This window comes from Rhinatrema bivittatum, chromosome 3, assembly GCF_901001135.1.
Source record: "Rhinatrema bivittatum chromosome 3, aRhiBiv1.1, whole genome shotgun sequence".
Lineage (NCBI taxonomy): Eukaryota > Metazoa > Chordata > Amphibia > Gymnophiona > Rhinatrematidae > Rhinatrema > Rhinatrema bivittatum.
Window position 1 is genome coordinate 251114238 of NC_042617.1, and position 71805 is coordinate 251186042.

Genomic DNA, 71805 nt, shown 5'->3' on the forward strand with positions numbered 1-71805 from the left:
TTAAGCACGGAAACTCTACTCATATCCCTGACAGACCATATCATCATGGGGCTAGACAAAGGACAATCCTTTCTACTTATTCTTTTAGACCTTTCGGCCGCGTTTGATACCGTCAACCACTCCACCCTCCTCAATCAACTGTCGACATAGGAATTTCAGGACTGCTCTATCATGGTTTCAATTCATTCCTCAGCAACAGAGGCTATAAGGTTCAAGATCCATAACAAAGAATCTTCCGGCCATTCTTCATCTTTAGGAGTTCCTCAGGGTTCCTCCCTCTCCCCTACACTCTTTAATATTTACCTTCTTCCGCTTTGTCAACTGCTAACCCACTTGAAACTAACTCACTTCCTATACGCAGACGATGTGCAGATCTTGATCCCTATTAAAGAAACCATCACCAAAACTCTTGAATTCTGGGAAGTCTGTCTTAAAGAAATCAATCTCCTCCTCACGAGTTTAAACCTGATATTAAATACGGCTAAGACGGAACTTCTTATCATCTCACCAGAAAATAGCAACCCATCTCCGTGTCTTCCAGCCAACCCACCTACCACCCAAACAAGGGACTTAGGAATAATTATCGACAACCATCTTAACTTAAAATCCTTCATCAAACAAACTACTAAAGACGGATTCTATAAACTTCAGGTACTTAAAAGAATCAAACCGCTATTTCACGTGCGAGACTTCAGAACGGTCCTTCAAGCAGTTATCTTTTCTAAGATAGACTATTGCAATTCTATCTTACTAGGTCTCCCTTCCGCTTCCATTAAACCCCTTCAGATGCTCCAGAACTCAGCTGCGAGAATTCTGACTAACACCAGGAGAAGAGATCACATTTCCCCCACTCTCAAGAACCTGCACTGGTTGCCTATACACTTTAGAATCATCCACAAATCCATCACTATCATCCACAAGGCTATCCATCACCAAGCAACGCTTGATTTACAAATACCACTCAGACAACATACATCCACCAGACCCATCAGAGAAGCCTACAGAGGATCACTCCTCGTTCCCCAAACCAAAACCACTCACCACCTAACTTTCAGAGACCGAGCCTTTTCCACAGCCGGTCCTTCACTATGGAATTCTATTCCTCCGGATTTGAGACAAGAACCATGCCTTCCTACTTTTAGAAAAAGGCTTAAGACTTGGCTATTTAAACAAGCCTTCCCAGATCCGAATTAAATGATAGCAACTTTTATAAGAGATAGCAAATTTTATAAGAGACCACAATATAATGTAAATAATTTAATCCTAACTTCTCGGTTTTCTTATTCTAATTCTCTCCCCAGTTATAAGACCCTTGTTGTAATGTAACTTTTGATCTCTTTGCACTTGTTTATGTTCCGTTTTTTGTTCACACCCCCTCGTTATATGTAAACCGGCATGATGTGGTTTCTAATCACGAATGCCGGTATAGAAAAACTCTAAATAAATAAATAAATAAATAAATAAATAAATATGCAGCTCTTCCACTTACTCGCCTACCTGCTGCTGGTTTCCGCTGAGCTCCCGCCTTGATAACTTTACTCCCCCCCCCCCCCCCCCCCCCCGCTGCTAACTGAAACCTCCTTGGTGGCTACTTCCCTATTCTTACCCTTCTGAGAGACCTTGCTGAGGCCTTTTCCCAATTGCTTCGCATGCTCAGAACCAGGGGCCTCATCCTGCACCTGGCAACTTATCCTCCTACCTCTCTCCTGAGCACCGTCCCTTGCGCTGCCCAGCACCAAGCGGACACCTTTCTTATGCTACAACCCCTGATGGACTACGCCCTAGACACTGACTACATCCTCCCTTGCCACCCCACTCTCCCCCTTTCCCGACGCGGTCCCATGAACAAACTCAGAGGGGTTGAGATGTTTAGCATGTCCCCAGAAATGTTTATGAAATTTCCAGGGACATCGATGTCCTCAAAACTGTAAAACTGCAAGGGGGGGGGGGGGGGGAGAAACCGGCAGGCTGGTAGCCAACAGACTTGCCTGCAGGATTTTCCCTGTTGTCATGGAGCCATGCCATGGTTGTCGATTTTCTACACCCTGCCCGCAACCGACCATCACCTCCACTCTGAGAAGTCTTCTCACTGCCCTTCCGGTTCCTCGCAGGTACAAGGCATGGTTTGCAGCATGCATTAGGGCTGAAAACTGGTTTATTTGGTCTGAAATTCCAGCAAATTTAGGTTTCAGCCTCACAACAACTACATTGGTAAGTTCAGTTACCACCATTTTACTTATCTCACATGGTGCCTCATTGTTTTATTGTCCTGCCATCTTAGCCTTGGGGGTTTTCACTTTATTCTTGATTTTTCTCACCAATCTTGTGGACATTATCTTCAAATTTTTATAAGCAAAATTGTTCATAGAGTGTACACACTCTCCCCTTATATGAAATCAGAGTGGGCAGGGTCTGGACAGGATCTGGTTCCAGTCCATTAGGTCCTCCTTCCCCTCGCAGTCCCTGCCCTCTAACTTACAAAATTAAAATCTAACCCAGATGAACTGCCACCCCTTCAAATCCCCCATCACTGCCCAGAAACCCCAACTGGAGAAGACCTCACCTCTTCAGGCAGGACTCGAGCAAAAAAAAACCCCGCGCAGCTTCTCCCTTTTGCTACCCGCTTCGACTACCGAGCAGCACAACGGCATCTACTGTTGCCTACCTGCCCCACCAATAGTGCCGCCGCAATTTGAATTGCTGGCGCTTCGCTATTGGCCCTTCTTCCCTCCTGACTCTTCCCTTGCGATGTCACCCCCCCACAGACTTCACCCCTGCACACCTTTTCCCTACGTTATTGCGGGCGGCACGGGACAAGCCCGCACCACCGCTCATTTATCTGACATAAGTGATATTAAATGTGCTTATTGTGTAGTACTGACTGGGTAGGAGGTGTGGGTGAACTGTGGGGAGTTCAGGCTGAAAAACCAGGAGGGTCTCGACCTAGAGAAGGACTGAGCAAACTGGTGGACTAATTGCTAAAACTAGCAATTTTCTTGCTGTGTGCCTGTTTTAAAATATACCGACTTAAGTGCATAAATTGGGGCTCATGAGATTTAATTCTTTAGTTTCAATATACATGCACATGTTTTTTTAAATAGATGCGGTTTTACTGCATTGTATGCAAATTTGCACATAAGCCTACATACTAGGGATGTGCATTAGTTTTCAACGAATGTGCAATCCGCAACGCATAAGTCCCTATTCGATGTATTCGTGGGAGTATCCATAAAAAAAACCAGCCCTTTCCTGTGAGTCATAAGTGACCTCACAGCCCTGTCATAGAGTGGGTCAGACAGGTTGGCAAGGAATCGAGAATGCAACCTATCAGAGCTAAGCACTTTTCTAATGCACCCAATCGCCGCTCTCACTCAGTGCTCTGTGACGCTATTCCTGATGATGCTGCACTATTTATACCTTAAACACGCGGTGTGCCATGCTTTTTCTTTGCGGGGGTGGTCCGGGGAGGTGGTCCGTGGATGGTGGCTTTACTTAGAGCTAGTCTGAGTGTCTCAAACCTGTATTCAATTGCTAGCTACTTTGATAGAATTTTCCATTGAAAAAGATATTTCTTTGTTTTTGCTGCTGTGTCAGCCAGGCTTTTTTTTAACTGCATTTTTTTTTTTTATTGAACTCAGACTGTCTCTCCCACTGAGACAAGCTGCTAGCAGTGGCATTTTGCTGCTGATCTTACGCCTCTGGGGTAGGTTGCAAGCAGCATTTGGGTGTTGTGGGTGAGAGATATATTCAATTGCTAGCTACTTTGATAGAATTTTCCATTGAAAAAGATATTTCTTCGTTTTTGCTGTTGTGCCAGCCAGGTTTTTTTTTTAACTGCAGTTTTTTTTATTGAACTCAGACTATCTCTCTGTGCTCTCTTAAGCCAACAAGGCAGTGCACTGGGCGTCTGTGGGCAGTTTTCCAGACTCACATATATTGGGGCAGCGGTGCTCTTTGAAGCCAAATCCCCAGTAGGCCTCTTTTGTAGTTACAAGTTTGTTGTCTGCACATACAGCGGTCCCAGTTGTAATGTACATCAAGGCACTGCATCTGTGGACAGTTTTGCAGACTCACATATATTGGGACAGCAGTGCTCTTTGAAGCCAAATCCCTAGTAGGCCTCTTTTGGAAATAATTCTTTTAATTGAAATCCCTAGTGGGCAGTGACATTAAATCCATGATGTCAGGGAAAGCTAGACATGGTCGATTGATTGGGACTGGCAGAAGAGGCACTGGCAGAGGAGGCACTTCAAAAGGCAATGCCAGTCCCCCATTAAAGTTAAAAAGGGACCTGTTCCAATCTAAAATCTCTGGATGGGCAGGCAATTCCATCCAGAAAAAATTGAAATTTAAAGATGATGCATCGCCACCACCTGTTTCTGACCCTAGATTTGGAGGTGAGGGAAGGGGAGGCTGAGTAATGCAAGACAAAAGGGTGAGACCCAAAAGCAGCAGTGCGACAGCAGACTCGACTTAGCATTGAAAATTTAGCGCAGGCACTGTTTGCTTCTGATTCCAATGAAGAATCATCTTGTGTGAGATTCTCATAATCAGAAATGGAAGAAGTAATAGCTGAAGAAGGTTTAGGAGGATTAGTTAGTTCTGTCTTAGCCTCCATTTCAGTGCTACAGGGGAGAGATGAAACTGAAGATGAGGAGGAGGAAGAGCAGTCAGCGCAGGCACAGAGTGTGACTGATGCCCCTGGCATTGCTTCTCAGGGTGCACCCACTACTTCAGCTCCAGTGCCAGCATCCACCCCGAAGGCTATAGAAAAGGGATCACAAAAGAAATCTGTGATCTGGAGCCACTTTAATGTGATGGAGGACCTGTGTTTTGCTCAGTGTAATTACTGTGCCAGGGCTATTAGCAGAGGCAAGCAAATGGGACATCTAACTAATTTTGGCATGATGCATCATATGCAGAAGCAACACCCAACAGTACTGCCATCTGGGGATGGTGGCAGTACCAGTCAGTGGACCCCTTTTTCCAGGCAGCGTAAAGTGGTTGAAAAGGAGTAGAGTCACCCCACGCCCTCAGCCCCATCTAGCAATCAGGTAGCAGGCCAGCAGCCCCCTGCCATGTGTCAGAAGTGACAACCCACCATGGAGGAAATGGGGTGGTGTTCGGTAACACTATCCCAGGGAAGGAGGCAGGCAGCCTCAAAAGTTGTAACCAGGAGCATTGGGGAAATGATTGCCCTTGATGACCAGCCCTTGCAGATAGTGGAGAATGTGGGTTTTGTTCCATCCGTCAGTCGCAGATGGCTACGACCTCTCTGCCTTACCTCTTTCTCTCCCTTTTCTCTCTCTTTGGGCAAGATGGCTGTCTCCGGTGCCAAGTGCCGAGGGCCTTGGTGTCCTCCATCAAGCATGGGTGCCCCCATCCGCCATGCTCACTCCCGTGGTCTCCTAGGGCACAAGCGCACACACATCAGATGCTCAAATACATGTCATGGCGGGAACCTCGGGGGCAGCCCCACCGCATGACGTCAGTACCTCTGGGTACATCAAGACTCCGCTTCCGCTACACCAGCAAGTTAGCAAGGTTTCGCTTTGCTACGCTGCCAGCTCTAAGTTGCAGCTTAGACGCTATTCTCCAGGGCCTCGATCCTCTGAAGCTCCAGACACGTTCCCCTCTGGGGTCTTTCACTTCTGTTCCCCTTCAGGGTCCTCGCTAACACAGACAACCGCTTCTCGGGGGTCTTTCTCTCTCTCTCTCTCTTTCAGGATATTAGGATTACTGAGTACTCGCTCCTTGAGGGCTCTTCTCTTCTATATTCTGCACCAAGGACCTCCGGTCCCAACTTACCACCTACAGGAAGATGCCTCCATTCCGTGAGTACCTCTACGAGCCGGTGCTCCAACTCCACTCACCAGCCGCGGCACATCCCACACTGGAGTCCAGTCACCAAAAGAATTAATTCCTGCATACGTTAATACAGAAGTGCAGGAACATAGCAGCACACTTCCACAGAAGTGTGAAGGCGGGGCAGGTTCTCCGACAAAAGCAGACTGATTTGGAGATGCCTCACAAGCATCTCATTCAAGACATTGCCACCCAGTAGAATTCCACCTATATGATGCTGCAGAGGTTAGTGGAGCTGCAGACACCCCTTCATGACCTTTCTCTGGAAATGGAGATAGGTGTGCATAGTCCCCTAGGGCATCATGATTGGTTATTCATGAGTCAGTTGGTAAAAATCCTGCAGCCCTTCAAGGATGCCACGGAGGAGCTGAGTTCCAGAAGTGCCACCTTGGCTAACATCATCCCTATAGTTAATTTTCTGGAGGAAAATTTGGAGGGCTTTAAACAGGAAGAGGGAATGACAGCAGAGCTGCTGCATTGTCTGGCATTTTTGCAGAAGCAGGTTCAAGAGAGTTTAAGACCTTTAACAGAAGACCACACATACATGATCGCCACAGTCTGTGATCCCCGTGTGAAAGGGAAATTCTCCCTACAGTCCAATTGTCTCCTATTTGTAAAGGACCTGCTGTTAGTAAAAGTCCATGAACAGGAGCGCCATAGGCAGAGACAGATTAGGCATGAAGCAGAGGAGGAAACAGCAGGCACTTCAGAGAGTAGTGCTAGCCCAAGCAGGAGCAGCACTCTCTGTCAGCGACAGCTAGTACTTACTCCTCCAGTTCAGTATGTCAAAGCCATGTTGCCCATAAAAAATCTTCTGTTCTGGAATGGGCTAGAGAGAAAGCAGCTGGCATGAAGGACTCTCAGCCCACCCAAGCAAAGGAGACACCAGCACAAATGTCAGTGACACAGTATCTCTCAGAGCCCACAGAGGACATACAGACAGATCCACTGGCATATTGGGCACACAAATCCACTGCCTGGCCATACCTAGCCAAAGTGGTTCAGTGATATCTGTCATGTCCACCAACTAGTGTGCCCAGTGAACGTGTATTTTCAATGACAGGGGATATCATGAGCCCTCACCACTCAAGGCTGGCACCAGAGTTGATGGAAATGCTAGTGTTTTTGAAAATAAACATGCCTTTGCTTGGGTTTCCAAATTTTCCTGTAAATGGCAAGATGAATAAAAGCAATTGAAAGCCTTGCAGCAGCTCCAACTGCCTCCTATGCTCCAGATAATATCAGCACATTTACCTGACCTGAAATGCTGTGCCAGTCTGTCCACTGTCCAGGCCATACGTCTCTACAAGGGCCTCACCTCAAACGCTGTGCCTGTCTGTCCAGCCCTTACGTCACTACAAGGGCCTGACCTCAAGTGCTGTACCTGTCTGAGTTTAGTTCTAGTATTTCTAATATCAGTTTCATGTATTTGTGCATCACTTCTTTCCAGAATATTTTTTCCTGTTTTGCAACATTTGGAATGTGTAGGAACATAAAAAGCTGACTTAAGATGCTCAATAGTTTTCATGACCTTCATAATATGGGCCATTTTCCATAAATCTTTCTTAAGTGCCAACATTAATGTTTCTAGTACTATAGAAAACTGGTGGTAGTTGCACTCTAGTACATCCTCTGTGTTCCCATAGTTTACAGAGGCACTGTGTAAACTACAAAGTCAACATAGGGTGATATTGTAAATTTGGACTTGAGTAGTGGTTTTCTTATTTCTGAGAGCTCTTCAAGTTCCTTTGTCATCAGCTGAACTGCATAAGTACAGTTAATAGCTTCTGGGTATTTACAAGACCTTGACCTCAAACACTGTGCCTGTCTGTCCAGGCCTTACGTCCCTCCAAAGGCTTGACCTCAAATGCTGTGACTGTCCGTCCAGGCCTTACGTCCCTACAAGGGCTTGACCTGTAATGCTGTGCCTGTCTGTCCAGCTTGGAGCTTGGATATTTCATATGCTCAATAGTTTTCATGACCTTCAATACGGGCCATTTTCCCTAGATGTTTCTTAGGTGCCAACATTAATGTTTCTAGTGCTAAAGAAAACTGGTGGCAGTTGTACTCTAGTTCATCCTCTGTGTTCCCATAGTTTACAGAGGCACTGTAGGGTACAAAGTCAACATAGGTTGATATTGTAGATTTGGACTTGAGTAGCAGTTTTCTTATTTCTGAGAGCTCTTCAAGTTCCTTTGTCATCAGCTGAAGTGCATAAGTACAGTTAATAGCTTCTGGGTATTTACTAGATGCCAACTGAACCACCACACTCTAGGGGCCAACCCATTCTAGGGAGTCCTTTCCTGCACAAAGGAAAGGGAACTCTCCCTGGGTGTAGCCAGCCTATCTCTTAGTACCCGTTGACCCATGTTGAACCAGAACCGCTGTTCACATGGAAACCTCCTTCACGTTGACTCACCACACTTGAAGGCTCGTGCTCCACTCTAGGGGCCAACCCATTCTAGGGAGCCCTTTCCTGAGCAAAAGAAAGGGAACTCTCCCTGGGGGTAGCCAGCCTATCTCTTAGTACCCGTTGACCCATGTTGAACCAGAACCGCTGTTCACATGGAAACCTCCTTCACGTTGACTCACCACACTTGAAGGCTCGTGCTCCACTCTAGGGGCCAACCCATTCTAGGGAGCCCTTTCCTGAGCAAAAGAAAGCGAACTCTCCCCAGGTGTAGCCAGCCTATCTCTTAGCACCTGTTGACTCATGTTGAACCGCTGTTCACATGGAAACCTCCTCCACGTCGACTCGCCACACTTGAAGGCTTGTACTCCACTCTAGGGGCTAACCCATTCTAGGGAGCCCTTTCCTGCACAAAGGAAAGGGAACTCTCCCTGGGTGTAGCCAGCCTATCTCTTAACACCCGCTGACCCATGTTGAACCACTGTTCACATGGAAACCTCCTCTGCCTCGGCCTTCAAAATTCTCGTTTGTATATTTGCTATGTCCACCAAATTTTAAAAGACCAGCGAGAGCTCACTAGACGCCAACGTAAACACCCCACTCTAGCGGCGAACCCATTCTAGGGAGCCCTTTCCTGCACAAAGGAAAGGGAACTCTCCCCAGGGCCAGCCTGTCTTACCCCTATCAAAACCACAGGGACCAGACTACCTCTGCTCTGCCAGTCTGTCTTGCCCCTATTAAAACCACAGGACAAGACTACCTCCGCTCTGTTCAGCCTGACTTGCCCCAATCAACTTTCTGCCACTCTGCCTTGCTGCCATACACCAGATGACTCACTCTACTCCTTGTGGTTTTCTTGCCACTATCATTGTTCCTCAGTGAGTTGGTGCTAGTGTTTCTGCTGCTTTGGCCCTTTATTGGCGCCTTGTATTTTTTTCTGACACTCTTTCTGCTTGCTATGTTCCCCCTTCATTGTGCTGCAGGATGTTGATGCCACTTGTCTTGCCACTTTGCCTGTCGTGATGCCTTCGAGGGTTCATGCAACTGTTATCGGTGCTCTCTTTTGAAGCGGTGGTGTGTTTTTGACACTCTCGCTGCTGCTTTGCACCTCTGTTAAAGCAGTCATGCCACTCCTGGTAACCCTTTGCCCCTTTACAGTGCCTTAGGCTATTCATGCCACTTTGGTGCCACTTTACCACAGTCTAAGTATCTTGGAGCTCTTTTCTCGTTCTGATGATGTTTCATCAGAATTGATAAGAAAACCCCAATTCTGCAGCCAAAAATAGGCTGCAAATACTTCCGCCATTGACTTTAATGGGAAAATGGAAAACGAATAAAACTAATCAACAAATCGTTTTTTCTCCCTATGAAACTAATGCAACAAATTTGGGCCCCAGCGAAACGTAAACCGAATCGAGACAAATTTTTTCCTTCTGCACATCCCTACTACATATGCGCATATGTTCAAGGGTCAAGATACATGTATTTTATAAAACCCGCATATATCATATGCATGGGTTATAAAATACTATGGTACAAGTGCACATGGTCATAAGCATGCATACATGCCACTGCACGCACTTGTTTGAAAGTTCTCGTCTAATAGTTTAATGTTCTCGCACTTAATTCTGAAAAAGGATTGATTTTACCAGTCCAGAGGCGAAACTACAGTTCTGTAAATTAAATCTTGGTCTAAAGTTTATGTAAGTGACACAAAATAAATGTTTCCAAGGCATCCTGAATAAGAATATAGCATAGCTCCAATTATACTGTATTATATAATCTCAAGGAAGGCTTAAATGCTACTGTGGCTGGAGGGATAAAATCAGGACATTTCCAAACATTTTAATCCTCCATCTTTTCCCCATATTTTACCTCGAAATTCTGTACAGTCCAGAAAAAATCTGGGCAGGCAAACCTATCTTTACTCCCACATGATCTCTCTCGCACACACTTTATCAGGCCCTCTTCCTTCTCTTCTGGGCCTCCTTACTTCAAGGCCTCCTCTTCTTGGGATGAGCTTGACAGTGGCTCTACGGCATGGCCTTCTCTTCTTGGGCTGCTGCAGGATGAGCTTTCTCTCACACACACAGGCACTCAGGCAACAAGCATTCACATGCACACAGGCAGGAAGGCACTCATACCTTCACATACAAGCAAGCAGGATGGCATTCTCTCTCATACACACACATAAGAACATAAGAACATGCCATACTGGGTCAGACCAAGGGTCCATCAAGCCAGCATCCTGTCTCCAACAGAGGCCAATCCAGGCCATAAGAACGTGGCAAGTACCCAAAAATTAAGTCTATTCCATGTTACCGTTGCTAGTAATAGCGGTGGTTATTATCTAAGTCAACTTAATTAATAGCAGGTAATGGACTTCTCCTCCAAGGACTATCCAATCCTTTTTTAAACATACCTATACTAACTGCACTAACCACATCTTCTGGCAAAAAATTCCAGAGCTTAATTGTGCGTTGAGTGAAAAAGAACTTTCTCCGATTAGTTTTAAATGTGCCACATGCTAACTTCATGGAGTGCCCCCTAGTCTTTCTATTATCCGAAAGAGTAAAAAACCGATTCATATCTACCCATTCTAGACCTCTCATGATTTTAAGCACCTCTATCATATATCCCCCTCAGCCGTCTCTTCTCCAAGCTGAAAAGTCCTAACCTCTTTAGTCTTTCCTCATAGAGGAGCTGTTACATTCCCCTTATCATTTTGGTAGCCCTTCTCTGTACATTCTCCATCGCAATTATATCTTTTTTGAGATGCGGCGACCAGAATTGTACACAGTATTCAAGGTGCGGTCTCACCATGGAGCGATACAGACGCATTATGACATTTTCCGTTTTATTCACCATTCCCTTTCTAATAATTCCCAACATTCTGTTTTCTTTTTTGACTGCCGCAGCACACTGAACCGATGATTTCAATGTGTTATCCACTATGATGCCTAGATCTCTTTCTTGGTAGTAGCACTTAATATGGAACCTAACATTGTGTAACTATAGCATGGGTTATTTTTCCCTATATGCATCACCTTGCACTTGTCCACATTAAATTTCATCTGCCATTTTGATGCCCAATTTTCCAGCCTCACAAGGTCTTCCTGAATTTATCACAATCTGCTTGTGATTTAACTACTCTGAACAATTTTGTATCATCTGCAAATTTGATTACCTCACTTGTCGTATTTCTTTCCAGATCATTTATAAATATATTGAAAAGTAAGGGTCCCAATACAGATCCCTGAGGCACTCCACTGACCACTCCCTTCCACTGAGAAAATTGTCCATTTAATCCTACTCTCTGTTTCCTGTCTTTTAGCCAATTTGTAATCCACGAAAGGACATCACCACCTATCCCATGACTTTTTACTTTTCCTAGAAGCCTCTCATGAGGAACTTTGTCAAATGCCTTCTGAAAATCCAAGTACACTACATCTACCGGTTCACCTTTATCCATATGTTTATTAACTCCTTCAAAAAAGTGAAGCAGATTTGTGAGGCAAGGCTTGCCTTGGGTAAAGCCATGCTGACTTTGTTCCATTAAACCGTGTCTTTCTATATGTTCTGCGATTTTGATGTTTAGAATACTTTCCACTATTTTTCCTGGCACTGAAGTCAGGCTAACCGGTCTGTAGTTTTCCGGATCGCCCCGGAGCCCTTTTTAAATATGGGGGTTAATTATCTATCCTACAATCTTCAGGTACAATGGATGATTTTAATGATAGTTTACAAATTTTTACTAATAGGTTTGAAATTTCATTTTTAGTTCCTTCAGAACTCTGGGGTGTATACCATCTGGTCCAGGTGATTTACTACTCTTAAGTTTGTCAATCAGGTCTACCACATCTTCTAGGTTTACCGTGATTTGGTTCAGTCCATCTGAATCTTTACCCATGAAAACCTTCTCCAGTACGGGTACCCAACATCCTCTTCAGTAAACATTGAAGAAAAGAAATAATTTAATCTTTCCGCGATGACCTTATCTTCTCTAAGGTGCACGCACACACACAGATAGACACTCTTTCACACAGACACACATGTAAGCAGATAGGAAGACATTCACTCACACCCGCAGGCAGGCACTCTCTCACAAACACATGTATGTAGGCAGGCATTCTTCTCAGACACACATACATGCAGGCAGGCTCTCTCATACATACATGCATGCAGTTAGGCACTCTCTCTCACACACATACAGACAGGCAGGATGGCACTCTCATACCCACTCTCTCATACCCACTCTCTCATATATACATGCATGCAGGCAGACCAGGGACTCATTTTCAGTCACCACGGGATTGACTCTGTGATGGCCTGGGCTTCTTTTTCAGTCACCATGGGACTGGCTCCACAATGACCCAGCCAAACCTGCTTTCAGAAGAGCGAGACCTTGCCAAGAGGGCTGCTTCCCCCTCCTTAACTGTTGGCACCTGATGATGTCATTGAGGCTCTAGCAGCTGAAAAGGAGGAGGTGGTCTGAAGCACAGCAAGGCCATGATTCTCTGATTTATTTGCAGCAGAAAGGGTGAGTGAAGGCAAAGCCCAGAGGAAAGCAGAAAGGACATGTGCTGGCCCTCCTGCCACCAAAGAAACTTTTCTTTCCACAGCTGGCAGAATTTTTTTTTTTGGGGGGGGGAGGGTATGGCCCCTGCATCCCCCCACTTTCCGACACCTGTGTGCTCACATGTAGCCAAGCCATTGCAGCTGTCATTTTAAGGAAATCAGAGGTTGTGGGGAGTGAGTGCTGTGCAGGATTGCATGCAGGATGGTCACACCATCACGGAACTGTTTTTGCTTGGATTGACTCAGAGACAGCTGGGCAGTCGGCAGTGGGATGCAGGCCTAGCGTGGAGAAGCTAACAAAGTCCCAGGCCAGGCGCCCACACAAATTAGGCAACAGAGCAGTAGAAAAACACCTGGCCCTGACCTGACCCAGCTTCCCTACCATGCTGAGAGACAGTGCTTGCTAAAAATTAGCAGCAGAGCAGGGCGAGACAGAACCCCAGCAGAAGCGGAGAAGCAGCACTCTGATTCAAGACAGACCTCTGCACTCTGTGGCTTGCTTGCACATGCAGTGTGCTTTTTAAAAAAAAAAAAAGAGCTGAAAGACTCGAACTGCTGCATCTTCCCTTATGCCGGCACATGGGGGCATTGGCTACATCACTGGGCTTCCCAATGGTCCACCTGTGCTGCCCAGGAACTAACGGTAATGTTGCTTACCCTTGATGATGGGGGTGACGGCAGACATTTTCGAGGGCTAGTTTTCTTGGCAGGTACCCCGTCTAATGGAGCACAGGGGTTATTATGAAAGTTTCGGACCCCAGCAAAAGCCCCAAGACCTCTACATGGAGCTGATGAATCCTGTCTCATCCACGACAGCATGGGGTACAATGACAACAGCTTCGTCTCCTCTTCATGCACCCTTCTCCTGCAGGTAACTCCTTGGTTGGCAGTTCTAAAGACAGAATAGACAAGGTCTGGGAACCTATGACCATATGCTGTGTTTCGCTACTGCTGGAACTGGTCCCAGCCAACTGTACTGAAGCCCTATGTGTCCTGCTGCTGCTCCAGTCGGAGACTGATAGCAATCTTGGAGGATTGGCAGTCCCTTCTCTGTCAAGGCTCCAGTTTCCTCATTGGTAATGGTCTGGCCAACCTGGCCTCTGAGTCTCCCTTCCGATCAAGGTGGCTGCTTGTACAGAGCATCTCGACAGAAAGTGCACTGCAATCAGATTGGGAGCGGCTCCTGCAACTGTTGGCATGTCTGATACTCAGTTCTTCTGACTGCATCATCCTTCTCAATATTCAGACAGAGCTGACCTTGCAGTCAGTAAGCCATGTCGCAGGATGTAGCATCAGAATGCTGAGAAAATCTGATTGAGCATCTGGCCATGATGTAAGTCACTGTAGCCTAATGATATTCTGCAGAAATGGCTCCTGCATCGTGCACAGCACCACTACAGCTCATGCAACCCAATGCCGTTGGCACTGCAATTGGCCATCTTGAGTCACCGTGTTGGTGACGTCAGCCTCCTTCCACGTGTCCGGGATCCAGCATGGATGCACCCATTCCCCTTCTTTGTACCTTCTCCTGCGCGCCGGTCTTTTTCAGCTGTTTCTGCACTAAAATTGATGCAATTTTCAACAATACACGTTAATTCTTCTGGAGCAGAAGTGTCCTCACCCAGCCACTCTCATCCCATGTTGGGCACCATTTTGTAATCCCTACTCCAACAGGGATCACCTTCCCAGCCTTGGAGAACATTGGAGTCACTCTCCCAGGGGTGCAGAAGGGAAGTCACAGAAATGGGGCAGAGATTTTCTCCCAAAATCTCAGGAGGCTGAAGAGGAAGACCTTAAAGTATTTGCGATATCATTGGAAGATCTAAAATTAAAAAAAAAACCTATGCTTAACTGGGGTAAGACCAGGAAGGCAAACTGTGCCAGAGGGAACTGCCTTGGGGCTTGGAGGACCTGATGTTTGCTGCACCAGAGGAGTCTCTCCTTGAGCTGAATAGGACCGAGTAAGCAATGCCCTGCAGGTTATCCCTAGCTCACGGCCCCCTGGGACTTGATCCCCCCACTTCGGGAGAGTGACTCCAATGCTCCCCAAGACTGGGAAGGTGATGGAACAGGGGTTACATATATAAATAAATCTTAGGCAAATCAAAGAATCTGAAAGGATGAAGCATTGAAATGATGCATCTGAAAAAGGGAAAATGAGTCACTAGTTTCTTCAGATCAGCAGGAGTTAACAGGTCATTCCCTGTATGTACCCAGATCAGTCCAGACTCCTGGGTTTTGCCTCCCTTCCAGCAGATGGAGACAGAGAAAGTTTTGCAGGCACCGCCTCTTGACCTGGTGTGCCACCTGCAGCTCCTTAGTATTTCTCTGTCTCCAGCAGATGGAGGTGGTGCAAAACCTGCAGTTAGGAGAGCACTGTGCCTCCCAGGAGGTTGGCATGTCCCGGTGGGACCATCCCTCCTAGTAGAAGGCTGGAGTGAGCAGGGGTTGGGGACCCCAAAATTGCTCGGGCTGGCGCACTGGAGGTGACAGACAGTGGTCTGGCTGCCTTCCCTCCCAGCACAATCTTTTCAGAGCCTCTGCCATTCTATTTCAGGGAAGTATGTCTTGGTTTTTTTCTTCCGAGGTTTAAAGTTTTTGGATTTTTTTTTATCATTTATTTATATTCCGCTTTTCATACTTTTTTCAGCACTTCAAAGCAGATTACATTCAGGTACTGTAGATATTTCCCTATCCCCAGAGGGCTTACAATCTAAGGCCTGGATTTACCAAAATGCGGTAAGTACCGCATGAGATAGCAAAAGGGGTGTGTTTTATGCTAATAAAGTATTTATCGCATTTTGTGATAATTTCCTGTGCGAAGAGTGCAAGGGTCTCTCAACCTAGCTTTGATGGACTCTCTACCTGGGTAACATCAAGCTAGGTTGAGAGACCCTTGCCCAAATCTCATCTTTGAGTGAGTTTCCTCACTCCGAAGGCCAGCAAATCTTCACAAGAGACCACTGTTCTGTTCGTACGTCTCATGTAGAATGTGAAAGCGGCCCCTTACCTAATCCCCACCTCGAGTTACTAGGTGGGCCTATCCTAGGGATACAAATACCTATCTACGGGACATGCTATTACAGCCAGTCTCTCTCTCTCTCCCTCCCTCTCCCTCTCCCTCTCCCTCTCCCTCTCCCTCTCCCTCCCTCCCTCTGGAGCCTTCAAATCCTCTGAAATAAGCCTTACGGGACACATCACCAAATGGTGATAAACCATTTCCACATGGTCACGGCCAGTATCACACCACCTAACACATTGAAAAAGGTTTGTAGTTAAAAATCTGTGTTATGGCTGTGCAATACTCTTCACAGAGAGCCTAACCCAGCCCACTCTCCACCCCTACTCCTCCCATTTTTGGAATTTGCATCGCACCATACAATATGGTGCGATCGCATGCGGTAAATACGTTTTCGCATGCGTTAAAGGCCTATCGCATGCGAAAACAGGGCTTTTCGCATGCGATAAGCCCTTAACGCATGCGAAAACGCCTTACCGCATTTTGAAAAATGACCCCCTAAGTTTGTACCTGAGGCAATGGAGGGTAAAGTGACTTGCCTAAGGTCACAAGGAGCGACAGTGGGACTTGAATCCTGGTCTCCTGGTTCATAGCCCACTGCTCTAACCACTAGGAAAGAGACGGACCAACCGTGTTTTCAGCTCTCCTGGGTGGCAGACTGCTCCTGGACAGCAGATTGTGTTGGAAGCAGTTCTAGGAGATTTCTTTGCTCCAGTTTTTGGTGCGAGCTCCGCAGTTTCTCAGGTACTGAGCCATGCTGTTTCCTAGCACGTTTGCATTGCTTGTGGAGAGGTTTGCATGCAACTTTCGCAGGCCGGCTCTTGTTCCCGCTGCCTCCCTGGTGGGGAGGCTTTTCGCGGGGGGACTGCAGGGGCACTCTCTCAGTGGCAGTTGCGAGCTGCTCCCTCCAGTGCGGCCGACCCATTCCCATTGAGTGCAGGAACGGTGGCCATTTTAGATTCCTTTACACGCATGGAGGAGAGAGCAGCTGGGGGAGGGGAACGCCCTCTGAAGCTGTTGCCGGCTAATTCCAGCCCCGATGAGCCCCGAGGGGGCATGGAGGGGCTAGGAGAGGGAGACCTCGATCCCTTGGGGAGGGATGAACAGGATTTTCCCCCTTTTCCCCCGGAGTTCATTTTGTTAATGCATCAGGTCTTTTTGGCCCAGGAGGGGGCCAAGTGGTCTTGCCCTCCTGGGCGTGGCCCCTCCGGAGAGACCCCCCAGAAAGAAGTCCACAGCATCTGATTCTGCAGGAGCTAACAGGATCCGTACTGTCAGAGCTCCTGCAGGGTGTGGTCACATGGCGGTGGATTCGGATCCAGGGTTGCCCTTTGCTGGCCCTCCAGAGGGCCCTCACAGCAGAGCAGGGTCCCGATAAGGGGGTGCCTGGAACGATGCCTCCCCTGGAAGGGGATGATCCCAGAGGGAGGAGCTTGCCCTTCTCATACCGCATGTCTTGGCTGAGCTGGGAATTGCGTGCTGCAAGTGGAGCCGGACCAGGACTGGTCCGGACCAGGATCTGGTCATAGCTGGTCTGAGAGACCCGGCCACTACCTTTCCGTTCCATAGAATGGTGAAGCAGTTGGTCGTTAGGGAGTGGGATACTCTGGAGACTGGCTTGAAGGTCAGTAGGGCCATGGACAAATTGTGTCCACTGCCCGAAGATGCGCTAAAACTGCCCAAGGTACCTAAGATTGATGCCTCAGAGTCCGCGGTCATGAAGAGGGTTATTCTCCCGGTGGCCGGTGTGGTTGTCTTGAAGGATCTATAAGACAGGAAACTTAAAGTGTATCTCAAGTGGATTTTTGAGGTGTCCACTCTAGGCATCAGAGCGGCAGTGTGCAGCAGCTTTATGCTCCGTACAAGCTTGAAATGGTACAGCAGTTACAAAGTACTATGGATCTGTTGCCTGAGGAGTTGGCGCAATCAGAGCGCTTGGAGGCAGCAGTGGCCTTTGGGGCGGATGCCTTGTATGACCTTGTTCGCACCTCTTCAAGAACCATGGGGTCGGCTGTCTCGGCCAGAAGACTCTTGTGGCTGTGGAACTGGTCAGCGGACGTTTTGTCTAAGGCGCAGTTGGGAGCTCTCCCCTTCAAGGGCAAGTTTCTCTTTGGTGAAGACTTGGAACAGCTGATCAAGCACTTGGGGGAGAATAAAGTGCACAAGTTGCTGGAAGACAGGCCGAAAGGATCCAAAGGTTTCCTCCCACTTTGTTCTCGTTTCAGAACCAAAGGCGTCCCCTTTGGTTCTGAAATGAGGGGAACTCCAGGTGCAGGCCAGACCCAGGCCACAGGGAGGTCTCAGTCCTAGTCCCAGCCCTTTCGGAGCTGCCAGACCAACTGTGCAGCTCAGGCCAGGAGCTTAGTGGGCCTAAATCTACTAAATGAGAAATGGCCAACCCATTCCTCAGTGCCAGCCATCGGGGGTCGGTTGACCCTTTTTACAAGGAGTGGAACAAGATCTGTGGACCAGTGGGTTCTCAACATGATAGAAAGAGGTTATGCTTTAGAATTTGCTCATCCTCTAAGAAGTCTATTCAATGTTTTCCATAGCTTCTCCGAAGAAGAGGATTGTTGTTCAACAGACCATATGAAGGCTGAGAATGCTGGGGGCCATCGCTCCTGCCTCCTGGGAGGAACAGGGGACAGGGCCTTATACCATCTATTTTGTGATGCCAACAAAGGACGGATCGTTTCGGCCCATATGGGATTTACAAAAGGTAAATGTAGCACTCAAGGTTCCCAGTTTCTGGATGGAAACTCTGTGGTTGGTTATAGCAGCCATGTGAAGCAGGGAATTTCTAGCATCTCTGGACCTGACGGAGGCATATTTACATATCAGAATATGTGTTTCCGCCCTGGCCTCTGGTGGGCAAGCTTCTAAGGAGAATAGAAGTCCACCCAGGAAGAGTAATTCTCATGGTCCTGGAGTAGCCACGATGACCTTGGTTTGCAGATCTGGTCAATCTAGCAGTAGACAGACCCCTGAGGCTGGGCCATCTACAAAATCTTCTAAGGCAGAGCCCTATATTTTTCGATCAAGTGGATTGCTTTTGTCTAGCAGCTTGGCTTTTGAAAGGAGGCAACTAAGGAAGAAAGGATATCCAGAGGATGTTATTTCTACTCTGCTATGGGCACATAAGACCTCTACCTGCCTAGCATATGTCAGAGTGTGGAGGGTCTTTGAGTCTTGGTGTGCAGAGCAGGGGATTGACCCTCGGAGAGCATTGGTGCCGCAGATCTTGGCCTTTATGCAAAGGGGCCTGTCAAAAGACCTGTCCTTCAATTCCCTGAGGGTTCAGGTGTCAGCCCTAGGTTGTTTATTAGGCAAGGTTCAGGGAGCATCCTTAGTTGCACACAGGGGCGGATTGTGGGAAAATAGTGGCCTGGGGGATTTTTCTCCATATTGGCCCATGGGTACCCAATTACACATACAATTTGGTGAGTCACCAAATGCAGAATAAAAGGGACCATAAAATATACACAGAAATGCACAGAAAAAACTGAACTGGAAATCACAACAAGTTAGACTGTATGTAATGCAGCAATGGAAAAACAGAAAATACCATCATTCCTCATAAAACATCAAACAATAAAATCAAGAACTATAAAACATCACAAAAGGAAAATCATACTAAAAATATATATTTCAAAACTGCAGATGAATAGAACCTCCAGTAATTTAACTCAGGGAAATTTTCAAAAATGTGTATATAACACCAATAAAATATTTCAAAAAGAGCAGACATCAAATAATATTCAATTAAAACTAATAAGGATTTAAAAAAGCCCCTGCTGTCCCCTTCTGTGGAAGCTCTTGATTTCCAATAACCCTGATATTGTTAGGATTAGGAGGTTATCCTCTCTCTCTCACACACATACTCACATGTCCATTCTCTCTCATACATACACTGTCACATACATACACATGCTCTTATACCCACCATAACCTCTCACTCTCACTGACACTGACACACTCTCAGGCTCTAAGACACTCTCTCCCCCTCCACACCCCCACAAACTCTTACTCCCTTGGATTTTCTCATACACACTCATCTCTCACACTCACTGGCTCCCTCACATACACACAAACACACACACCCAGGCAAGCTCCCAGTCATTCTCACACACACACACACACACTGACCCCCAGGCAGGCTTCCATTCATTTTCACACCACTCCCTCCCCATCCCCCAGGCATGCACACATTCATTCTCTCACACACAGACCCCCCAGGCAGGCACCCATGCATTCACACACATACACCCCCAGGCAGAGTCCCATTCATACACATGCACACACTAAAGGCAAACCCCCCTCTCTTTTGCCAGCAATCTCGGAACCTCTCTCATTCCTCTGCTGCCACTGTCACTGCTGCCACATGTCTATTGGGGAGGCGCCAATTGCTGCTACTGACACTGAAGCCCATTCTGCTGCCTCCTCTGTGCAGGCCCCATGGGCTTCCACTTTCTCCATGCTGATCTCATACATTGTGAGATCCGCATAGAGAAAGTGCTATTCTTGCACATTCCCAAAAATTACATGTGCCAATCACTAAAAAGTAATTTATTTTTTTTATCTTTGCGGTCTGATCTTAATTTTCTAATTGGTTGGTCACAGGCTTTTTTTTTCCACCTTCCCTTTCTTATTTGTTTTGCCAATTCCTTTTATATTGTCTTTTTTTCTGTTTCTTTTCTATCTTCTTCCCTCAAACACAGTCAGGTTCTCATTCTCACATGCATTTCTCTCTCACACACACACACAGGCTCTCACTGTCACATGCTGTCTCTCTCACACACACAGAGGCTCTCACATGCTGTCTCTGCAAACATTCAGGTCCCTACTCCCATACACAGTCTCTCAACTCATCTCATACATGCACACGCTACAGACCCTCAGCTTCTCTCTCACCTCTGGGCCTCCTCTTCGCAGGTCGCCGCAGGATGGGTTCTGCAGCGGCTCTGATCTTCTCGGGCCGCAGCGGCCCTGATACCTGGCCTCTTCCTCTTCTCGTGCCGCTGCGAGTTGGAATTCGTGGCAGCCTGTGGCTCCTCTTCTGCACGCGCTGATGCTCCGCCTCCTTCCTGCCCTCACAGGAGGAGCATCAGCACGTTTAAACGGGATCTTTTCTTTGGGCCGTGGTGACGTGAACCTTACCACCGCCCTACCGATGCGCCGCATGAGCCTCCCTGCGCCCGGGGGCATTGGCTCCCCTCGGGATACCACTGCTTGCGGCGCCCCAGGCCCAGGTCTAGTGCTTCCACCGGCCCTGTCCGCAGGTTTCTCTTCGGGCCGCAGCTGTCACTATTTAAAAAAAAAAAATCACGTGATGGGAGCGACCAGCCCACCGGGGGAAGCCCGATCCCCCGATAGGCCAATCCGCCCCTGGTTGCACATCTGGACATCGTGCATTTCCTTTGAGAAGCAAAACACTTGCGGCCCCCTACTCACAAGATTTGCCATTCTTGGAGCCTCAATCTCGTTCTCAAGGGCTTGTGTGCCACGCCTTTTGAACCCCTCAACTACCATAAAAGATCTCACGTTGAAGGTGGTTTTCCTGGTGGCAATTTATTCAGCTAGGTGAGTGTCGGTACTTCGAGCCCTATCTTGCAGGGAACCTTTTCTATGAATTTCGGATTTCAGAATATCCTTGCGATTGGTTCCCTCTTTTTTTGACAAAGGTTGTTTCAGCATTTCATTTGAGTCAGTCAGTGGAACTTTCAGCCTTCCCGAATCCGGAGGCTGGTACGCCTCAGGCCAAGAAATTGTGATGTCTAGACGTCAGGAGAGCTTTGTTGCGATATCTGGAAGTCACTAACAGCTTTAGATTGTCAGATCACCTTTTTGTGCTATGGAGTGGCGCCAAAAAGGGTCAGAAGGCATCAAAGGCCACGACTGCACGTTGGTTAAAGGAGGCAATTAGTTTCACTTACATATGTTGCAGTCGTCCTATCCCAGAGGGGTTAAGTGCTCATTCTACCCATTCCCAGGTGACTTCCTGGGCGGAATGTCAGTTGGTGTCGCCACAAGAGATCTGCAGGGCGGCTACTTGGAAGTCTTTGCATACCTTTGCCAGACACCACCGGTTGGACGTCCAAACCTCGGACGTCAGTACTTTTGGTGAATGTGTCCTTCGAACGGGACTCTCGCAATCCCACCCTGGTTAGGGAGACTTTGGTACATCCCAGGAGCCTGGACTGATCTGGGTACGTACAGGGAAAGGACAATTGGTTCTTACCTGCTAATTTTCATTCCTTTAGTACCACAGATCAGTCCAGAGTCCCACCCGGGAAAGGAAAGAGCATTGTGGAGAGTTGATCTGTTTTTTCCTTAATATTTGAAGATTTCTGAAGAATGGCATAGGTTTATCTTTAAATTTGTTTATAAAGTTTCTTCTTTCCTCTGCTCGTTCCAGGTAACTTATAGAGGTAGAAGTTTTGATTTTGTTAGAAGTTAGAAATTCTGCTTGGATACTGATTAATACTGAGGAGCTGCAGGTGGCACACCAGGTTAAGAGGCAGTACCTGCAAAACTTTCTCTGTCTCCAGGAGTCTGGACTGATCTGTGCTACTACAGGAATGAAAATTAGCAGGTAAGAACCAATTTTCCTATAATCAGTAGAGTGGCGAGCAATCTGTCTCACTAAAGTTAGCCAGATAAATTATCACAGATATTCAGCAGAGTGCTGCCAATTAGATTCTCTGCTAAATATAGATAGATACAATTCTAGTTAGTTTGATAAACTTATCTGGTTAATTTAAGGATTGTTCTACAGTATGACAAGACTTTGTCAAATGAGTTATCTGGTTTATCCTGCTAACTTAACTCAGCTCTAAAACACCTTGGGGCTGATGCAAAAAAGTTGCACTGAAAGCGGGCACTGAGTGTTCAGCGCCTGCTTTCCTAACACGCGCTTAGGCACCTCTCCTGGGGGGCACGATGCAATATTTCAATTAGGGCTTGAGCTGTCGAGGAGGCGCTAGGGGCGATTGTGCGCCCCTAGTGCTTCCTTGACAGCATGCACCCGAGAAAGGTCCGCTGTCGGTGGCTGTCTGCCGGTTAAGAAAACAGACCTGTGCATGTGCGCTGGTTAGGAAAACGGACGCTGATATATTCAGCACCCATTCTCCCAACCTGACTACCAACACCAGAGTATATAAATCAATATTAAAGTGTCGGGCATTTAATATTAATTTATTCACTCCTTCACTTATTGCCGATTGGTCCCTTCACTGTCACATTTCAATGAAAGGACCAATCCCCTTTCAGAAGGCTGTCTTGAAAGGGGATTGGTCATTTCACTGACAAATGTCAGTGAAAAGGACCAATGGGCAATAAGTGAAGGAGTGAATAAATTAATATTAAGTGACCGACACTTTAATATTGATTTGTTCACTCCTTACAGTGCCGGCAGTCAGGTTCGGAAAATGGACACTGAATTTATCAGCATCTGTTTTCCTAACCCATGGATGTGCCAGGGGTTCAGGAACTGGACGCTAGTGAACACAGTGTCCGCTTCCTGCACCCCACTGCTGTGCTTTTAACTTTTAACTTTTTATTTTTTTAAAGAGTTGTTTCTCCTACTTAATATCCGAACAATATTAAGTAGGAGGTAGTACAGAAAAGCAGTTTTTTTCTGCTTTTCTGTACTAGTTTTAGGAGTGCTCAGCAATTAATGCCTCCTCCGGGCAGGCGTTAATTACTGTAAGTCCTAGATGCACTTTTTTTTTCATTGGGAGTGAATAGCTAATAGCCTCATTCACATGCATAAAGGGATTAGTTAGCACCTATACAACCCGTGTCCAACTGGGGGTTATATAGTGTGCTGGGCTTGAGATTACCTCCAGTTTATCCAGCTAATTTTAATCTGTCTAAACAATTAGCCAGATAAATTAGAACCATTCAGATCAGTGGGACATTTATAACCCGTGGTTTGTCCAGCTAAATCCTGAATTTAGCCTGAGAAATATTCGGAATATTAACCTCTAATTGTTTGATCCAAGATGTAATGAGCATATAAGAAGAGCAGATGTGTTAGTGATCAAGTACAGCGATGTTTCACTCCCAGCCCTAGGAGCAATGTACATGCAAATCTAACTCATGTATAATCGTTAGGAATATCTTGAAAACTTGACTTGTTGGGAGAAGATACCACTGAAGCAGAAAAAGAGGCTAGTCCTCTGACACATTTCTTATTCTTAATGATTTCCCTAAGAAAAAGCAAATTTCAGGTCTATAGATACAACAGGGCTAAACCAGATCCCTAACTTGTTCCTCATCTCTGAGTCCATGCAGCTCAGCTATTTCTACAGATCCACCTTAAGGAGCCATCCTTCTTCTTCCTCCCTCCCCCTCCGCCTCCCTCTCCCTCTCGGAAGCTTTGGACTTGCTCTAACTGCTGCTTTCTCTTTTTCTAGCGGAAACTTTCTGCCTCCCCAGAACTGGAAACCCCGCAAACCCCAGCCTCAGATGTGCAGAGGGGGAGACGAGGGGCTTTAGCTGAGGCCTTCAGGAATCAGTCGAGCTTCCTCCTGGCTTATTCATCTTTCTCAGCATCTGACCAGGAGCAGGGAAGTCTCCAGCTTGAATTCACCCCTACAGTTGCAGAATTCAGAGGGAAAACAGGAGGGAAATGTCTGTCCTGGTTTCTAATCCGGTAAGAAATTCTTCTCTCTTCTCTTATACATCATCTCAGGCACGCACACACACTTTCATCTATAAAGTCATTCTCGTTCGCACATACGTACGCACGCTCTCTCCTCCCCAAGTCCAGCTCCAGCACTCTCCACTTTCCTGCCTTTAGACACCAACCCACCAGCCTCTCTATTCCTTCCCTTTGTTCAACTTCTGCCTCCTCCTTCATCCCACCCACAAAGACAGTGGGAATTCTCCTCCTAGCTGCTTAATCCTCCAGCACTGGTAGATTTTCAGTGCTTTTCTGGAGGCCAAGCAATCTCTACAAAATGCTGAAGACTGAAGAGCACAGAGCTCTCTTCATGCTATAATCTATTGGAGAGCTTCTTTTACTGACAGGGGCCCTATAAAACAGTTTATTGCACACACGTTATAATGAAGCTGGAGAGAGAGAGGCTGAGAGTGTCTTGTTGCTGTTCCAGGCATCGGTCACATTCAGCGATGTCGCTGCTTATTTCTGGGAAGTGGAATGGGACATTCTGGGAGAATGGCAGAAGGAGCTGTACAGGACAATCATCAAGGAGATTCATGGCATCCTTGTGTCACGGGGTAAATATCTTTTATATCATCTATCACCCATAGGCACACTGCAAGATGGGTACTGCCATTTTATCAGGGCTGGAAAAATAGCAGGTACCGGTTCCCATGGACACCTAAAATTTAGAGCTTGACTCCCAGTCTCATTCCAAGTACAACAGAAGATGCTGTGGCTCTCCAGGACCCTGTAAGAGACACACTACTGCAAAAGATGCTGATCTGTGCTATAAGATAAAAGGAATATTTTAAACTAAGGGCTCCATAACAGTCTCTGTCTTTCTTTTCTCAACAACAAAAGCTGGCACAGGGAAAGATTTGCCTCTCATTCCCATGTCAGAACCCCAACTTCTATGTAAGGCCATGGCATGCTACCTCTGCACTAGTGGTCAAAATAACACTATACATCACAGTCGAGTAATTATTTAAAAATGTAACACAGAATGGTTATTATTCAGAAATGCAGAGTTTTAAATATTTTGAGCAGAATTCTCCTAGAATTCTCCTAGAATTCCCTGGCCAGACCCTTTTCACTCTGCCCTCTCAGGTCCCAACTCCTCCGCTGTCCACTCTCACTCCACTCACCCTCTAGGTTTCTTCCCTTTCACTGTATTTCTGCCCGCCAGCCCTTGACTCTCAGAGTTTGACCCTGTCCCCTGCAATCTACCTCTCACCCTAACCCCATTTGCTCTCTCTCTCCTAAGGGCCTGACACCCTCTGTATTCTCTCTACCCCTAACCTCTCCCTTGTACTAGACAATCTCTGTGTTTGCTTTCTCTTCTCTGAAGCCCATCCTCCTCTTTACTTGTTCCCTGCATCCCCTCCATGCTCATGCTAGCCTCTTGTCCCCTCTCCTCTATGCCCGACTCTCATAACATCTGGCACCCTATTGCCTACCTCCCTCTGGGCTGCCCAGGACAAATAATACACCTCCTATTATCTGTAATAGAACCCTACACAGAAACTACACACTAGCAAAATACCTCAAGTTCGATCACACATGCAGAACACAATCAGAGCTTTACCAAGTATGCAATAAAGAGACCATAAAGTAAAAATTAAAAGTGTACAAAAAAACCCTCAACTGGAAACCACAAGCCAGACTCTATGCAGTGCAACAGTGGAAAAACAGAAACATTGCATTCTTTATAAAATATCAAATCAAGAAATATAAAACATCAATAATAGTAAAACCATGGGGGCATTTGGCATCACATCCGGATGTAGCACAGTTTTTGAAGGGGGCCAAGCATTTATGGCTGCCGATACACAGATTGTGTCTGGCGTGGCGATTTTAATTTAGTTCTTCATGTGCTTTGCGGATCTCCGTTTGAGCCATTGAGGAAGGAGTCACTGAAGGATCTCACCCTGAAGGTGGGTTTTTGGTGGCGATTTGCTCAGCCAGAAGGATTTCGGAGCTACAGGCTTTGTCCTGTAGAGAGCCATTTCTGAGAATTACCGATGAGGGGGTGTCTTTGCGCATGGTTCCTTTGTTCCTGCCCAAATCAATAAATTTGATTTCTAGATGTCCTGAGACTGTCATAAATTAGCTGAGGTAGGCCGAGTAGTAAAGCGTTACACTAATCTAGGCTTGAGAAAAGTAGCGTTTGAAGTACTGTACGGACTTGGTTAGTTCCTTGGGGTTATTATGACGTCCCAGTTCAGGGGGCTCCAACCCTTGTTTTGACGTTCATCCAGGAGAGGCAAGGATTAGTTGACTTGTTTGTTCACTCTAGTTTGGCTTGGGTACAGATCAGTACTGCAGGATTACAGGTGGCACTCTTGAATATGTAGTAGTACCTCAAAGTTTTGTTCTCTGCCTCCATCTGCTGGTAGGGATGCAAAACTCACTTGTCTGGACTGATCTGTGGTACTTCAGGAATGAAAATTAGCAGGTAAGAACCAATTTTCCTATTAAAACTAGCAAGGATAAAAAAAAATCAACTGCTCTCCATACCTGGGAAGTTTTGATTTCTAGATGCCCTGAGATTGTCATAAATTAGCTGATGGGGTAGGGAGGGGCAAGGGGTTGTTGCACACAAAGTTTCTCTTCTCTGTCTTATATATACACACACGTTTACTCTCTTTTTGGCACACATACATATAGAGATGGGCATTGTTAAAACCTATCTGTTCGGGATTCATTTTTGGACCCTTGTGGGAAATTTCGTTTTTCCCGCAGTTCATTGTTGTTTTTTTTCATGGGTCCTGATTTTCGTGTTAGTGCACGCTAACTATGGTTAGCACGCAGTAACATGACCACAAATTTTTCCAAAGTTTCGGAAAAATTCCGTTTGTTTTTCTGTGCCCACGAACCATGACAAATTAGACAATTTAGTTGAAATTGTCTAATTCATGAAAAACGAATGCACATCTCTACATACATACAAACATACAGATATGTATGCTGTACTAAACAGATATATATATACACACACACACACACACACACACATGCTCTCCTACCCATGCACACACACACACACATACATGGTCTCATTCTCACACCCACTCTCCCTCACACACACACATCCTGATTCACACAGGCCCTCTCTCTGTCTCTCTCTCTCTCACACAGATTCCTTCTCTCACTCACTCCTTCACACAGGCTCCCTCTCTCTCAAACTCACACACGCTCATACAAGCTCCTTCTCTCACTCACATACACACTCCCTCATAACAGCTCTCCCTCTCTCTCACATACAACCTCACTCAGGTTCCCTCTCTCTCTTGCACACACACTCACAGACCCTCACATAGGCTCCCTCTCTCTCTCGCATATACACATCCACACACATACTGCATACAGGCTCCCTTTATCTCTGTTACACACACAGCCCTTCACACAGGCTCCCTCTCGCACATAAACTTGCACCTTCACTCCCTTACACACACTCGCACACACAATCCCTCTCTTACACACACCTTCACTCATGTACACAGGCTCCCAGTCTCTCACTCACATACACACACAGGCTTCCTCTCTCTCTCTCTCTGTCTCCCTCACACACATACACACACACCTTTATACAGGCTCCCTCTCTCACACACAAGCACACACCATCACTCCCTTATACACATACACATATAATCTCTCACTCACACACACAGGCTCCCAGTCTTTTACTCACATACGCACTCCCTCACAAAGGCTCCATCTCTCTCTCTCTCTCTCTCTTATACACAGGCACCATTACACACACACTTCCGCTCTCTCTCGCATAGGATGACAGGCTGTCTTGTGCTCTGTAGCTATCCCGCCAGGCCTTCCATAATCTTTGGCTGTGAGCAAGATGGGCTCTGCTCATGGCCCCGCTGGGCCTCTCTCCAAATTCTGTGCAGAATTTTCACATTTTGCACAGAAAGGGAATTCTGCATAAATTTGGTGCTGTACAGTTGCGCAGAATTCCACCAGGAGCAAAGATATACCGCCCCCCCCCCCCCCCCAACAGCTCAAGTATCCCCTCTCTCCATTTCACGGTCTCTAGTTAGTTATCATTTTATCCCAGGACTTGGGGTTTCCTTCTCAAATACTCTGATAAGAAGCTGGGACTCATTTTCTCCAGGAGAGTGCACACCTGCAGTATCTCCACCTTGGAGGGACCTGAACTGAAATGGCCATACCAGAAATCCTCCAATTTTAATTTAAAGCAAGTGGCAGGCTGCAACTGACTCTTCTCACTAAGCTTTGTTGCACAAAAATACACCCAAGGATAATACCCACACACACACCTACCTGCTCACACCCACTGCTCCATCAGAATAGGAAACAGATGAAACCCCCAGGGGTTCTGCAAGTAAAAAGTTTTAAATGTAATTTTGGGTATTTTTATTAACAGGTTACTCAATTCTTAATCCTGATGTAATATTCAAGATTAAAAAGGAAGATGAGAAATATTTCACTCAACGCTGTGAGTGGGAGGGAAAAGAAAACAGGAATGACCCCTCCATGAGTAAGTAAATGTTCTGGATGTAAAGGGCTCTGCATTTTTAGATCACAGGAGATGGATCATTAACAACAAACATTTGGAGTCCTAAAGTCCATTTCTTAATATATTATTAGCAGGTCCTCAGTGAATCCTTCTAGCCATGTTTGTTTTCTCATCACAGGTCTTCCGATTGTAACATCTGTGTTCTCACTGAGCGTTAAACAAGAGGAAGATCTGCCCTTCCTGGATCCTCCTGAATCAGAGACAAATGGAGAAATTCACCCTCCTGTAACAAGTAAGTATCAAATTCCTCCTGGACATCTTTACTAAGGTCAGCAGGTGCCATTTAGGGATTCAGCACTGGGATAGCAAGAAACCATCATCCTCTCTCTTATTCCGCTTAACTGTTCCCTCCTGTGGATGGATGAGGCTGGCTGGGGGGACACCTGACGGGTTTCTGGTACCGGAGGAGTTGCAGGGAATGCCAGGGGGAGCATGGCCAGTGAGCAGAGATGGATTTGGGCAGATGCCAACCCTTGGCATTCAAATAAATGTTACAGAACAAAAACTATTCCTTTCCTCGGGTTAAAATAGAATAAGTGAAGGTGATGTTGCCAGAAAATATGTGAATCATAAAATACATTCCAATGCTATGTAAAAGAGCGGGGAGAGGGAGAATGGGGGGGGGGGGGGTGAGGTTTGATCGATGATCAGAGGATGACAGGCACTATGGCTCAAAATAGTTAAGTCCTTTCTTATCCGTTCCAAAGAATCTAATCATTTTAACTTCAAAAGTACTACATTCCTGGATTGTTTTAAATTCTCTTTTTCGTATCCTGATCTTAAGGTTTAAGTTTAATCATTTATATCCCCCCACCCTCCAAGCTTCAGAGCGGGTACAATTAAAGCATACATAAAAACATGTAGCACAGCAGGAGGCATACCATAGATATAACAAACACAAATCAGGAGAGCGAGAGAGGCTATCCAGAACCTAGGATGTAGAGACCCAGAGGGAGAGAACTAGTCCCCCGGGTCAAAATAAGTTTAAGTTTGATGCAGTATTCTGGCTCCGAAATGTTCTCCAGCACAGAGGAGTTGCTTTGGTTTTCCCTGTGGTGATTGATCTTGTGTCTGTGTGAATTGACTCTTGCCTTTAACGTCTGGCCTGTATCGCCAGTGTGGGTTTAATCTTCACATTTTCTGCATTGAATAACTTATACTGCATGAGAGGAGGAGGAGGAGTAGGATCCCTTTATGTTCAAAGTCTTTTCCATGTGGGTGACCAGGGGGGGTTCTGAGATATGTGCTGGCATACAGGCCGATACAGTACAGTGCGCTCCGATGGTGCGCGCACCGGCCACTCGCCGGTGCGCACACCGGGAGAGTGGGCGTTCGCCCGCTCTTCCGCGGACTTTACTGTATCGGCCTGATAGTTTGCAGCATGGTGCTTTGCAGGGATATGTGCCATTTTCTTCTTTCTGAGTTTCATTTAGAAACTTGCATCATTTGCTTCGGATTAGGTGGTTGCCTGAAAGCTAGAGCTGGTGCCAGACTGCCCTCCTTTGTGCCCTTGCCCTGGACCTTTGTTCCAGTGACGCAGCCCTCAGAGTGCAGTGAGCACAGGGAGTAAGCCCGTGCTCACGAGTCAGTGCCCCTCACCTAGAAGTCCAAAGGAGACAGGACCTGTGTGTGCAGGCTTAGTCCCTGCACTCTCACTGCACTCTCACTGCACCGTGAGGATTATGTTGCTGGAGCTAAGAGTTGGAAGGAGGACGCGCTGGAAGGGGCACATGAAGAGATCCAAGGCAGTATTGCAGAATGGAAGAGAGCAGGAAATTCTCCACCCCTCCAAATTTTACAACCCTAGGCACAGGCCTGTGAGTAAATCCAGGCCTGCCAGGGAGGGCAATATTGGTTGCTTTAGCCACAGAGACATGATGAAAGGTGTACTTAAGGTGTAATGTGATTTGCGATAACTCATTTTAATATTAATGAATTGACTTACATGATTTTGTATCATTAACTTTTTTTTTTTTTCTGCTTTAGTCTAGTTTATTCCATGTTAATATTAATGGGCAAACAGGCTAAAATTCTTTAATGGTTACACACATTAACATTATATGACTTGATGACTTATTGTCTGGTACACATCTCGGGCACCAGAGACAGCCCTTTGTGTCCTTGTCTAACCCCTTCCCTACCAGGAAGTATACAGGAAACAGGAAGAGAGAGAGAGCGAGCTTGGAAAAGATAAAGCACAGCAAAGCAGTTACTTTGCTCCAGCCCTCTCTTCCTGTCATTCAAGGACAGGAAGGAAGGAGTTAACTTGGAGCAGGCACTGAAGAGCAAAGAATTGCCACTTCTTCCTAATTCAGCCCCTCCTCCTCTTGTTCACCCTACTCCTGTCTGCAGTGAACAGGACCGGTCTGGTGATATTGGAGTTCAGAACAGAGCAAAGAAGAATTCAGTTTGTCTGCATATTTCTAGAGGATGGAAATGAAGAAAAGAGTGCATGGGAGCAACTTACTGTTGCGGTGGTTACTACCCTTAACCAATAAGCTTACATATTGTTAATGCAACTCCATCACTGCTCTCTGCTTCAACAGCAGGGGAGAAGTGGAATGGGATTCAGACAGCAACTAACAAGGGCCCTGACTTTTACAGTCTGGGGAAACAAATAAACATGGGGGTAACTTGCTGGTGCAGCGCTTATTACTTTTAAGCGATACATCTACATACTGTTAATGCAAGTCTATCATTGATCTCTGTTTCAACGGCAAGGGGTAACAGGGAATTGGATTCAGACAGTAACTGAGGGCCCTGACTTTTACGGTTTAGGAAACTGATAAGCATGGGGGTGACCTTCATGGCACGGCAGATACTACCATAAGCTTGCTGGGCAGAGTGGATGGTCAATTTGGTCCTTTTCTGCCGTCATTTCTATGTTTCTGTGTAATTTGTTGAGAGTCTGTGTAAGATCTGTGGACCCTTGTTGCTGCAGTGAGATTGGCTCAGCCTACCCTCACCGACAGATGGCGGAGCTATGCAGGAAAGAGATGAATTAGAAGATTCACCTATACCAACCCCTTTCCCCTTTGGTTGAGCCCTTGGGTTAAGGGGGCTGGCAGGTCTTAGGCGAGAATCTCTATGGCAATGGCATAAGCGTTGATCCCTGCAGGGCCAGGCTAGAGTCAGAGGCAAGCAAGAATGGTCAATGTCCAGGCAAGGGTTAGAGGCAGGCGGCAAACAAGAATGGTCAGTGTCCAGGCAAGGATCAGAAACAGAAGTCAGAGGAGACAAGGATATGAGGCAAAGCTGGGCTGGAGAGACGAGACAAGGCTGGGCTGGAGTGCTGGAACCAGGAATAGCGGAGCAGCAGCACACACTACATGAAGGCAGTGTAGGAGCTGTTGCTGAAACCATGCTAGGGTGCACTGCTGAGCCTTAAGTACCCAGCTGCGTGATGTCATCAGGAGGCAACGGCAGCTTGGGTTCCCGCCGTGGGCCCTCTAAAAGGCAGCACATCACAGGCCCGGGAAAATCTTCTCGGGCCCGTTTTTCATCTGAATTTGTGCTTTTAATGCACAAATCATATTTGGCCAGCCTGCAGGTGGATGAGGACCACCCCCCCCCCCGTGGTACTGGATGTGCAAGGCTCCGTCCAGGTTCGAGTGGTACCGGGGGCCCCCCTCCCCCCGGATCCACCCCAGCCTCCTGCGGATCCTCCCCAGGGCCCAGATGAGGATTTTTCTTCACCTGCCCCTTCCCTTGAGGGATATGATCCCCAAGTACTCCATCTGTTTCAACGGGAAGAGCTAGAGCCGCTCATTCCCTTCATTCTACAGGACCTCGGGCAGCCTCCCACCCAGTCCGGGAGTAGCTTTTGTACATCCCACTTGTTCTGAGTCCATCTGGCTACATGCTAGGAAATGTTGAGATTACTTACCTGATAATCTCCTTTTTCTTAGTGTAGACAGATGGACTCAGCATCCCGCCCGGCTGCCAATATTCATGGGGTTTCACAGACTCAAGGTAAGCCATGTTTTCTTACATAGGGCATCCACCCTGCCGGGTGTCGACGCCTTCCGGTTGAGAACGCTGGCGGTCTCCAGCTATTATCAATCGGTCAGGGTAATCCTGTTTATTTAATCGATCGGTCAGTTACACATATATCCATAAAGCTTTGCAAGGAAGATTACTGAATTGCTTCGCTTCCTGTGGGGGTATATGTACCGGTGCTGACGTCAGATCCGTCTCCAACTGCTAGCACGAGCACACTATACCCACTTGTTCTGAGTCCATCTGTCTACACTAAGGAAAAGGAGATTATCAGGTAAGTAATCTCAACATTGGACAAATGATTAAAGATGTCCTGGGCATTTCATGCTAAAGATTGATTGAATGAACGGGAGTTATGAAGGCCCTATTGTAGCTACTGGTATGTGTTTGAAATGTGATTGTAATTAACTTCTGAGGATGTGAATTTGGTTAGAAATTATTTTGAATGCTGTGTTTAGACTTTTGCACAATCTATATTAAATGTGAAATGTATGAATGTTCCAGATTGTAAACTGCCTAGGACAAAATGTGTTGCATAAGGGGAATATAAATGTTTTAAATAAAAAAAAAAACTATAAAAGTAACCATGGGCCTTATGTCCCTTATAATCTGTAAAGGGGTTAAATCCGTGAATGCTTCCTTAGTGCACTGCCATGCCTTTCCTCTCCTATTTATGAGTCTGTGGTATGGACACTCTTGGTGCTTTTGTTCTGAATTTGAGATATTAGACCCATCCCATCCTATGTGTACTTTGGAAATATTGTACCTTATTTTTATTTTAGTGGATATAAACATGGGCCTTATACATTTATCACTGTACATTTATGAAAGCCAAGCATTTAACCCACTGTAACGTGCATTGAGCTCTCTGATTGGAAAAGCGCAAACTAAATAATAATAATGATGATAATGATGAACAAGATATAAGAGTGAGGAATGACAGATTAAGATTAGAATACAAAAATTTGAAGTAACCAATCCAGCTCCTCCAAGAGAATTGAGACCAGGTGTGTGTCTGATAGGAAAAGGGGATGGTGCTACTATGGCCGAGTCAGCAGGTGGGAAGCAAAGTAAATCTTCAGCAGATGGAATAGATCCTGTCTGCAAGTGACTTATTCTGAACAGAATGGGAAATCCCCAAAACACTGAGTAAAGTAGATACTGCATCAACAGGGACTAATTGTAGAACAGAAGGCCCAATTATCTTCCTCTGGTTCTCTACAAATTTGGATAAATGAGCATTAAATATTTCTCCACTTAAATCCAATACCAACTCCTCTCTCCCTCCCAATGACTTTTACCCAACTTCTCAACCTTGTTCTTAACAATACCCTCTATATTTCTCCCAAGTATTTTTAAATTCTGTTACAATACTGACCTCCACCACAGGTTATTTCAGGCCTTGTCATCTTCCCTTTTGGTTCTTTCAAGTCCCATTCTTAATCCAACACTCAGCCTCCTTCTATGTCTTACCAGTAGGCTTCCTAATAATCCAAACAGCTAACTAAACTAGTGAAGTCGTTGTCTAAAACACCTAGCCATCCATGACCATTGATGTCCGGGTTGTAACCATGGATGCTGTGTGCAGATAACTCCTGATTTCTTGGAAGCCTGATCCAGTCATACCAGTTCTCTTGGGCTTGTAACCAGGACCATTGCTTGCAGGTCATCCCAGCTTTTTGGGAAGCCTGCTTCAGCTACATTGTCTCTCTTTGCCCATTGGCCTATTTTGACCCTCTAAATTTCCATACGCTTGCACCAACACTCAAGTGCCCTCCCTTATTTCTTATCTACATTGTCCACCACTTGCCCCTATCACCATACTCTGTATCTGTCCCAAAGATGTGTAAAATTGGTCATAGTTGTGGAGGCAACTTCTTACATCAGGAGAATATTCCAGGCATCTACCACACACTCAGTAAAGAAGACGTTCCTAACATTTCCTCTGAACCTTCCTCCCTGCACATGCATTTTATGACCCTTTGTCCATGAATTTCTATTTCCATGGAAATGTTCACCTTCCTCTACTTTATTGAAGGCTATATGTAAATGTAAAATGAGAATTCTAAACTTTAGTGATAAACTGAGTGATTAAATAATGTGTCCAGCCTAGTGACAGTGCCTGAGTGTCTAACGTTTCAATGAGTTTCAGACTCGGGACTGCCAAACACACTATCCTGAATAGAAGGTTTCTTCTCTCACTGCTTAGGCTGGCCATTATGTTCCATTGTTGCTTTTTTTTTTCCTCCCTCTCTCCTTTCTAAGAATTTTTTGGCTTTGGTGTCTTCTCAATGCAGCTGGTGGTGTCAGGAATAAATTATTGGTGATAACAGGAATAATCTGGTTTTTTTTTTTATCTGGGGCAGCAGGATGAAAAATAAACTATTTTATCAAAAAAAAAACAAAACTCCTTGTGGTATTATTTTTCAGTGTATTTTATGCTGTGACAGAATCCACACCAGATCTATTTGTGGTTCTTGAGGAATAGAGTTGCCCACTTCAGTGTGGTCAGGATAGTGCTACTATGTATTTCTGATGATGATTAGCACAACACCCCTCCTTTCATAGCACTATTGGCAATGCCTACGAAAGCAGCATAATCCTGACCTCACTTGCACTGATAATATTCACTCGGGTAACTTTGTAAAAGATATTGTAACCATTTTTCCTACAACAGGCTCCCCCAATGTCAAACCTGACATTTTAATCCGATTTAAGCAAGAAAGATCCAGTGCTGAGCCCCAAGGATCTGAGGAAAGAGAAAACCTGACTATCCCAGGCACGTGTGAGGAACTGCATGAAGCAGGTGATGCAGCTTGGATTAAAGTTGGTGATGAACTAATTCAAACATTTCTTATAGGAAAAATGCCTCCTCTGGACGAGGCATAATGAGAAAGTGGTCTAATAATAAAATAGCCCACTTCTGTCCTTTACTATGTGGATATTTTTTTGTTCTATTTTCATGATTTCTACTTTATTTCTTTCATTTTCAGGTCTCTATTTTTGCATTTCATTCCTTTCTTCTCCCTTTCTCTCATTCTCTACCAGTTTTTCACATCCTGTCTCTCTTCACCTGGACACCTCATTTTCTCCCTTTTCCAGTCTTTTATTTTTCTCTCATATACTGTCTCTCCTCTCTCTTTCTCTCTATTTTCTCCCTCCCTTCCCATGCCTCTGTTGTTTCTCTTGTAACCCGTACTGGCCATTGTCAGACATTTTCTGACTCAGCATGGCATTTCTTATGTTCCTTTTCTTTCATCACTTCCTGTCTTTCATCCCCTTAAGAGTTTTTTTTTTCAAGCTTCCAGCCCTCACTATATCCGACCTCTCTCACTGCTGGTTAAGATTTCAACCCTTTCTCCCATCCAGTAGCTTGTGGTTTTATTTTCTGTGAGTCATTCAGTGCTGGCAGCCAGAGAGAAATAGGCAGCATGGCCATACTGAGAGAGGCTAGAAGAAAGAAAGTAAGATGGCACCCAATGGAAGCAGCTGAAGGAAGAGAAAGGATGTCCTCATTGGCAGGAACAGGAGACAGGACGGCAGACATTGGCAGAAGCAGGCTGGAGAGTGGTGCAACACCACAGCAATGACATATTCTGCTGTAAATCACTTACCCTTGTAGAGTGGTATCTACAAGTGTTACCTGTCATAGTTCCTTTTCATAGCTCTGCTGCATGAGGTCCTTAATTCTTTCCAAAATTGCATAGAAAATAGCCAACTATCAACATTTTTATTTATTTAAAGGTCTTTAAGATCATGAGAGGTCTTGAACGAGTAGATGTGAATTGGTTATTTACACTTTCGAATAATAGAAGGACTAGGGGCATTCCATGAAGTTAGCAAGTAGCACATTTAAGACTAATCGGAGAAAATTCTTTTTCACTCAACGCACAATAAAGCTCTGGAATTTGTTGCCAGAGGATGTGGTTAGTGCAGTTAGTGCAGCTAGGTTCAAAAAAGGTTTGGATAAGTTCTTGGAGGAGAAGTCCATTAACAGCTATTAATCAAGATTACTTAGGTAATAGCCATTGCTATTAATTGCATCAGTAGCATGGGATCTTCTTAGTGTTTGGGTAATTGCCAGGTTCTTGTGGCCTGGTTTGGCCTCTGTTGGAAACAGGATGCTGGGCTTGATGGACCCTTGGTCTGACCCAGCATGGCAATTTCTTATGCTCTAAATAAGAGTTATTAATGCTTATTTATCCAAATTTGTAGAGAACCAGAGGAAGATAATTGGGCCTTCTGTTCTACAATTAGTCCCTGTTGATGCAGTATCTACTTTACTCAGTGTTTTGGGGCTTTCCCATTCTGTTCAGAATAAGTCACTTGCAGACAGGATTTATCTATTCCATCTGCTGAAGATTTATTTTGCTTCCCACCTACTGACTTGGCCATAGTAGCACCATCCCCTTTTCCTATCAGACACACACCTGGTCTCAATTCTCTTGGAGGAGCTGGATTGGTTTCTTCAAATTTTTGCATTCTAATCTTTATCTGTCATTCCTCACTCTTATACTCTAAATAAGAACATAAGAAATTGCCATGCTGGGTTAGACCAAGGGTCCATCAAGCCCAGCATCCTGTTTCCAACAGAGGCCAATCCAGGCCATAAGAACCTGGCAATTACCCAAACACTAAGAAGATCCCATGCTACTGATGCAATTAATAGCAATGGCTATTCCCTAAGTAAACTTGATTATAATAATCTTGTTACTTAATATTTGAAAAAATTGGGAGAAGAAAGCATGTAGAATATAAATATCTAAAAATGCTCAATGTTCTTATCATAGGTCCCACTTTCCCTGATATTTTGTGATTAGTCAATCCTTAATTCTTTCCACCAAAATACTTAACTTTTCAGAGCTCACTCAATTTCCATCATCCCATTTTTAGCTAAGTATTTCATTAATTATTCAAGACTTTTTAAAAGCTGAAGATATTTTCCCATTTTTCTAACAGGCAGCCAAGGTTACAATCCTGACCCCAGAATAGAGATCCTGAAAATAGAAGAACTTCATATCAACAGCCAGCTGGAGGTAGAAGAGGAGGATACTGATACCAAGATGGGTGAGCAAAATATTACTGTTGCGTCGGAGGTGGACTCGTGGGCCGAGATGGGGTTGACGCAACCTGTAGGTAAGGACCTACGGGACCCCACCGTCGGCAGGCGGAGTGGGCTGATAGACAGAGGCCGCTGGAGCTTCACCTATACCAGCCCTCGTTCCCTGTGGGTTGAAATGTTGGGTGCCGCGGCCAGCAGGACTTAGGTGGGCCTCTGTGTGTAGTCTAAGTATGAATCGGTTCAGCCAAGAAACAGCAGGTGACAGATGGTACAGTCTTACTCTGAACTGGGTAATGTCCTGGAAACTCAGGCGCCAATGGAATGGAGGCAGATAGAGGGCACTCGAGCAAAAGCAGACCGAAGCCTGAAGAAACCACGTCCAGGGAGTAAGCTGGAGAGGCGTCCAAGGGCAGGCTTGAGTCAGGGCTGGCGGCAATCCAAAGGCAGTGGCAAGCAAGGCTGAGATCTGATCACAGAGATAGTCATGAGTGTATTCAGGCAAGGCAGAGGTCTGGGTCTGGAGATAAGCAGTAGTGTAGTCAGGCAAAGCAGAGGTCTGGGTCTGGTGATAGGCAATAGCATAGTCGGACAAAGCAGAGGTCTAGGTCTGGGGATAGGCAGTAGCGTAGACAGGCGAAACAGAGGTTTGGAGATAGGCAATGGCGTGGTCAGGTGAAGTGAAGGTCCGGGCTTGGAAGGAGTCAATGGCGTAGTCAAGCGAAGCGAAGGTCCAGGCTTGGAGAGAGTCAGTGGCATGGTCAGGCGAAGCGGAGGTCCAGGCTTGGAAAGAGTCAATGGCGAAGTCAGGCAAAGCAAAGTCAAAGTCCGTGTAGTCAGTCCGAGGAATGAAGCAAGATAGTAACGAGGAGACAGGGACCAGGAACAACAAGGAACAGGAACACAGGGATGAGACGAATCTCTAGGAGGCAACGAGTACTCAACCAGCGAGGAAACCTGTTGCAAAGGCAACGCTAGGGAGCGGAGCCTGAGCTTAAATACTGTAGTTAAGTTGACTTCATCATCCAGGGCCGCGGCTAGGTTCCCGCTGCGGCCCCTACTTAAGGATCAATGGTGCGCACGCGCCTAGGGAGGGACGCGGCGCGAGTAGCAGCATCTCTCCGCGGGCCATGCGGAGAGGCTCGAAGAGAAGTGGTAGCAGGACCGGGAACGCTGGGGACTGTGGCAGGGCTGGATGCACCGGGGGAGGCCCGAAGACAGAGCTGACGGCCCACCGCCGCCAGCAAGGAGGAACATGAAGATGGAGTCATTGTAGAAATGTGAGGGGCCCTTGCTGTGGGTCTGCCGCAGACGGCGCGCGTAACAATTACTTTATAATAAACTAATAGCTGCTTGGTATAGAGTATTTCAAACTTTCCACATAGAAGGTAAATCTTGTTACTAGTTTTTGTTAAATTTTTATTCTTAAGTCATTAGAATTCAGTTGTTGTGAGCAGATAGGTCTGAGGTTCAGGGACCAGGTCCAGAATGGTCTCCATCATATCTTTCCAGAGTTTTTGGTTAATGACTGTAATCAGAGTGAAGGGAATTACTACAGAGACTGAAGGTAAGGATGAGATGCACAGAACCAACAGGATGAGATCAGAAATGGTCTGTTTCATTCTGTTCATATGCGGTTTCCCATCTGTACCTTTGTACAAGGAACACCACTTCATGTTATGTGTCATGTCAAATAACCAATGACTTTTTATATGGGATATTTCTCCATATATGTTCTTCTACATAGCTATAAAATTAATGATCCATTTTTTATCCAACAGATGCTGAATTCAGGAACAGTGAGAAAATGAGAATGTGGAATGGACAGCAGATTGAGGAATGGAAACTTAGAGCCCCTGCCAGACAGAGCCCAGATCCTTCAGCTGTCTGTGAAAGAGGTATCAATAGAGTAAAGACAGCGAGGTTACAAGAAAATGACCAAAAAGGAGAGCGACCAAACATATGTATTGAACAAGAGAGAAATTCCAACCACTGCCCAAATGTTCTACTAACTCAGAGATTCTGTGAAGGTTCGAGACCATTTAAAAATGCTGATACTTGGGAAGACTTCTCCACAAATGTACATTCTAATGAGCATCAAGAAAAGATTGAATGTTGGAACAAGTTCACTGACCGGTCAACATATATCCAACAATATCATAGAAAAGAGAAAAACTTTTCAGGTACTGAAGGTGAGAAAAACACCTCTAAGAAAACTAAACTAATAGCACATAGGAAAGTTCACAGACAGAAGAAAACATTAAGATGTACTCAGTGTGAAAAATGTTTTGCCTGTAGAGGTGAACTGGAAAGGCATGCAAGAATTCACTCAGAGGGAAGAACATTTCAATGTACTGAATGTGAGGAAAAGTTTACTAGGAAGTTAAACCTCTCAGAACAAAACAAAATTCACAAACAAGATGAACCTTGTAAATCTTCTGAATGTGTAAAATATTTAACATACAAATCACAGCTTAGAATTCATCAGAAATTTCACAAAGGACAGAAACCTTTTACATGTTCTGAATGTGATAAAAGCTTTAGCCAAAAATCGGATCTAAAAAAACATAAAATGATTCACACAGGAGAGAAACCATTTAAGTGTTCTGAATGTGATAAAAGTTTCAGTGAGAAACACAATATGCGACGGCATGAAATGACACACACGGGAGAAAAACCATTTAAATGTTTACAATGTGATAAAAGCTTTAGTCAAAAATGTGATCTAAAAAAACATGAAAGAATCCACACTGGAGAAAAACCATTCAAATGCTTTGAATGTGATAAGTGCTTCAGTCAGAAAGGCCACCTGCGACGGCATGAAATGACACATATGCGTGATAAACCATTTAAATGTTCTGAATGTGATAAAACCTTTAGTCAAAAATCTGTCCTAAGAAAACATGAAATGATCCACTTTGGAGAAAAAGCATTTAAATGTTCTGAAGATGATAAAAATTTTAGTAAAGAATCTGTCCTTAAAAAACAAGAGATGATCCACACTGGAGAGAATGAGATTGTTCCCAACATACCCTGGCTTATGAGTGAGGTTCATTCCTGTCAAGGTATATACAAAACCTCCCCAGAGAGAAACTGTTTAAATGCTCTGAATGTCATAAATGTTTCCGTACTAATTCCAAACTGTGACAGCATCAAATGACTCTCACAGATCAAGAGACACAATTAGAAACCAATAAACTGAAGCAAAACGCTATAGATAAAGTTTCAATTGTATTGAGCACCACTGGCCCAATTAAGAATTTCTAAGTGCACCTTGATATTCTGTCTCAGTATATAATTACGTTCTTTGACACATTGCAAGTATTAAGAAGAGTATTAGCAGTAAAATAGAGTTGAAATTGTTCCCAGAATACCGTGATTCACAAATGAGGTTCATACCTGTCAAGGTTTATGCAAAGTAAACCTATTTAGAGATAATTCCGCTGAAAGAAGGTATTTATATGTTCTGAATGTGATAAATGATTTAGTCATAAATCTCCCCTAAAAAATATGTGAAATATCCATACTGGAGAGATGTAATCAGAGACCAGGAAAATGGGACAAAAGATACAGAAATAGTGCCAATTATATTGGGTGCCACTGGCCTGATTAAGAAGAATTTCCAAGCACATCTTGATATGTTGCCTATAAAAATTACATTCTATGAACTCCAGAAGGAGGCTCGCTTTGGCACAATTTTAAGTACTAAGAAGGGCATTAACAGTAAATTTGAGAGACTGAGATCACCCACCATACCCTGGTTTACAAATGATATTCATTCCTGTCATGATATGCACAAAACAAACCCATCTGGAGACATTGCCCCTGAGAGAAACCATTTGATAAATGCTTTTTTTTAACCTCTATTTCAAGCATAAACAGATAGCAATTGATACATTATTTTGAGTTACAGCTGAATAAATGTAACATTAATGGCCGAATTTTAAAACAGCCACGTGCGCAAATACTGGCGCTTATGTTGTTGGCTGGGCCCTGCGCAACTTGCGACATTTTCAAAAGGGCCCAGCCACGCGCGTAAGTGCCGGGCCCTGAAAAAGGGAGGGGCAGAGCAAGGAAGGACGGAAACCAGCTGGGACAGCAGTCATTAGCCATTGTCCTGGGGAAGCACACGCTGGCAGCCAGCCGGCACATGCAAGTTGCTTCTGCTCCAACGGAGCAATAAGTAAAAAAATGTTTAAAATTCTTTTACTTAGGTAGGGGGTAGGGGAGCAGGGAACTAAAATCCCCCTCCCCCCCCCCGATCACGTTGCCTGCACATGCGCATGCAGGTTATAAAATCCGGTGCAATGTGTACGCAGCCCATGGACATGCAGCGGGTACCGCTTGCACCTTTTAAAATCTACCCCAAGAGTTGTATTTACCATTACCATATATTAAAAGAATAAGAAAACATTATCTTGAATAATAGCATATTAGCCTATGATAAATCTTAATGAGAAAATACATCTCATTAATGTGATATAGAATAAAAAGACCAGAATCTACCCCATACAGTATCATACAAACTGTGATCCCTTGAGAGAGTGCATCAGTTTCTGCATGCATGTTATTTCAAAGAGCTGCACCTGCTACCTATCTACCAAAGGCAGTTGTTTGCAGTATTTGGCTTTGGTGAGCCTAGCTACCAATAACATTTAAGAAATTATTTCCTTTTATCAGAAATTTGCAGCGAGCCCCAGTGCCCCAGCAATGCCAGTTAAGGGGAAGAAGGAAATTCAAGCCCATCAATTAATTAAAGTCCTGAGACTAAAAGGTTTGAACGTAAGGACAGGTCCACCAAAAGTGAAAATTCGACTGTTTATGACCACACCTCCAACTCAGTGGACTAGATGCAAATTGAAGTTGTGAAAAAAAGAAAGGAAACCTATACGTCCAATGAAGAAATCCGACCATCAAATCAGTCCTGCGATGACATAAAACAATTTGATGTTCATTGGTCTAGCAGTCATCCTCATCTAGGTTGATTAATAATTCAGCATTCCTTGTATGCATTAAAGTTTGTAAGCAGGAATCATTGAACCTTGATTCCAGCAGCCCCTTTTACAGATCCAAATTCATTCTAACTTCAGGGTATCCATTTCATATAACTAATTCAAGCATATTCATTTTTGTAGAGGATCATCTATCATCTTAATAAGTTCCTTTTTGAGAATGACATAAATTGGAAGACTTGTCTTAGAGATCTCCTACTTTCATATTAATTTGTCAAAATGTATGATGTGTTCTGGTACCCATAACTGCCCTATATACTTTAGCTTTCTCTTCTCCCAATTTGTCAGTTTGTCAAAAAAAGAATAAGCAGAAATAGACAGGTTATGTTAAATAAATGAAAATTGAGATAATTCTTCATCATGTGTGCCTTACCCTGTACAGGCCTGACACCAGACTGAGTGTGTTTGAGCAACAATCGGACTATTTTTACATATTCCTCTGATCGGGGTTGTGAGATGGGTACATCAGTCGCAGAAGAATATTCATTTTAAGTAAGTTAATTCTACCAGACCATGCAACTAGAAGATCATTCCATGTCTTCAAATCTGATTTGATCTGTATGCTTACCAGCTTATGATTTCCATTGTACAGATCTCAAATTTAGGCCCAATGGGGAAATCTCAAATTACTTACATTTATTTTGTAGCCAGAAACAGCACCATATTCTGCCAAAAGGTATAAAATAGCAGGAGCTGAGCTATCTGGATGCCATACAAATAGTAACATGTAAACCACCTAGCATGGAGCTCCGATAAGGGCCATATAAAAGAACCTTTGAATAAATAAATAAAATCTCTTTGTAAGTGGATATTATTTATGTATGTGAGACACCTCCAATACAAAAACCTGGAATAGATGCAGCTTCTCTAATCAGCTAGGCCATTGGCTTAATAACCAAATGAACAAAGGAGAGAGAGGGCACCCCTATCATCTACCATGCAATACAGGGAAACACTGAGAGAAACCCATTTACAATTACTCTTGCTTGTGGATTAAAGTAGAGAGCCTTAACTCAAGACAGAAATATTTGAGAGAATTGAAACTTTTCTAACACAACAAACATAACAGGCCAGGACACTATCATAGGCCTTCTCTGCATTCAAAATAGAATTAAGCTGTTTCACATTTTTCTGCCCATGCTATGATATTAAATACCCACCTAATATTATCTATAGTAGTCCTGCCTTTCAAAACCCAAACTGGTCCTGATACACGAGACATGCTGTTAGGGATTCTAATTTTAATTGCCGCATTTTGGCTATGATTTTATCATCAGAATTTATGAAAGTGATGGGTCAGTAAGGGCCACAATCATTATGTCTTAGTCCTTTTAATGTAACACAATATTAATCATCAAACAAGTTCCTAGACAATTTCAGAGTTTTAACATGATTGAAAAGTTCTAATAATATTGAAGATAAGATGTAATTGACGTAATCTCAAGGGCAGGGCCCTAAGGTCTGCACTGACAGCAGGCGAATGAATCGATGCATGGGCCAGGCTATGACAAAGTCCAAAAGTCTGAAACTATGGTAAGATTCGAAGAGCCAGAAGGCAGCTGTATTTTCCCTAGGAATGTCCATATATTTACCTCAGAACTGTTTTGTTCAGGTGAGTATAATTTCTCATAATAGTCCTTAAAGCTGTTGCGAATGATGTGAGTGTGAGCCCCTGTTGCCCTGACGTAATTGACGTAACCTCGAGGGCAGGGCCCTAAAGTCTGCACTGACAGCGGGCGAATGAATCAATGTATGGGCCAGGCTATGACAAAGTCCAAAAGTCTGAGACTATAGTAAGATTCAAAGAGCCAAACAAGGGTGAAGACCAGGCTGAAGCCGAGGACAGAGGTAGAGCAGAGCCGAAGCTGAAGCTGAAGCCGGATATGGAGCGGGACTAGAGCAAGGCTGAAGACTTGGCAGGAATAAGGCTGAAGAATTAGAAACATAAATGACAGCAGAAAAGGACAAAATGGTCCATCCAGTTTGCCCAGCAAACTGATGGTAGTATCTACTGTGCCATGTAGGTTACCCCCATACTTATCAGTTTGCCAGACTGTAAAAGTCAGGGCCCTTGGTTGCTGTCTGAATCCAATTCCCTGTTACCTCTTGCCATTGAAGCAGAGAGCAATGTTGGAGTTGCATCAAAGTATCAGGCTTATTGGTTAAGGGTAGTAACAGCCACATCAGCAAGTTACCCCCATACTTATTTGTTTCTCCAGACCGTAAAAGTTGGGTTCTTGTTGGTTACTGACTGAATCCAATTCCCCTTTTCCTCTTTTCCCCTTCTGTTGAAGCAGAAAGCAATTATGGAATTGTATCAACAGTATGAAGGCTTATTGGTTAAGGGTAGTAAATACTACACCAGCAAGTTACCACCATGTACTCTTTTCTTCATGTCCATCTTCTAGCCTTAGGGAACCACAGTGTTTATCCTATGCCCCGTTGCAATCTTTCACTGTTCTTGTCTTCACCTCCTCCAGAAGGGCAATCCAAGCATCCCCCACCCTCTCCGTGAAGAAATATTTCCCTGACATTGGTTCTGAGTTGTCAGCACGGGAGTTTCATTTTGTGACCCCTAGTTCTACTGATTTTTTTTCCAACGGAAAAGGTTTGTCGATTGTGCATCATTAAAAGCTTTCAGGTATCTGAAGATCTATATCATATCTCCCCTGCAAGTCCTCTCTTCTAGGGTATTGTGATGAAGTGCAGGCTGTCTTAAGGGAAGAAAACCCGACTCGGATCACCTCAGGGAGGGCCCGGATTAGAGCCAGACAGCAGAAGCTGCCTACGAGCCGAACAAAAACTACCCTTCCCAGGTTCTTTGAGCCGCAGCTGAACCAATGGGGACAGGAGAGGCTTGATTACGCAGCTGAGCAGGGCACCGGGGAAAGGCACATACCCGTCCCACAGGCCGATTCAGTAAAGTCCACGGGAGAGCGGATGAATGCCCGCTCTCCCGGCATGTGCATCGGCCCCTCGCCGGTGCGCGCGATTCAGTATTCAAATTAGGTGGTGCAGTAGAAACGGGGAAAAGGAGGCGCTAGGGACACTAGCGCGTCCATAGTGCCTCCTTTTAGCCCGGAGCGGCGTCTGTCAGCGGGTTTGACAGCTGACGCTCAATTTTGCCGGCGTCGGTTCTCCAGCCTGCTGACAGCCACGGGCTCAGAAACCGGCAAAATTGAGCGTCCGGTTTTCGGCCCAACAGCCGCGGGCCGAATTCAAATTTTTTTTACTCTTCGGGACCTCCGACTTAATATCGCCATGATATTAAGTCGGAGGGTGCACAGAAAAGCAGTTTTTACTGCTTTTCTGTGCACTTTCCCGGTGCCGGAAGAAATTAGCGCCTACCTTTGGATCGGCGCTAATTTCTGAAAGTAAAATGTACGGCTTAGCTGCACATTTTACTTTCTGTATCCCACGCGCATACCTAATAGGGCCATCAACATGCATTTGAATGTTGAGGGCGCTATTAGGTGCCGCGGGTTGGACGCGCGTTTTCCTCCCCTTACTGAATAAGGGGTAAGGGAAAACGCGCGTCCAAGAGCAGGCTAACAGTGCGCTCCATTGGAGCGCACTGTACTGTATCGGCCTGCCAATGATTACGGACGAGGAGGAGCTGGAAGAAAACCTCAGCTCCTCAGATGACGAGGAGGCCATGGAGTTGGAGGTCTCTGCAGAGGAAGCTCAGGACACAGATATGGAGACAGAGTAAGTGTGTTGTACTTTGAACATTGAGGCGTGGTCCCTTGGTCGCTGCATGAGATGGCACCTCCCACAGGGCTCCGCCCTGTGGGGACTTGCAGCAATAGGCTAGCTCCAAGCAGAGATGGACACAGGGAAGTATAGTTTTTATTATACTGCAATGAAGATGGTGACCCGAGGAACGGGTAGTGTTCCCAGCCAGAAGAGGAGATGTCTGATGGCAATGTTCCATTCTGAGGGCTGCAAGGTGGAAAAGGCAGTTCCACATTCTCACCAGGTCCCGTGAGGGAGATGGGTCCGGTAGTGGTCCGCGAAGCGGGGTAGGCCGAGAAGCCAGGCCTAGATGGAAAGGCCAGCGAGAGTAGATCAGTAGTGGTCCACGTTGCGGGGTAGGCCGAGGATCTGAGAAGAGAGATGAGATATTGCAGGGACAGAACTGGAGTGGTAGTACTCATCCTGATACTGGCGGTTGTAGAAGCAGAGATCCCCCCGAGGAGCGGAGGTCTGGGACGAAATAAGGCCCCTGAGGAGCAGGTACCTTATGCATCCTAGCTGGTAGCAGATAACCCCGGAGGGTGTAGAGGAGCGAGGCAAGGCCCCCGAGGAACGGATGCCTTGCCTCGCTCCTGGAGCAAGAGTACACAGAGTGCAAGCGTCTGGTAGCGAGGAGAGATCAGCATGGAGGATTCCTTGCTAACTCATATCTGTATTCGTGAACCGAGATTAAATACCAGAGCTTGTGACATCATGCGGTGGGGACACCCCCGAGGTTCCCGCCATGGCGCACGTAAAGGACGGGGCGACGCATGAGTGCCCTAGGTGACTCCGGGAGAAAGATGGCGAAAGCAATCGCCCATGCCGGACTGGGAACGCCGAAGGGGTCGGCGTGGAGAAGCAGAGGCAGCCATCTTCCCAAACTGAGCTGAATCAGGTAGAAAAAAGGTGAGCAATATCTGCGACCGACGGGCACAATAAAGTGAAGGATTACTCTGGAGTTTTTGACTGATTTTGTTTAAGCCGTAGTCAGGTGGTGGTTTTGACCTGCAGCACAACTGAGGGGGGTTGGGGAGAGTTGTGCTACTGCTGAGTAAGGCGATGTTTTGCTGGCTGAGGAAGCCAAGCAGAGGTGTTTTCCCTATGAACTGCGAGTTGAGAGCTTATTGTGGTGTTCCAGTTGGAATTATAAAAAGGACTGTTTGGTGATACAAACTGTGTTTTTGCAATTATTTTGCTGAGAGTTGGTATGGACCTGCTGCAAGGGACTCTAGAGCATTTGTGCAAGCCCTGTAAAGGTACTGGCGGCCCACATCAGGGTCGGAGGAGTTAATTGCTGCTGAATTTACAGAGGGGATCCGCCGGGAAAAGAAGCATTGGTGGTCCGGAGCAGCAGTGAATCGAGGGGACAACAGAAGCCAGAGGTCGTCTTCAACCTGTGATCCTTCACAGTATACATATTTAGGTCCTTCATCCTCTTCTCATAAGTCATTTGATGGAGACCCCCCACCATTTTGGTCTCTTTTCTCTGGACCACCTCGATCCTGTCTCTGTCCCTTTTGAAATACGGTCTCCAGAACACAGTACTCCAGGTGAGGCCTACTAAGGACCTATAAAAGGGGATTATCACCTCCTTTTTCTTACTGGTTATTCCTCTCTCTATGTAGCCCAGCATTCTTCTGGTTTTAGTTATCACCTTCTCACATTGCTTCTCTGTATTCAGATCACTAGACAATATCACCCCAAGGTCCCTCTCTTGGTCCGTGCACCACAACCTTTCACTCCCTTTACATACACCTCTTTTGGATTATTGCACCCCAGATGCATGATTCTGCACTCCTTAGGATTAAATCCCAGTTGCCTTATCTTTGACCACTGTTCAAGCTTCCTTAAATCACATTTCATTCTCTCTACTCCTTCCAGCACGTCCACTCTATTGCAGATCTTAGTATCATCTGCAAATAGATAAACTTTTCCTTCTATCCCTTCCGCCACCGTCGGAAGGCCAAACGGGAAGCGGAAGCCAACTGGAGCTTCGCCAATACCAGCCCTTGTTCCCCGCAGGTTGAGGCCCTGGATACCGGAGCCGGCTGGACTTAGAGGGGCCTCCACATGGTTGATCCTGGAGAGAGTGCCCAAGGCAGTCAAACTCACAGTGTGGCAGAAGGATGTCGGCCTTCTGTTCAGAGAAGTCATCCTCAAAGTCAGCATATGGTGCAGGAAGGCCCGAGACAGTGACTGCCAGCGGGATCACAGAAGGCGGTTCCACTTTCCTGAGTGGTGGTGAATGGGACTCCATTTGGCGAGTTCAGGGTTCCCCAATTGAATCAGGGCCAATGACGTTGAAGCCCCGGTAACCCTAGCACCACTGGGTGGATGGTCTTATCCAGGATGAAGAATTCTACCTTCTCTTCATGCAGGGTTCCGGTGAGGAGGTGAACAGGAACGGTGATTTGAGAGACCCTTCCGGGCAGAGGGTCGCTGTGGATGGAGCCAAAAAGTAGTGGTGTGGATGGTACAGATAAGAATGCCCAGCAGTTGGACCAGATCCTTCACAAGGGAAGTTCCCGCCGGCTCCTGAATCAACCAAAGCCAAGGTGGAAAAAGAACAGGAGTTCCAAGTCAGGGTAGCCAGTAACATTAGCTGGGGGGCCGGAGAGGTAGCGCCCAAGTTGAGGATCCCTACTAAACTCAGGCCAGCGAGTTTCCCGAACGGACAGGACATGAAGACAGGCAATGTCCTGCAGCTCCGCAGTATAAACACAGACCTGAATGCCTCCGCCTAAAGCGCTCCTCGGGAGTGAGGCATCCACGTTCCAGCTGCATAGGTTCCTCGAGCTTAGTAGATGGCAAGGCTCCACTGGCTGTAGGGCCCACCGCAGGTGGAGAGCAGGCACGTTCCTCAGCGGGGCGTCGGGATACTCGAGCTTCCTGGTGGTACTCCTGGAGGTGCTGGTCTATGCGACCCATGAGGTCAATGAGATCCTCGAGAGAGGAGGATAGTTCACGGGCTGCAAGCTCATCCTTGAGCTGGGGTGACAGGCCATCTAGGTAAATGGCTCAGAGGCAGTCCTGCCAGCCCAACTCTGTTGCTAGAGTATGGAATTCTATAGTATATTCATTGAGTGCTTGATGACCTTGCCACAGATGCAGAAGATTTGAACTAGCCGTAGCCTGTCTCATCGAAAGTTTGACGGAAGGTAGTCACAAAACGTGATAGTTCTTGGAGAAGAGAGTCCACTCTCTCCCATAAGGGAGAAGCCCAAGCCAAAGCCTTGCCCTCTAGGTGTGAGAGGATGAAGGTCACTTTTGTGAGGTCGCCCTGGAAGACAGATGGTTGTAGAGCAAACTGCATGTAACATTGGTTTATGAAGCCCCTGCAAAACTTTGGATCCCCATTGAACCGGGGTGGAGAGGGCAGGGCAAGCAAAGCTCTGGTCAAGGTAGCCGGTGCCTGAGAACTGAGTGGTGTGGACGTAGAGGCCGCAGAGCCAGAATGAGAGTCCAGACAGGCATTGAGGCGGTCGATGGAGGTAGCCAATGCCTCCAAGAACTGCTGCTGCTCCTGGATCTTCAAGGCCAGGCCCGGAATGGCCTGGAGGGCAGAGCCTTCTGGTGGGTCCATGGCCTAGGCAATCTGTTGCAGAGGTGGACCCTTGGCCTGAGGTGGTGTTGGCGCCACCCGTGGGAGTTTTCCCCATGGGTCCCCACCGTTGGGAGGCGAGGCCAAACAGGAAACAGAGGCTAACTGGAGCTTCGCCAATACCAGCCCTCATTCCCTGCAGGTTGAGCCCTTGGGTACTGGGGCCGGCTGGACTTAGGTGGGCCTCTGCATCGTTGATCCAGGAGAGAGTGCCCAAGGCAGGGTGCCAGGAAGCAGTGGAGACGCAGGATTCAAAGGGAAAGACTGAATCCAAAGTCCAGACTGACTGGAGCAGAGGCAATGCGGTTGGAGACAGGATCCAGTCTGGACTGCAAGTCAGGCAGAGCTGAAGATGAGGCCGGTCCAAAGTCTGGACAGACTGAAGCAAGCAGCATGGTTAGGAACAAGGTTAAGTCCGGACTGCAAATCAGGCAGAAGCCTAAGACAAGGCCAAGTCCAAGCAAGGGTCAAGGCAGGTGGCTGAAGACTAGGTCAGGTTCAAGCAGAAGTCAGGGCAGGCGGCTGGAGACAAGGTCAGGTTCAAGCAGAAGTCAGGGCAGGCAGCTGAAGACAAGGTCAGGTCCGAGCAAGGATCAAAGCCAGGGAGATCCATGCGAAGGGTAGAAGGCACAGGAAGCTGAAAAAGGTGCTGGAACAGGAACAGGTACTGGAACAGGCACTGGAACAAACAGCAATGAAGCACATGACAGGAAGCATGGAGACCTTGTTGCCAAGGCATAGTCTGAGTGGTAGGATTGTCTTATATACGGAGGCTAAATGACGACATCATCCGGGGCTGCAGGAGGCTTTCCCGCCATGGTCCCTTTAAAGCCAGGGAAGGCACGCGCACACCTAAAGCGGACAGACCGAAAACTAAGAGGTGGTGGCGTCTCCCCGCGACACACGTGGGGAGACCCGGCCGGGGCCGGAGGAGACCACAGCAATACTGGAGGGGCCTGGGAGCACAGGCAGAGCACGAGCATATAGGCGGCTGCCTACCGCTGCCAGGGACGACGGGCCAGGTCTGGGACCCGGGGTTTAGGGGTGAGTGAAGCCAGCCGTGGGCCTGCCGCGGCCGGGAAATGCAATATTTCTCTGATATATCTGAAAAATGTTTTGTCTCCTCTCTTTACCTCTTTGGCAATTATTTCTTTTTGCTTAATCTTTTGCTTTTCTGACTTCTTTCTGTGTGTCCCTCAATTTTAAAAGATATTCTTCCTTGTGTTTCTTTTTTTGGGATCCTTTATACTTCTTGAATGCTGTTCTTTTTACCTTAATTTTTTCAGCCATCTTCTTTGAGAACCAGATTGGTTTTTTTTTCCTCTTATTCTTCTTTTTTTTTTTCCTAACATATAGATTTGTTGCCTTTGTAATAGCTCCTTTTAAATTTGGCCCACTGTTTTTCCACCTCAGCCATTTTCTCCCAGTCTTCCAGTTCTTCCTCCAGGTACTTCCCCATTTTGACAAAGTACATATTTGTACATATTTCCCAAGCAGAACTTACTGATTCCTTTCAGCCACCAGCAAGGTGATCCTCTCCTCTCAATGCTCCCAATGGATTGTGGGTTACTGAGGTCTTCCCTTGCAATATATCTTGTGCTTCTAAGGTAAATTAGTACAAAACAATCCCTTTGGAGATTTACCCTACAGTTAGTTGTTCTGAGTGACTCATTGCTGTCCTGATTAACAAATGTTGGTACCTAATCAAACCAAATCACACTACCTTAGCACCTTCCCAAGGTGAGTAACTAAACTTTTCAACCTTTTTACTTAGGTATACACTGCTCCTAGATTATTTCTAGCTTCTAGCTACTTTTTTTTTTTTTAATACAAACACACTAACTTTTGCTTATTAGTTGCCTTACTGACTATTTAAAGTACAGTTTACTTCTCCCCAATACTTTTAAAAAATGTCCCGAGCAGAACTTACTGATTCCTTTCAGCCACCAGCAAGGTGATCCTCTCTTCTCAGTGCTCCCACTGGATTGTGGTTTACTGAGGTCTTACCTTGCAATATATCTTGAGCTTCTAAGGTAAATCAGTACAAAACAATCCCTTTGGAGGTTTACACTACAGTTAGTTGTCCTGAATGTCTCACTGCTGTTCTGATTGACAAATGATTAACAAATGGTCTCCAGCAGCAAAATCGCTTTCTGGACACTCGCTCTTCAAGGTTGGCTGTTTGAAGTGCGATATGCCCAAGGACATAAATGCATTGTGGCTCAAAATTTAGCCGAATTACATGATTGCACTGCTGAAGAAGAACCAAAGTTGATCTTGGAACCTGGGACAGAGACAACTGAACCCCATCATCATTAAGCCCATGATGAAGAAGCATGCAACCATTTTCCTAAAGCATATGTTGATGGTTGTGCTTTCTGCAGGTATAGTGACCATGAATTAGTAGCTGGAGTAGGAACAGCATGGGAGGAGAATCACCTCTGTGGTCCCATCAGGCTTAATTGATTTAGGGTAGTAACCGCCGCAATAAGCAAGCTACCCCCATGCTTATTTGTTTACCCAAACTGTATAGTTCAGTCCTTGTTGGTTGTTGTCTGAATGCAAATCCTCTTTTCCACATTTCCCCTTGCCGTTGAAGCAGAGAGCAATGTTGGAGTTGCATTAACCGTGCGAAGGCTATGCCTGACTACTCTTCAGCCTATCTCTAACCTCGGACCTTCGCCACGCCTGACTACTCTTCAGCTTACCTCCAACCCCGGACCTCAGCTATGCTTGACTATGCCTGCTTTCTCCGTACCCTGACCATTGCCTTGATTGACTACGCCTGCCTTCTCCGTGCCCTGACCACTGCCTTGATTGACTATGCTACAGGCCTCTCTGTGTCCAGAGCTCTACACTGCTTGCCACAACTTCCACTTGCTGCCGGCTCTGATCATAGCCTGTCAGTGATGCCTCCTCTTGCCTATCCTCTGGATGTGGACTTACAAGGCTTAGGTTTTCCTTTGCTTGAGCACCTCCAGTTACTTGTTGTTCCTTTGGCGCCTGAATTCCTGTACCGAATCCAGTCCAGGGTAGGACTACGCCGTCTACCGGCTGCTGTCTCTGGGCTGAATCACTTCTCGCTATTCACTAACCTCGAGGCCCACCTATGTCCTGCCGGCCCCGGCACCCAAAGGCTCAACCCCAGGGGAACAAGGGCTGGTATAGGGGAAGCTGCAGCGGCCTCTAGCTTCAGCCCACTCCACCTGCTGATGGTGGGGACCCATAGGTCCTTACCTATGGGTTGCATCAACCCCACTTCGGCCCAAGGGTCCATCTCCGATGGGGCAAAGAAGAAGGGAGAGAGAACCAAAAAAGTGAAGGACCCCTGGGGAAGCAAACTCTGAGGGGAATCCTGAGAAAAACCCTGAAACCAGAGAAGGGACCCCTGAAAATAAAGAAAGGGGAACCTGAAGTAAACCAGCAGCCCTGGTGGGAGAAGGAAGAAGAATAGATGTGGCCAAGAGCCCGGGACAGGAGACCAGAGAGAGGAGACATCCTGCTCAGGTGCAGATAGCGACATGGAGTCTGGGATGGTGAGGGAGCGAGAGCAAACCTAGATAGCCCAGCAAGTACCAGAGCCAGAAGCAAGTCTCCCTCCAGGACCACCTGCCCGCTCTGCCAGTACCAAATCCAGAAAGCAAGCCCTGCCTACCTTCTCCAAATCTCCAGCCAGCATCTGCTTCAGAGATAATACAGAGGGATATCGCCTGAAGCTGGGACCAGGGGTAAGTAAGTTAGTTACAAGTATTAATATATTAAGCAGGCTAAGGTTTATGGCATGTTGTTACCAGCCATGATACCAAACTTTGTTTAAGGAAAACTGGTGCTTAGTATCCAGGATGTTAGAGACAGGAATTGTTATTATTTTCTAAATGCTATACACTGCCAAATCTGATAAATAAAAGTCTGTTTCTGAGGAGAATACATGTTGTCTTCTCTTGACTTAAGGTCATGAAGAAAGGTAGGAGGGCAATTGGAAGTGTCCTGTAGTAGACAGGTCCCTGCACCCCTAAACTTGCTTACAGTACATGGAGCAAGATCTTGATATATATAAGATGTCAGTTTGGATGTTCTTGTTTGTTGCTGTTAGCGTGTGGCACGTAATATTGCCACCTAGATTATTGAATGCAGGATTACAAATCACCTGTCTTCTACTTGATTTGGTTAGTATTGAAGTTTCAGTCAGATACCTTGCTCAGCATCCCTGCATCAGTATAGGCTTGATGATCTGAGTAGCTTGGTATAAGGGATATTCACTATCCCTGATGCCTTCTAAGCATTTTCCAACACCAGAGCATATTAGATTCTTATAAGGTGAATTTGTGATGGTCTATAGCAATAGTTGCCCATGCATGCTAGATTTTCTTTCCCTTCTTAAGCTTAGACAATTATTCTGTAAAATAGAAGGAATAAGTGAGAATCCACCAGAAAACAAAGGGAAAGTAGCAACAGAATTTGCAAAATATAAGCATAAACTGTTTAGAGAATCAGACCAGCAAACAAGTTAATTGGCTGAAGCATACAGTGGGAAGTACAAAGAGTTATTTCAGTGACCTCATATAGATCAAAGTTTGACACACCAGTGGCTAAGGAGAGATGAACTTAAACCTAGAGATAATATATTTATATTTGCAGCTAAGGATAGTGGACTATGGACAAGATGGTTCACTTCCAACACAGAAAAATATGGTAAAATGGACAAATTCAAAATCTGTAAAACAGGTACACATCTTGCTGGATATAATGTGCTGATGTCAGAAGGCTTGTGTACAGAAAGGCACAACAAGGTGGCATCTGTTGGAAACTACATAAATATTATAACATTGCTGTTTCAGAAAACACTGGGACACTGGGACCACAACCCTAATAGAATTGAAGAGGACAAAGAAGTTGTGATCACCTGAGACATTCCCAGTCTAACTGAGAAGAAGATCCATGCTTTAAAACAGAATATTGTGGTAAAACAGAAAAACACAAGAATTGCATTGCTGATAGAGTTGTTGGTACCCAGTGACTATTCTGTGGATCATATGGAGAAAATGAAGATCCTTAAGTCCCAAGACATGCACTCAGACATCAAGAAAATATGGCAAAAAGATACAGAAAGTACAGAAATATTCCCAATTATACTGGGTGCCACTGGCCTGATTAAATAGAATTCCCAAGTGCACCTTGATATAGCTATACAGATTACACCTTGTGAACTCCAGAAGGAGGCACTCCTTGCAAGAATGTAAGTATTAAGAAGGGTATTGGCAGTAAATACAAGAGAGTTAGATCACTCCCAACATTTCCTGGCTTTTGAACGAGTCTCATTCCTGTCAAGATATGCACAAAACAAATCTATTTGGAGACACTGCCCCTGTGAAACTAACTGATTGTGATATCTGGCATGGATATGAACCCTTTATGTGGCGTAGTTGATGCACCCTTGTAGGCAAACTTAGGACGCCTACGCTGACAGCTGGCAATCATGCCCTGAAGCAAGACAGACTGGAGCTTCACTTCTACTAGCTGCCTACCCCGCATGTTGAGCCCTTGGGTTCTGGAGGCTGGCAGGACTTAGACAGGTCCCTAGGGCAGTAAAGAGTCAAAGGCATGCCAGTGTCAGGACAGGCAGCAAGTTGGAGGTACTGGAACAGGCCAAGGGTCAGGGCAGGCAGTAAACAAGCGTAATCATTTGCAAGGCAAGAGGTCAGGTGCAGACAGCAGGCAAACGTGGTCAGGTCTAAAGCAAGAGGTCAGGTGCAGACGGCAGGCACACGTGGTCAGGTCTAAAGCAAGAGGTCAGGTTCAGGTGGCAGGCAATCGTGGTCAGGTCCAAGACAAGAGGTCAGTATCAGGAAGTCAGGCCAAGGATGGATGAAGACACATAGGAGATAGTTGGGTAGGGCAAGGCTGGACAGGAATGCAGGAAAAAGGAACCCAGGAATGCAGGAGCAAACAGAAGCCAGGAACAATTGGGAACACAGGAGCAACACGCACTGCTCTGGGCAGGAGACCCATTGCTGAGGCGAGGTACTGCTGAGGGGCCTTTGCTTAAATAGCCCGATAGGACTGACTTCATCAGGAGATGTCACTACGTTTCCCGCCATGGGGCGTATATTATGTGCACACATGTGCGTGTGCTCACCTAAGGGGAGGTAGTGGCCTGGCCAGGATGGCAGCATGAATGGTGGTCAGAGGCACGCAGTGACAGCGGCATTCTGCCATGACAGGAGGCCTCTGACAGCAGCTACAATGAGTGCAGTAGCTCACAGGGCAGTCCCGTAAGCCACCAAACATAACACTGATGCTGAATAAAGCCATAATGGACACTGTGAAGAGGCTCCACTCACAGGAAGGTCCAACGCATCTCTTGACCACCGATCCGTCTTCTCCAGGCAGATCTCATCTGCAAAACTCAGCAGCGGTTTAAATTCTCAGGCCCCGATGTGGGCCTCCGGTGCCCTTGAAGGGCTTGCACAAGTGCTTGAAAGTCCCCTGCAGGAAGTCCAACCAAGCTCCCCAGCAAAATAAGCACAAAATGCAGTTTGTTTCGCAAAACAGTCCTTTTTACAGTTCCCACCAAAAACCCCCAGTGGATCCCAAAACTCCCAGTTCATAGGGGACAAACACCTCTGCTTGGCTTTCCAGCCAGCAAAACCACTCTGCTTGGGAGTTGCACAACACGCCCCAACTCCCCTCAGTTGTGCTGCAGGCCACAGTCCTCCCAGTCCATAATCCAAATGCAAATCAGAGTCCAAACACACAAACCCCCCCCCCTTAAACAGTGCCACTCACTCAGTTTCCATATCTGTGTCAGCAGCTTCCTCTGCAGGGACTTCCATCTCCATGTCCTCCTCCTCTTCTGAGGAGCTCAGCTTTTCTAGCAACTCAAACGTATCCGGCATGCCTTCCTGCTCCGTGTGTGTAAGGTGTGTGTAAGCCCCAGGTGCTCTGCTCAGCTGCCCAATCAATTCCTCTCTCTGCCATTGGTTCAGCTGAGGCTCAAAGAACCTGGGCACTGTAGTTTTTCCCTGGCTCACAGGCACCTTCTGCTGCCTAAAACACCACCTGTGACTTTATTTTCGGTCCTTTTCTGCATACCCTGCGGGATGCAGGGGCGCACTAGTTGTACTTTTTCATTTTGAAGGGGGGACGGCTACCTCGCCTTCCCCCCAGTTCTATTTCGTTTTGGGCTGAAATAGAACCTTCTGCTGCCTAACTCTGCTTCGAGCTCTCCCAGTGGTGATCCAGCCCGGGTTTTCCTCCTTTAAGACAGCCTGCACTTCATTACAACACATATAAATATTTGAAACCTTAGTATAGCATGGATTCACTATAAGAAATCTTTTGCTAGCATCTCACACACTTGGATAATAAATTGCCTTGAAATGTACAAAGAACCCTGCATTGATTGAGAACATCATGTTCACCATGAAAATGGGGCAGACTACACTCCATCTGAATTATGAAGATGGACAATTTATCATTCCTAATATTAAGATCCATCAAGGAATGTTTCAGGGAGATTCCCTGTCAAAGCTCAAGTTTTGCCTGGCATTAAATCTACTGAGTATTCTTTTTTATATAATTTAATTTGTATTGCTCACCAAAGATTAATACAAACGATACCAAAACAGGTATACATATAATTCAAAAAAGAACATTTCAATATTCAGAATAGTAAAATCCTTCAGATATCTTTAATTATCTCCCTCCCCCCATCCCCTCCCCTAGTCAGACTTCCTTAGACAGATTAGTTTAACAGTGATCTTTAGGAGTACAAAAAATTAACCAAATTGAAAGTGGTTCTTATATCAGAGATTAGAAATGACACCCAGGGGATAACTATATAGAAAAGTGCTGATCTAAAAAATAAGCTGTTATAAATTACCCAGCTTAATATCTGCTTAATAATACGATTAAGACTATGTTTGGCGCCATCTCATAAAAGGATCCCAAATTCTATAAAATTTTAACACCTTACAACTTTGTATCGCTGTCAATTTATTCATGAAAAACACTCTCTCCAGCTTGTGTATCACTTCTCCTACATTTGAGGGATCAACTGCTTTCCAATATAAGGCCAATTCACACCTGGCTGCAAGGAATATTTGATGTATAAGCAACTAAGAAACATCAGAAATCGAGGAATCGGTAAGTTCAATAAAGCACTAAGAGAAGAAATTAATAATCGTATATCACAAATATCTTTTACCATGAGAATACTTCTATGTATGGACAAGTCCACCACATATGATAGAACGCCCCAATTTCTTTATAGCCCCTTCAACAAGATCTCGCAGTATCTGGGAAAGCTTTATGTAAACGTTCTGGGGAGAAATACCAATGCATCAAAACTTTATAACTATTTTCAGTTACAGAAGATGAAATAGAACTTTTCTTTGTGTTAACATATATTAAATCCCAATCAGAATCTGATATTTCTTGACCAAGGTCTTGTTCCCAGGCTTTCACATAGTTGGGTTTGTCTCCCAAAACATTATTAAAATAACTATAAATGTTGGAAACCATCTTTTGCCTTCTATCTGCATTATCACACCACACCTCAAATTGTGTTTTACCCATAGATAAATCTCTTAGAATATCACTATTACTTCATATCTTGCACCACAGACCTTCGGTCCCTCCATTCTACCATCAGGAAGATGCGCTCCAATGCCACCCACCAGCCGTGGTGTTACCCGCACTGCGGGCTCCTGCCTATCGTGAACATCTGGGTGAGACTATACTTCTGAGCCTGTTGAACATATTGGCACTTCGTTGATCAGTGCCTTACCTTCCTGCTTCACCATCTATTTACAGCAGTACAATAAAGACTCTATCCATTTTGTGTCTGCTATCTGTGTCAGCCTATCGCAGTGGTTCCCCATGGAGCTCCTCCCCATGGGCGGAGTCATCTCCATTGTGACCAAGGGTCCACAATGCCTCAAACACAACAGAAACATATTTATATGAGAGTATGAATTGTGTGGGTGAGAATAGAAAGTATAATTCTTAATATCTGGATTATGAAGCCTCCAAATATCTACAATATCCCATTTTTTCATCAAAGATTTAAGTTTATTTGTACTATTTGTAATACTTGACCACTATTGGTCGAATTATCTAAAGCTGGCAAACGTCAAATTAAAATCTCCAGTTATCTGCCCCTCCTCTTTAGCATGTAATACCTCATCTACAGTAACCAAATATCACTTTGATTTGAATTAGGTGCATAAACATTTAACAAAATGTAAATAATGCCTTCGATCTCAAATTAAACTAGAGCTATCCACCATAACTTAATTTTACATTACAAATAAAATCTTTCCTTAAAATCCCAACTCTTGCATAATTTTCATCTTTAGTGGCAGGTGCGAAACAGATATATGAAAATTCTTTCCAATTCAACAAGCATTCAAATCTGCATTTTATGTGAGTTTCTTGTAGGAATATAATTGATGCTTATGATTGTCTAATTTCCCTCCTAATCAATTGTCTCTTTCTCAAGAAGTTTAATCATTTTACATTCAAAGAGAGTATCTTTACTTTAGACATCTTGGCACAAAGATAATGAAAAGACCTTTATATCCCTCTATCACCAAACCAAATCTATCCCAAATATAAATACACCTTGAACCATAATGTTGTGTATAAACATCTTTATTTCCCAAAAAAGATTGGTTCCAGGTGATTCCCCAGAATGACAAATTACTAAGATCCTGGAAGCCTTGTGATCCGCCCCCCCCCCCCCCCCCACACACACACATCAACCACCACCAAACCCAAATGTAACATTCTGCTATTGCCTTGTACAAAACCTGCAATAACAAATGGAAGAGTGAGCAAACCAAATAGCAACCGACTGCTCCCTGAACAAGCTTTCTCGAGAAACATTACATAAAAGTAATTCTGCCACATCATCAGTTATGTCATAAGAAAACAAAAGATATATTCAAAAATCAAAGAGATGTTAATGCTGAACCTCATCTCGTTAAAAATTAGCAACACGGTTAACTACACTATAACATTCATCCCACATTGTCTTTAGATGAAGTGGATTCCACAGAATTTCTTCTCAGACGATGTCCTCCTTTCCCAACTCTTTGCTACTGTGGTAGATCTTCCTTGAAAACTGATGGTCTGGCCATTTGCTGAGGCAAACCCGGAATGGTGATTCCTGCGCTGGTCAAAATGGCCGCCGCTTCTTCAATAGTTTTCACTTTAGAGGTGGTGCCCTGGATCATCATTGCTATGCCAAACGGATATAACCAATGATATTTAAAGCCCTCTTTTCACAAAGTAGATGTTGGATTCGTGGACCCTTGGGCCGATCGGAGCCGGAAGAGGAGCTGCTGTAGATGTTTGTAGCAGCGACCCCAACCGGGAGGCGGAGCTGACAGACTAGTGGCTGGTCGAAGGTGGAATCCTGGGAGCTCTATGCGACCAAGAGCTCTGGCGAGGAAGGCGGTGATGAAGGCGCTGGCACTGTGCTGAGAGAACCTTCGCCCTGGAAGCCGATCCTCCCCCGAGAGGAGCTCGTAGGAGTTCGGCCGCTGGGACTTAGGAGATTCACCCTGGAAGCCGGAGTCCCCTCAGGAGGAGCCCGTAGGAACCCGGCCGCTGGGACTTAGGAGGGCCCACGGGGGCCTGGTCCGCTGCAGTCCAAGGTTGAGTGTCGAAGGGTCTTTGCTCGCCAATCCGGAGTCAGGAACCGATGGATCACCGTCAGCCAGTCCGAGGTCAGAAGCCAGAGAATCCACGTAAGCCGGTCTGGGGTCAGAAGCCAGAGAATCCACTTAAGCCGGTCTGGGGTCGGAAGCCAGGGGGTCAACGGAAGCCGGTCCGAGGTCAGAAGCCAGAAGAAATCCAATTACCAGTCCGGGGTCAGAAGCCAAGAAGAAACGTATGCCAATCCGAGTCAGGAACCAAGTGGAAGCCGAGACAGCAGGACCGCAGCAACTGGAGACAGGAGCAAGCCTGGGAACCTCGTTGCAAGGCGACGATTAGGCCTGGCTGCAGGGTTTAAGTACCCTGGAGGCGTCTGACATCATCAGGGGCGTCCCCAAGGCTTTCCCGCGCTGGCCCCTTTAAATAATCAAAAGAGACGCGCGCGTGCGTCTAGGGGGCGGGGCTTAGCGCCGCGAGGCGCCGGCTGCTCCGGCGAGGCAGGGGAGCGGCAGCAGAAGCGGCTGTAGGCCCGGGCGAGCTGGGGGAACGCCGGGCCTGCGGTCGGCGGCGTCCCCGGGGCCCTGGGGAGCGCGGGATCCGCGCCAACCCGCGAGCCAGTGAGTGGCGATTCCGGGGGCGGCCCGGAATCGCAACAGTAGAGGTCATTTCTTTAAATTCCATTCTCTTTTTAACAGTTACTGGTGATAAATCAGCATAAATGGAGAAAGTGTTAGTCTCCCAGGACCAGATGAATTGCTTTCTTGCTGCCGCCAACACTTGTTCCTTGACTGTATATCGATGGAAACAAGCAATTATATCCTTAGGTCTATTAGCCACTTTAGAACCCAGTGACCGGTGAGCCCATTCCAATTCCACTCTCGTGGGTTCAGTCAACACATTCTCCATCCCATTTTGCTGTAACAGAAACTTGCAAATTTTTTGTACTACTTCAACACAATCAGTATATTCATTTTCTGGAATACGGTGAAAATGCAAATTACAGCATCTCACTCTATTTTCCATGTGTTCTAGTTTTTCAGGTAAAGAGGTGTTCCCTAAATCTAAGCATGCACATTGAGAACACAGATTCTTAATATCATTTGCGTGATGGCCCAGCCAGACACTACATGCATCTACTCAATTACCAATGTTGGCCATTTCTTCCCACATGCTAGTAATCATAGATAGTATTTCTATTTTATTATCTTTCATCATTTTCCAGAGGTCACAAAACCACTGTGGAATTCATCCCGAGAGGGACTGGCTCATGTCAGCACTTACATGCAGCTTACCGCTTTCATTCTCACTTTCTGCAGACGACATGCAACAGGCTCCTCTATTTCCTCCAGTATCTCAGCTCCCGCTGAGGTTTTCATGTATGAAAATTGTTTAAAATTGGGGGCTTTTTTCATAGATGGCATGGCTGTAACATAGTAAATCAATTCCAGCAATCACCAGTTCAAATTGGTGAAAGATGTGGCAGTTTTCTAAAAGATTAGCTTGCTTGGGAACAGGAGCTCAATTCCTAAGCTGCCATTGCTACCGGTGATGTCATATCTTCTCCACTGAGCACTCTAACTCATTGAGCTATGGAATTAGCCTTAATTCTAGAATACCAATCCTCATCTGATGACATTTCACCTATTGTTTCTAGATGATGTTGCAAATGGCACAACCTCGTGGGCAGAGCTCTAAGATCTGTGCTGACAGCAGGCGAATGAGTCTTTGCATGAGCCAGACTATGACAAGGTCTAGAAGGTTGTGATTACAGACAAATCCAAAGAGTTGGACAAGGCTGGAGACAAGCTGAAGCTGAAGAATTGACTATGGCTCAAGCTGAAGACAGATTAAAGCAGAGCTAGGCTAAGACTGGAGTGGAGCAAAACTGAAGACTGGAATAAAGCTTGACTGGAACAAGGCTTGACAGACAAGCTATCTTTGCTGAGGCAGTGTTGAGTTACAGGGCTAGGTTTTAAATACCCAGCTGTGTGACAATATCAGGGGTTGCCAAGAGCAAGGATTCCCACAACGGAGCCTTTATAGCCTGGTGCATGCCACATATGTGCGCCTAGGAGAGCAGGCCAGATTCAGCCGGTGGCATTGGGGTAAGTGTAGCCGCTTATGGAGCCATTCCGCAAGTGGTAAATATAACAGTAGCCCCTCCTCAAGCATCTTCTCTTTGACTTCTGAGGAGACATCAAAGGTACATCTTTACCATCTGGGAGCTTGGGGGGTTTAGCATGACATCTAGAAATTCTTTGGTCTTTGGACTGAGCTGGAGAAACAGCCACTAGGTTGATACTGTTCTACAGACAAGGATCCTTCAGAGGATCAAAGTCATGTCTTGTAGGTTCCAAGATCATTGTGTTGAATGAGGGCAGTCCTTGCAGCCTTGGCAGTGGCTTCTACCTCCACGACAAAGGGCTTCAAAGATTTGGAATTGTCAGTAAGGGTTCCTGGCCATCCTTCATAGCATAAGCTGGAGGCAGATTTGGTCCTTCAAGCAGGGAGGTCCAGAGAAGATCATCCAGAAATAGTGCAACACTCCTGTCAAGATGGACCCCATTGGCTGATCTGTAAGGTGTTCCAGTCAATAGATGGTTGATGGAGTCTGAGCCAGGGTAATCCAAGTACCAGAGGGCTGAGTGCCTTAGGTAATACATAGAACTGAAGATCTTCTTGATGAGACCCTATCTGCATGGTAATGGGCACAGTGGCTGTGGTCATATGGCTGGGTAAGGGTTCTCTGAAAATGGAAGAAATAACACGAGGAGTAGTCAAGTTGGTAGTAAGGCAGCCACATTGGTGTAACAATGAATCTTGAATAAAGTTGCCCCCAGCTCCATTATCTATTAAAGCTTCAGTACAATCTGAGTATTTCCTGAAGGTGAGGGACACTAGTACCATCAATTGTGGAGAAGAAGGATGATGAAGAACTGCCCTCCCAACTAGACATGTTTCTTCAGAGTTTCCCGGTCTCTTGGAGCACCAACTAACAAAATGTCCCTGTGCTGCACAGTAAAGGCAAAGGTTATGCCGTCTTTGCCTTTGTCTTTCAACTACCGAAAGTCGAATACTTTGTCTCTTTCGGTGGGAGAGCGGGCTGGTGCCCCTCTCCCGGGCACTTTCGTACGGTCTGAAATAGGCCCCTGCTGGCTGGCGCAGTTATTTTGTCTCTTTCGGTGGGAGAGCGGGCTGGTGCCCCTCTCCCGGGCACTTTCGTACGGTCTGAAATAGGCCCCTGCTGGCTGGCACAGTTATTTTGTCTCTTTCGGTGGGAGAGCGGGCTGGTGCCCCTCTCCCGGGCACTTTCGTACGGTCTGAAATAGGCCCCTGCTGGCTGGCACAGTTATTGTGTCTCTTTCGGTGGGAGAGCGGGCTGGTGCCCCTCTCCCGGGCACTTTCGTACGGTCTGAAATAGGCCCCTGCTGGCTGGCACAGTTATTTTGTCTCTTTCGGTGGGAGAGCGGGCTGGTGCCCCTCTCCCGGGCACTTTCGTACGGTCTGAAATAGGCCCCTGCTGGCTGGCACAGTTATTTTGTCTCTTTCGGTGGGAGAGCGGGCTGGTGCCCCTCTCCCGGGCACTTTCGTACGGTCTGAAATAGGCCCCTGCTGGCTGGCACAGTTATTTTGTCTCTTTCGGTGGGAGAGCGGGCTGGTGCCCCTCTCCCGGGCACTTTCGTACGGTCTGAAATAGGCCCCTGCTGGCTGGCACAGTTATTTTGTCTCTTTCGGTGGGAGCGGGCTGGTGCCCCTCTCCCGGGCACTTTCGTACGGTCTGAAATAGGCCCCTGCTGGCTGGCACAGTTATTTTGTCTCTTTCGGTGGGAGAGCGGGCTGGTGCCCCTCTCCCGGGCACTTTCGTACGGTCTGAAATAGGCCCCTGCTGGCTGGCCTTCTCTTCTGTGCTCCCTGCGGGATGCAGGGCACAGTTCTTTTGTCTCTTTCGGTGGGAGAGCGGGCTGGTGCCCCTCTCCCGGGCACTTTCGTACGGTCTGAAATAGGCCCCTGCTGGCTGGCCCTCTCTTCTGTGCTCCCTGCGGGATGCAGGGCCCAGTTCTTTTGTCTCTTTCGGTGGGAGAGCGGGCTGGTGCCCCTCTCCCGGGCACTTTCGTACGGTCTGAAATAGGCCCCTGCTGGCTGGCCTTCTCTTCTGTGCTCCCTGCGGGATGCAGGGCACAGTTATTTGTCTCTTTCGGTGGGAGAGCGGGCTAGTGCCCCTCTCCCGGGCACTTTCGTACGGTCTGAAATAGGCCCCTGCTGGCTGGCCCCGCCGGGGTTACGGTTTCCCCTCCCTCCTTCCCTCTTTCCCATCAGTGCACAGGTGCATGCCTGGCAGTGGTCCCCTCCTCCCCCCCCTCGTCTTTCTCCCTAGCCTCTGCGCAGGGAGTGTACCTTCCTTGTCAGCTGCATCACATCCGTGTGTATTTTGTCTCTTTCGGTGGGAGAGCGGGCTGGTGCCCCTCTCCCGGGCACTTTCGTACGGTCTGAAATAGGCCCCTGCTGGCTGGCCCCGCCGGGGTTACGGTTTCCCCTCCCTCCTTCCCTCTTTCCCATCAGTGCACAGGTGCATGCCTGGCAGTGGTCCCCTCCACCCCCCTCGTCTTTCTCCCTAGCCTCTGCGCAGGGAGTGTACCTTCCTTGTCAGCTGCATCACATCAGTGTGATTTTTCTTCAGCCCTTCTCTTCTGTGCTCCCTGCGGGATGCAGGGCACAGTTACTTTGTCTCTTTCGGTGGGAGAGCGGGCTGGTGCCCCTCTCCCGGTCACTTTCGTACGGTCTGAAATAAGCCCCTGCTGGCTGGCCCCGCCGGGGTTACGGTTTCCCCTCCCTCCTTCCCTCTTTCCCATCAGTGCACAGGTGCATGCCTGGCAGTGGTCCCCTCCTCCCCCTCGTCTTTCTCCCTAGCCTCTGCGCAGGGAGTGTACCTTCCTTGTCAGCTGCATCACATCAGTGTGATTTTTCTTCAGGCCTTCTCTTCTGTGCTCCCTGCGGGATGCAGGGCACAGTTCTTTTGTCTCTTTCGGTGGGAGAGCGGGCTGGTGCCCCTCTCCCGGGCACTTTCGTACGGTCTGAAATAGTCCCCTGCTGGCTGGCCCCGCCGGGGTTACGGTTTCCCCTCCCTCCTTCCCTCTTTCCCATCAGTGCACAGGTGCATGCCTGGCAGTGGTCCCCTCCTCCCCCCCTCGTCTTTCTCCCTAGCCTCTGCGCAGGGAGTGTACCTTCCTTGTCAGCTGCATCACATCAGTGTGATTTTTCTTCAGGCCTTCTCTTCTGTGCTCCCTGCGGGATGCAGGGCACAGTTACTTTGTCTCTTTCGGTGGGAGAGCGGGCTGGTGCCCCTCTCCCGGGCACTTTCGTACGGTCTGAAATAGGCCCCTGCTGGCTGGCCCCGCCGGGGTTACGGTTTCCCCTCCCTCCTTCCCTCTTTCCCATCAGTGCACAGGTGCATGCCTGGCAGTGGCCCCTTCCCCCCCCCCCTCGTCTTTCTCCCTAGCCTCTGCGCAGGGAGTGTACCTTCCTTGTCAGCTGCATCACATCCGTGTGATTTTTCTTCAGGCCTTCTCTTCTGTGCTCCCTGCGGGATGCAGGGCACAGTTCTTTTGTCTCTTTCGGTGGGAGAGCGGGCTGGTGCCCCTCTCCCGGGCACTTTCGTACGGTCTGAAATAGGCCCCTGCTGGCTGGCCTTCTCTTCTGTGCTCCCTGCGGGATGCAGGGCACAGTTATTTTGTCTCTTTCGGTGGGAGAGCGGGATGGTGCCCCTCTCCCGGGCACTTTCGTACGGTCTGAAATAGGCCCCTGCTGGCTGGCCCCGCCGGGGTTACGGTTTCCCCTCCCTCCTTCCCTCTTTCCCATCAGTGCACAGGTGCATGCCTGGCAGTGGCCCCCTACCCCCCCCCCCTCGTCTTTCTCCCTAGCCTCTGCGCAGGGAGTGTACCTTCCTTGTCAGCTGCATCACATCCGTGTGATTTTTCTTCAGGCCTTCTCTTCTGTGCTCCCTGCGGGATGCAGGGCACAGTTATTTTGTCTCTTTCGGTGGGAGAGCGGGCTGGTGCCCCTCTCCCGGGCACTTTCGTACGGTCTGAAATAGGGCCTTGCTGGCTGGCCTTCTCTTCTGTGCTCCCTGCGGGATGCAGGGCACAGTTCTTTTGTCTCTTTCGGTGGGAGAGCGGGCTGGTGCCCCTCTCCCGGGCACTTTCGTACGGTCTGAAATAGGCCCCTGCTGGCTGGCAACCGGGAGCAACCCCACCGCCCCCCCGCCCAAGGTTACGGTTTCCCCTTCCTCCTTCCCTCTTTCCCCTCAGTGCACAGGTGCATGCCTGACAGGGGTCCCCTCCCCCCCCCCCCCCCCCCCTCGTCTTTCTCCCTAGCCTTTGCGCAGGGAGTGTACCTTCCTTGTCGGCTGCATCACATCCGTGTGATTTTCTTCAGGCCTTCTCTTCTGTGCTCCCTGCGGGATGCAGGGCACAGTTATTTGTCTCTTTCGGTGGGAGAGCGGGCTAGTGCCCCTCTCCCGGGCACTTTCGTACGGTCTGAAATAGGCCCCTGCTGGCTGGCCCCGCCGGGGTTACGGTTTCCCCTCCCTCCTTCCCTCTTTCCCATCAGTGCACAGGTGCATGCCTGGCAGTGGTCCCCTCCTCCCCCCCCTCGTCTTTCTCCCTAGCCTCTGCGCAGGGAGTGTACCTTCCTTGTCAGCTGCATCACATCCGTGTGTATTTTGTCTCTTTCGGTGGGAGAGCGGGCTGGTGCCCCTCTCCCGGGCACTTTCGTACGGTCTGAAATAGGCCCCTGCTGGCTGGCCCCGCCGGGGTTACGGTTTCCCCTCCCTCCTTCCCTCTTTCCCATCAGTGCACAGGTGCATGCCTGGCAGTGGTCCCCTCCACCCCCCTCGTCTTTCTCCCTAGCCTCTGCGCAGGGAGTGTACCTTCCTTGTCAGCTGCATCACATCAGTGTGATTTTTCTTCAGCCCTTCTCTTCTGTGCTCCCTGCGGGATGCAGGGCACAGTTACTTTGTCTCTTTCGGTGGGAGAGCGGGCTGGTGCCCCTCTCCCGGGCACTTTCGTACGGTCTGAAATAAGCCCCTGCTGGCTGGCCCCGCCGGGGTTACGGTTTCCCCTCCCTCCTTCCCTCTTTCCCATCAGTGCACAGGTGCATGCCTGGCAGTGGTCCCCTCCTCCCCCTCGTCTTTCTCCCTAGCCTCTGCGCAGGGAGTGTACCTTCCTTGTCAGCTGCATCACATCAGTGTGATTTTTCTTCAGGCCTTCTCTTCTGTGCTCCCTGCGGGATGCAGGGCACAGTTCTTTTGTCTCTTTCGGTGGGAGAGCGGGCTGGTGCCCCTCTCCCGGGCACTTTCGTACGGTCTGAAATAGTCCCCTGCTGGCTGGCCCCGCCGGGGTTACGGTTTCCCCTCCCTCCTTCCCTCTTTCCCATCAGTGCACAGGTGCATGCCTGGCAGTGGTCCCCTCCTCCCCCCCTCGTCTTTCTCCCTAGCCTCTGCGCAGGGAGTGTACCTTCCTTGTCAGCTGCATCACATCAGTGTGATTTTTCTTCAGGCCTTCTCTTCTGTGCTCCCTGCGGGATGCAGGGCACAGTTACTTTGTCTCTTTCGGTGGGAGAGCGGGCTGGTGCCCCTCTCCCGGGCACTTTCGTACGGTCTGAAATAGGCCCCTGCTGGCTGGCCCCGCCGGGGTTACGGTTTCCCCTCCCTCCTTCCCTCTTTCCCATCAGTGCACAGGTGCATGCCTGGCAGTGGCCCCCTCCCCCCCCCCCCCCCTCGTCTTTCTCCCTAGCCTCTGCGCAGGGAGTGTACCTTCCTTGTCAGCTGCATCACATCCGTGTGATTTTTCTTCAGGCCTTCTCTTCTGTGCTCCCTGCGGGATGCAGGGCACAGTTCTTTTGTCTCTTTCGGTGGGAGAGCGGGCTGGTGCCCCTCTCCCGGGCACTTTCGTACGGTCTGAAATAGGCCCCTGCTGGCTGGCCTTCTCTTCTGTGCTCCCTGCGGGATGCAGGGCACAGTTATTTTGTCTCTTTCGGTGGGAGAGCGGGATGGTGCCCCTCTCCCGGGCACTTTCGTACGGTCTGAAATAGGCCCCTGCTGGCTGGCCCCGCCGGGGTTACGGTTTCCCCTCCCTCCTTCCCTCTTTCCCATCAGTGCACAGGTGCATGCCTGGCAGTGGCCCCCTACCCCCCCCCCCCTCGTCTTTCTCCCTAGCCTCTGCGCAGGGAGTGTACCTTCCTTGTCAGCTGCATCACATCCGTGTGATTTTTCTTCAGGCCTTCTCTTCTGTGCTCCCTGCGGGATGCAGGGCACAGTTATTTTGTCTCTTTCGGTGGGAGAGCGGGCTGGTGCCCCTCTCCCGGGCACTTTCGTACGGTCTGAAATAGGGCCTTGTTGGCTGGCCTTCTCTTCTGTGCTCCCTGCGGGATGCAGGGCACAGTTCTTTTGTCTCTTTCGGTGGGAGAGCGGGCTGGTGCCCCTCTCCCGGGCACTTTCGTACGGTCTGAAATAGGCCCCTGCTGGCTGGCAACCGGGAGCAACCCCACAGCCCCCCCGCCAGGGTTACGGTTTCCCCTTCCTCCTTCCCTCTTTCCCATCAGTGCACAGGTGCATGCCTGACAGTGGTCCCCTCCTCCCCCCCCCCCCCCCCTCGTCTTTCTCCCTAGCCTTTGCGCAGGGAGTGTACCTTCCTTGTCGGCTGCATCACATCCGTGTGATTTTCTTCAGGCCTTCTCTTCTGTGCTCCCTGCGGGATGCAGGGCACAGTTATTTGTCTCTTTCGGTGGGAGAGCGGGCTAGTGCCCCTCTCCCGGGCACTTTCGTACGGTCTGAAATAGGCCCCTGCTGGCTGGCCCCGCCGGGGTTACGGTTTCCCCTCCCTCCTTCCCTCTTTCCCATCAGTGCACAGGTGCATGCCTGGCAGTGGTCCCCTCCTCCCCCCCCTCGTCTTTCTCCCTAGCCTCTGCGCAGGGAGTGTACCTTCCTTGTCAGCTGCATCACATCCGTGTGTATTTTGTCTCTTTCGGTGGGAGAGCGGGCTGGTGCCCCTCTCCCGGGCACTTTCGTACGGTCTGAAATAGGCCCCTGCTGGCTGGCCCCGCCGGGGTTACGGTTTCCCCTCCCTCCTTCCCTCTTTCCCATCAGTGCACAGGTGCATGCCTGGCAGTGGTCCCCTCCACCCCCCTCGTCTTTCTCCCTAGCCTCTGCGCAGGGAGTGTACCTTCCTTGTCAGCTGCATCACATCAGTGTGATTTTTCTTCAGGCCTTCTCTTCTGTGCTCCCTACGGGATGCAGGGCACAGTTACTTTGTCTCTTTCGGTGGGAGAGCGGGCTGGTGCCCCTCTCCCGGGCACTTTCGTACGGTCTGAAATAAGCCCCTGCTGGCTGGCCCCGCCGGGGTTACGGTTTCCCCTCCCTCCTTCCCTCTTTCCCATCAGTGCACAGGTGCATGCCTGGCAGTGGTCCCCTCCTCCCCCTCGTCTTTCTCCCTAGCCTCTGCGCAGGGAGTGTACCTTCCTTGTCAGCTGCATCAGATCAGTGTGATTTTTCTTCAGGCCTTCTCTTCTGTGCTCCCTGCGGGATGCAGGGCACAGTTCTTTTGTCTCTTTCGGTGGGAGAGCGGGCTGGTGCCCCTCTCCCGGGCACTTTCGTACGGTCTGAAATAGGCCCCTGCTGGCTGGCCCCGCCGGGGTTACGGTTTCCCCTCCCTCCTTCCCTCTTTCCCATCAGTGCACAGGTGCATGCCTGGCAGTGGTCCCCTCCTCCCCCCCTCGTCTTTCTCCCTAGCCTCTGCGCAGGGAGTGTACCTTCCTTGTCAGCTGCATCACATCAGTGTGATTTTTCTTCAGGCCTTCTCTTCTGTGCTCCCTGCGGGATGCAGGGCACAGTTACTTTCTCTCTTTCGGTGGGAGAGCGGGCTGGTGCCCCTCTCCCGGGCACTTTCGTACGGTCTGAAATAGGCCCCTGCTGGCTGGCCCCGCCGGGGTTACGGTTTCCCCTCCCTCCTTCCCTCTTTCCCATCAGTGCACAGGTGCATGCCTGGCAGTGGCCCCCTCCCCCCCCCCCCCCTCGTCTTTCTCCCTAGCCTCTGCGCAGGGAGTGTACCTTCCTTGTCAGCTGCATCACATCCGTGTGATTTTTCTTCAGGCCTTCTCTTCTGTGCTCCCTGCGGGATGCAGGGCACAGTTCTTTTGTCTCTTTCGGTGGGAGAGCAGGCTGGTGCCCCTCTCCCGGGCACTTTCGTACGGTCTGAAATAGGCCCCTGCTGGCTGGCCTTCTCTTCTGTGCTCCCTGCGGGATGCAGGGCACAGTTATTTTGTCTCTTTCGGTGGGAGAGCGGGCTGGTGCCCCTCTCCCGGGCACTTTCGTACGGTCTGAAATAGGCCCCTGCTGGCTGGCCCCGCCGGGGTTACGGTTCCCCCTCCCTCCTTCCCTCTTTCCCATCAGTGCACAGGTGCATGCCTGGCAGTGGCCCCCTCCCCCCCCCCCCTCGTCTTTCTCCCTAGCCTCTGCGCAGGGAGTGTACCTTCCTTGTCAGCTGCATCACATCCGTGTGATTTTTCTTCAGGCCTTCTCTTCTGTGCTCCCTGCGGGATGCAGGGCACAGTTCTTTTGTCTCTTTCGGTGGGAGAGCGGGCTGGTGCC

At 47.4% G+C, this 71805-nt stretch overlaps 1 protein-coding gene across 4 annotated transcripts; it reads left to right on the forward strand.

Annotated features, from left to right (window-relative positions):
- The first annotated feature begins 24239 nt into the window (after positions 1 to 24239).
- LOC115087347 (gastrula zinc finger protein XlCGF26.1-like) lies at positions 24240 to 43942 on the forward strand. Of its 4 annotated transcripts, none has more exons than XM_029594454.1 (8): positions 24240 to 24528; positions 24989 to 25115; positions 28940 to 29053; positions 29211 to 29324; positions 35769 to 35897; positions 38051 to 38158; positions 39932 to 40342; positions 42831 to 43942. In XM_029594454.1, exons 1-8 carry the CDS (start codon positions 24505 to 24507, stop codon positions 42869 to 42871), a joined length of 1068 nt encoding a protein of 355 aa, XP_029450314.1. In that variant the 5' UTR covers positions 24240 to 24504; the 3' UTR covers positions 42872 to 43942. The 4 variants fall into 4 exon arrangements, with proteins under 4 accessions (XP_029450314.1, XP_029450315.1, XP_029450312.1 ...); XM_029594455.1 differs by having other exon boundaries at positions 43545 to 43942; XM_029594452.1 differs by having other exon boundaries at positions 39932 to 43942.
- Positions 43943 to 71805: the final 27863 nt, after the last annotated feature.

Bases quoted from the DNA above. Each gene is read 5' to 3' on its own strand.
- LOC115087347 (XM_029594452.1), top strand. From the start codon at position 24,505: ATGTCTGTCCTGGTTTCTAATCCG. The intron at 24,529-24,988 runs GTAAGAAATTCT...TTGCTGTTCCAG, and splicing joins CTGTCCTGGTTTCTAATCCG to GCATCGGTCACATTCAGCGA. The intron at 35,898-38,050 runs GTGATGCAGCTT...TTTTTCTAACAG, and splicing joins TGAGGAACTGCATGAAGCAG to GCAGCCAAGGTTACAATCCT.